The sequence below is a fragment of the Rousettus aegyptiacus genome, unplaced genomic scaffold (assembly GCF_014176215.1).
Source record: "Rousettus aegyptiacus isolate mRouAeg1 unplaced genomic scaffold, mRouAeg1.p scaffold_m13_p_4, whole genome shotgun sequence".
Lineage (NCBI taxonomy): Eukaryota > Metazoa > Chordata > Mammalia > Chiroptera > Pteropodidae > Rousettus > Rousettus aegyptiacus.
Genome location: NW_023416307.1, coordinates 71,682,012 through 71,754,100, shown reverse-complemented (window position 1 = coordinate 71,754,100; position 72,089 = coordinate 71,682,012). Strand labels below are relative to the sequence as shown.

At 35.9% G+C, this 72,089-nt stretch overlaps 3 protein-coding genes across 6 annotated transcripts; 1 reads left to right on the top strand and 2 right to left on the bottom strand.

The window, feature by feature from the left end:
- Positions 1-2,664: 2,664 nt before the first annotated feature.
- On the bottom strand, positions 2,665-11,654 carry CLDND1 (claudin domain containing 1). Of its 3 annotated transcripts, none has more exons than XM_036219432.1 (5): positions 11,569-11,654; positions 9,069-9,378; positions 6,836-6,946; positions 5,300-5,437; positions 2,665-5,128 (listed from the first exon to the last, which is right to left on the bottom strand). In XM_036219432.1, the coding sequence occupies exons 2-5, from the start codon at positions 9,358-9,360 to the stop codon at positions 4,908-4,910; spliced, it is 762 nt and encodes a 253-aa protein (XP_036075325.1). In that variant the 5' UTR covers positions 9,361-9,378; positions 11,569-11,654; the 3' UTR covers positions 2,665-4,907. The 3 variants fall into 3 exon arrangements, with proteins under 3 accessions (XP_036075325.1, XP_015991363.1, XP_015991371.1); XM_016135877.2 differs by lacking the exon at positions 11,569-11,654 and adding an exon at positions 10,749-10,899; XM_016135885.2 differs by lacking the exon at positions 11,569-11,654 and adding an exon at positions 9,572-9,637.
- Positions 11,655-17,117: 5,463 nt separating this feature from the next.
- GPR15 (G protein-coupled receptor 15) lies at positions 17,118-20,565 on the top strand. 2 transcript variants are annotated; one of them, XM_016135869.2, is made up of 2 exons: positions 17,119-17,362; positions 17,526-20,565. In XM_016135869.2, exon 2 carries the CDS (start codon positions 17,564-17,566, stop codon positions 18,482-18,484), a length of 921 nt encoding a protein of 306 aa, XP_015991355.2. In that variant the 5' UTR covers positions 17,119-17,362; positions 17,526-17,563; the 3' UTR covers positions 18,485-20,565. The 2 variants fall into 2 exon arrangements, with proteins under 2 accessions (XP_015991348.2, XP_015991355.2); XM_016135862.2 differs by having other exon boundaries at positions 17,118-20,565.
- A 35,791-nt stretch (positions 20,566-56,356) lies between these two features.
- CPOX (coproporphyrinogen oxidase) lies at positions 56,357-71,025 on the bottom strand. Its single transcript, XM_016135852.2, has 7 exons — positions 70,368-71,025; positions 68,422-68,565; positions 68,035-68,145; positions 66,698-66,839; positions 64,138-64,356; positions 60,629-60,733; positions 56,357-58,869 (listed from the first exon to the last, which is right to left on the bottom strand). Exons 1-7 carry the CDS (start codon positions 70,876-70,878, stop codon positions 58,782-58,784), a joined length of 1,320 nt encoding a protein of 439 aa, XP_015991338.2. The 5' UTR covers positions 70,879-71,025; the 3' UTR covers positions 56,357-58,781.
- Between the last annotated feature and the right edge of the window lie 1,064 nt (positions 71,026-72,089).

Genomic DNA, 72,089 nt, shown 5'->3' with positions numbered 1-72,089 from the left:
GATCACACAATTCTTGGGCAAAGGCCTCCTCCTCCCCGTGCTGTGTTGGCCTCTAAATTATAATACCCAACATATTTTGAGTTTTTAAGTTTCAGGATCTTTGTATATTCTTATTTAACTCTCATAATAATCTATCAAGGCAGATACTATTCTATCTTTTTATATGTCCACTCTCAAGCATTTTTGGCTTGTGTAGAGGTTAATATCAATCACTCACACCTCTGCCCTTACTGGTTCTAAGCAAAAGAGTAGGAATACAATGAACTGATAAGCAGACAAGGATCAAAGTATTCACTTTCTTTATGGAGACCTAATCACTCCAATTACAGGGCCCCTGAAAGTACTGGATTAGAGAAAGCGATCTGAAATTGAACCCAAACCAAAAGAGCCTTCCTATTACCTCCTGACAAATATGAATCTTTGGACCAGCCACTGGAATATATTGGGTCTGCAGGCAGACTCTTCATATACATCTCCAGCCAATAGGGGTGTGGATTGAGGCCCAACTCAAACAGCCAGTCATCAGCAGAAGTGCTGGAAAGCATGGGAGAAAAACAGAGCAGGCACTGTGCCAGGTCTGTTTACTTGACAGAGTCCAATGTCTCTTTCTAACAATCTGCCTAGAAGAGGAAGAATCCTATTTCTTGCTTTTAAACACAGCTTTCAGCTTTTAAACATAGCTTTCAGTTTTCAAACATAGCTACACAATGGACTCATTTAGAAAGTTTTAAAGAATTGCAGCGACCTGGTCACAACCCAGATCAACTAAATCAGAGTTTCTAAGACATGTTTTAATATTCTCCAGGTAGTTCCACTGTATAGTCTAGGCTGAGAATCACAGCTTCATAGGCTCAATAACCCCTTCCCCTCTTAATGCCCCCAGTCTAACTAGCATTTTTTCAGTGGCTACTTTAAGCTGAGCAGTTGACATAATCCTCATCACAACTCTATGAGGCAAGTATGAAAGCATTTCACAGATAGGAGAAGTGAGGCTTGGAAAGGCTATGTGACACACCTGGGATCACAAATTAATATTGTCTCCCGACTACCTTCACTTTGCTGTTTTTTGTGGATGCCATGATTCCAGCAATCTCTCCAATCGGATAATACATTTCTTCTTTCCTAGGGAGGAGCAAGTAAGGTTTGGAGAAACGAAAACAGTTCATTCCATTATTCCTTCCATAAAGAGAACATAAACTCCTGTGGAAGCTGAGGAAGCATAAGGGTTTCCAACTTTACTAGAGATTTGGAAAATGTGTGGTAGGGAGTATCAAATCAACAGAGATGGTTAAAACTGTCAAGCAGCCAAAGTCAAATAGCATAATCTTTTTCACAGAATCACTTGATAGTTCGAACAGCCATCCTTGGTACCCTGAAACTAAGAAAACTGGATAGCACATACGAAGATGAGACTGAAGATCGTGAAGAAAGGTGTCAAGGGAGATTATGGAAATAAGAGAATCAAAGTTGCTGTGACAATAAAAGCTGAATAGAGAAAACCAGGAACAGAAGACTAGAAGCCTGGGAGGGGCTGAAAGGCTGCAGAAAGGGGTGAGGTAAAGTTCACATCCTAAGATACTGAGTCAGAGGATGAAAAGTGATGCATTACCCAAAAACTCACATAGTTTAAAAGGTGGAGAATTATCTTTCTTTCATATGTTTAAACTCTGCTAAGGTAAAATTATAAATTTGATCTTTGTTTATACAAGTTTGCTGGAAATTATGTAAATGCTAATGTCAAATAATGTACTGATTTTGCTAACAGAAACTTTAGCACTGAAGAGGATTTAAATGACTTTTATGGTAACTTCTATATAGCAAATAATCATTCTAATTTATTCTTTTTGCGATTTAGAATTTTCACATAATGAATCTGCAGGACATTGACATGTTATTTGATCCCAGAGAAAAATGTACCTTGCTACAGTAGTGTTGAAAAACCTGATGAGCAACAGGAAAACAATTCCTATCCATAGATGTGTTTCCTTGTTTTAACTCTTTCTTTTTATGTTATGAATCATTATTCCCTGATGGGTAGAGGGCTGAAAGGAGGACAAAAGACTCCACCCATCTGTGCCAAGACAAAGCTGCATCAAGCTTGTGAAATAATTTGCATCTTACCTGCTCCTTCAGCTGCTAGGAAACTTCAGGAAGTGTTGCAACTGGCAAAGCAGGTTAATTCAACAGGTTTTCATTTCTGGTAAAAGCCTACATGAGGTTTAAGTTTTAAAATGTTCTCAAACTATGTATTTTATAGTCAGTTGAAGATGGCTGGATTTCTACTATAAGTTTTAACTGCTAGTCTGCAATTTGCAGATGTTTTTGGAATGGAAAAACTCTAAATTAATTTGTTGTATGACCATCTCATTCTTCTCACTCTTGTGACTAAATCAGTTCACCTAAGTGACTTAAAAAGTCTATAGTACCCCCCCACACACACACACACACACGCACACCACTTAGAGCAGGTAAAACTTTTACACATTACTATTAAATTCTTAAGACTCTGGTGCACCATGACAAATAGTAGGTACAGAGTTAATTGAACAAATATTCTAGAATTATTATGCTTTTTTATTAATATAATTTTATTGACATAATTTTGTCATATAGTTTTACTGTCTTTATGGCTATCATTAAGAAATTTTGAAATGAGCCTTTTGCTAAAAAGGATATAGAAGATATTTATTCACATCATTTAGTTATGAGGTAAGGAACCATAAAGATTTTAAAACAGGTTTCTTAAGTTGTTCCAAAGCACATGTTCTGAAAAATCTGAAAATAATTTTTATTTTAGGGATTATTTTCAAAGATTAGGTAAAAAAAAAGATTAATAGGACTTTACTTGCCACTCATTTTATGTACTAAATTTAAAAAAAATGATCAAATATCAGTAATTCATGATTCTGCCTCTTTAGAATCACAAGACAGCTGAAAAACTGTAATTTTCACATCAAATGAAACAATATGGCCCTATGTTTTCCAAAGGAAAAAAATCTTAACAGGAGATGACCTCAGCTACTCTGCAATGTGCTTAAAATATCAACTACAACACATATTCGGCAGTAGGGCGCATAGTGCTGGCTTTCCATATTAAAAGCTGCTACTGGTGAGGCTATTAACACAAAAGTTGAATTCTGACTGAGTTTCCAGAATTCACATTAAAGACTAATATTACAGTAACAATCACAGATAACTTCAGAGTGACAAGAGGCAGAGATGTTGTTTAAAATAAATAATCTCCAATACAAAAATGCCCTGTAGTTCAAAAACTTTAAAATCCTATTCCCTAAAGTGTTTTGTGTTTGTCGACTTAGCTTTCTCCTGTCTACTTTCCAGAGGTGCCAAAGGGCAACTTTAAGAGTTAGGAAGAGACAGAAAACTGAATAACCAGCCATTTCAGAGGCAGAGTAATACTGGCTTTGTTGGAAGTCAGCAGATGACTTGGTTATAGAACACAAATATCCACAGCCATTAAGTGACTTTATGAAAAACTATCCACATTACATGTTTTAAAACCCTGAAACATAAGAGATAAAGAGCCTCTTATTTTCTAATGTGGGCAAGGGATTCCCATTTTCTGAAAGATAAAATAGGGACCCAAATACTGGACCTAAGATAGGCCTATAGAGCAACAATGCATTCTCCAAAGAGAACTAGAGATCCTCATTCAAAATCTTGTACTTTTTTATTCTAAGGTATAGAGATTTAAATCAACTGAGCCTCTTCTCATTTTTTATTTTATTTTTTAAAAAAGACAGATTTAGGATCTTATAAGAAATTACTAAGTTACATTTTTTAAAATCTGTCAAGTGCTACAGTAATGGAATAAATAAATAAATTTTTTAAAGTTCAATGTTTATAGACATATTTATAAAAAAAAAAAATGACTGAATCAGAAGATGTTAAATAATGTTGATACACAACACAAAAGGATTTAGGCAAGGAAAGGCACATCATTTCACCACAAGAAATAACAACCACAGTTGGAAGTTAATGACCAGCCAGGTCTTGTGGTAGTTTTCCTAGCTTCAGTAGGTCATTATGGTGGAACGTTCTTTATGGTACTTAGCTGGAATAAAGAAATAGCAATTAGCGAATTTTATTGTGACCCCTACGTCATGTTAAAAAGAAAGCACTCTTTTATAAGCCTGGTGCATGAAGAGGGAAGGAGTAAAAATACAAAATGATTTGGTGGTACTGAAAATCCTACTGACACATTAAGAAGAATTTTTTAAAAAGGAAAGAAAAATAAGGTTAATCTTCTTGTCTGGTTGAATTAGGATTCTTGCAGTCACAAAGTTAAAATGTCAAGTAAATACTACACTTTTCACTTTTCTTGTACAGACACAATTAGATAAACAGCTGCCATATTTCGTCTTGGTGAAGCTATATGTCAATATTTAGGGGAAAAGATAGTAATTTCCCTATTTTATATAGCTTAAGTCTCTGAAAATAGCACTCATACCTCTGGCTAACTGGCTATCTATATCAGCAAAGTGATCATAAATTTTGACAATGATGAGATTTCCCAACAAAAAAAAAGTTTCCAGTTGAGTGAATACAGTTACTTTACTGAAAAGTCTAACAGACATCAGCAGAACCTGCTCTGGGTCAATTTCCCACTATCAGTTTTCTTTTACAAATTTGTGTCAAGTGTCTATCCATTTCTTTCTTTCTGGATTCTGAACCTAGGTTAATTTGTCTGAAATAGGGAATTAAAGTAATCCATACAAATTTTAGTGGTATTAAAAAACAACTGTGAAAATAAATAAAATGAATTTTCAGGATAAAATGATATATCTTCAAAAAAAAAGTTAAATTAAAAACAATTAGGGGTAAACAAGGGAAAATATTACTATGAAAAAATAATAAAAATGGCAATTGTAAAGCAGGTAGCTTCCCATTCATGCCACACGATATGCCTTCATTAAGGTGTATTCTTTCCGGTTGGTATGAGCTGCCCAGATGAAGAGAGCAGAAGCCATGAACTGCAAGGGAGCTGAGACGCAAGCCAGGCAGAAGGACCATCCGAATTCACCGTACACATTCTCAGGAAGCTCTAGTTTCTGGTGGAGTAGTTCAATTCCAGCAACATAACAACTCACTGAGCCCAGTGTACACAGACCTTGGAGAGAATTTTAAAAAATAAAACAAAACATAGCTAAGTAAGAGACTCATAAGAGCATTTCAGGTAATGTGACAGAGCAGTAATATATGAATGTTTAAGAATTACAACTCTTTGGTCTCTATGGAGACAAGAAGAAGATAAAAAGTTAAGTATGATGACAAGACCCACCTGCAAGGAGATGGAGAATGCCTGTGGCGATGGTGGGATACAAACTTCGGCAGATACAAGCACAAAGTCCAATCAAAGCCCCGAAGCACATTAAACCTAGACTAACAAAAGGTAAAAGGAACTGGCAACGCCAAAGATCTGATTTAAAAAAAGAGAGAAAAAACGGTTATCACGATTTCAGACAGCTTTCCCCCAATGGCAATTTCTTTCATATTCTAATTATATTATTTCTCAAAAAATGAGAAAGGAATATTGAGGTTTCTTTTCTAAAGCACTTTGTTCAAAAGGATGCTAACTCTGTCTTGATAAAAGAGGACACTAACAGTTAACAATTAATGATCTCGGCAGGACAGGGTTTACCGTGTGTCAGGCACTATTCTATGGATGCTTTGTTCATTAAACTTCCCAACATCTCTATGAATTAGGTACTACTACTATTATTATTATATTTTATAAATGAGAAAACTGAGACAGGAGGTATAAATAATTTGAACAAGGTGACATAGTTAGTAGTCAAGCCAGAATTTGAAGTGAAACATTCTGACCCTAGATACAAACAAATCTAAGTCTTTACAGGATCTCATGGTAGGAATAACAAGTCAAGGAGTGATGATAATAAAAAGCCTGTTGAAAGAATATACATTAAGCACAAAGTAGAGGATCTAGTATATACCAGGCACTCAATTATCATAAATTCCTTCAACAGCATGGGAAGAAAACTGATGGCTTCACAACAAATATCAATCCATTTTTAAATTATTTTAGTTATTAGCAATGTATTAATATCAACTCTGAATCAAATCCATCTTTTAGTGCCAGTTTTACTTTCTATAACTACACAAAAGTCTTTTCTCTAACTTTCCTTCAAACTGTTAATAATAAACTTCTTCCTGTGCATCTGCAATGCAAAATTGAATACTTGTCATTTATTCAATGTTTCCTCTCATGACATGAAAGGAAAGCTCCAATAAGTCTCTATAGACTGGAAAGTAGGTCAAAATCTGAAGACAGTATTTCCTGGGTAGCCTGATCCTCCAGGAACAGAATGCTCCTAATAAATACTGTCATTTATTTTTGACAGTTACACTTTTGTTACTATCACCTAAGACTGGATTACACTTGTGGCAGGCCTGGCACTCAACTGGCTCATACAGAGCTTGAAGTCAACTGTTTTCCACACACCCCTATCTGAACTTAGGTAGCTGAAGTGTTTAACTCAAACATAGAAATTTATTATTCATTCCTATTAAATTTCCCCTTTAAATGGGCTCACTAATAACATCTTTTGAGGGGTCTCGGTTCTGTCAACCAAGGTATCAGTCTGCCTCTCTCAACTTCCGATTTGCAATTGGTAAGTATGTACCTAATTTCTAAAATATTTTATCAACGGATATGAATTTGTTGGAATACTGTTAAAGATATTATTTCAAGTTGACACAATGTACTCACTCATCTTTTTCCAAAATCAGAGCTCAACAAAAGATAAAATTATTTCCTATTTTCCCCCAATTTTCCTGCTGATATCAAGGTACTCACAGGTCCGAAGCAAATCAATCCCACTATTGTGATTTCCCGGATCAACAAACTTCTCCATGAACTGCTCATTTAGTGTAAAACCCATACATCTTGTGACCACATCAAATGATTCTGAAATCAGAACGACAATGATTATTTGTTGTTTTAATTATAAACACTTAACAAAATCTCTTTGAGTAATTATTCTCTAAAATAAAAAGTAACATAAAAAGATGTCCCCAGGGGAAAAAGCAACCTCTTTGGCCCTGACATGCAGGATCAATGCCCAATGGATGCCAGGGGTTCTCAGAAGCAGGCTTAAGACATGGGCATAGAAAGGAAAAAGAAAGTAGGAACCATAAAATGAATGAGACTAGATATATAAGAAGACAAGAAGTGGACAAAGACTGAAATAAAAAGGCACTTTGATCTCTCCTAACCTATTCCGCCAGCCATCTTTCCTATCTCCGATAATAACATTCCACCATTCCAATTCCTCAGACTAGAAAGTTTAGAGTGATTCTTGCCCACGTGCATTCCATTAGGAAATCCTAGAGGCTATACCTTCAAAATATATCCAGAATCCAGCCACTGCTCAGTTCTACCACCCTGGTCTGAGTCTCGATCATCTCTCACCTGCATTACTGCATAAGCCTTCTAATTAGTCTCCAGGCTTCCACCTTTGCCTGATGCCTGTACTCAACATATCAGCCCTGGTGAACAGATCATCTCTCTCATGCTCAAAGCCCTCCAATGGCTCCATCACATTCAGAGTAAAAACCAAGGTTCTCAATATGCCTAGAGAAACCTGCATGATTTGCCCAAATCCCATTCTCAGCGTACATATCACTGACGGAATACCCACTCTCTCTCCCTGTCTCCCTCCATTCCAGTCCAGTAGCTTCCTTGCTGGTTCTTGAATATTTGGGGCATGCTCCCAGTTACTGGCCTCTGCAGCAGTTGTTCCTTCCACCCTAAATGATTCTACCTGCCTCCACAATTACGTATTTGTCCAACACCTTCACCTATATCAAGTCTTCACTCAAGTGATATCATCTTCTGGGAACCTGTCTTGCCTATACTACTGAATTTCGTAACTTATGCCCACCAGCATCACCTTCCCTGTGTATTTCCAAATCTCCTTTATTTTGTTGTACTTTTTCATAGCATGTGTCATCTTCTAACATATTATATAATTATGTATTGTTTACACTGTTATGTTTATTGCCAGTCATCCCTTATTAGGATGTAAGGAGTTCCCCAAGAGTAAGGATTTTCATTTGTTTTGCGTTTTTTTTTTCCTCTGATATACTCCAAGCTACTAGGCCCTGGAACATGGAGACATACAATAAATATAGGTTGAATAATAAATGGTTACTAAGATTCAAATATCGAGTATTCTTATTCTTTCATAAATAGAGTTAAATATTTTACAATAAATTTTAACTACTTTCCCCTCTTTCCAAACTATTTTCTTTTTCCATATAAAATCACAACTATCATCCTTTTGATGTATGGCTATTCAAGCCTGTTGTATGATGTGAATATAGTGCTTCCCCCCAAAAGGCCAACAGAAATAGTCATAAACCAAAACAAATTGTAAAGTTCTGCCTTACAAAGAGCTCTAAAGCTTCCATTTTAATAAATGGAAATTAAAATGTTTAAATATTAAGAATGCTCGTAAAATAAACCTGAGACAATTTATTAGATTTTTTCTTCTGTACTGCATATTTCTAACCTATAAATGCTATCAAGATTGTTGTAAAACAATTTCAAATATCTACAGATTTAAATGTAGAGTTGGTCAAATTACATTCTCTAAGATTTAGAGGGTAAATGATAATAACACAGCTAACACATAAAAGGACTATCAATTCATATTAGCTGATTTTATTTTGGAAACTAGTCCTTTTTACCAGTTACCGAGTATTTAAAGTCTTCCAATGTACTTTTCCAATTATTTCTTCATGACATGTGTGAGATTAATTAAACGGCTTTCAATGAATGGGTAAATAAACACAAATACCTAAAATGGCTTTCCCAAGGTAAGGACAGTTACTCATCCAACCAACACTTAAGAGTACAATGGTAAGTCACGGAAGTTGAGAAGAGAAGGAAGTAGGAAGAAAAGAGACACATAAGATTTATTTCTTTGAGGAAAGAACCCACAAACCTGCTTATATATTTACTGGGCCAGCATCGCATCACTTCGTCTACTGTTGAGAAGGTAAAGGAAACAAAGTAAGAGAAATACCTGTCTTTTCTAGTTGGCTATTCCAATATATGTTCTGGGGTATAGTGATACACCGTCTCCACAATCCCACTGTGCCATTATATCGGAAAAGTGCATCGTTATAAGTCTTTTCATCTGCTTCATCACTAGCGAATTCATCCCAGACGCTTTTGTTCAAATCACTGGAATTTTCTTGAACTGGACTTCGATATTCATACCAGAAGTCTGTGCCAATTGAGGCTGCCATGTAGATGGTGGAAATGAGGCTAAGTACACAAGCAATTACAAATGCTGTAGCAAAACGGTTATCCATTCTGGCATTCAGACTGCTCTGTTTAAAAGTTGAAGAAAGAAGAAAAGTTAGACTTCAAGGGCAAATACTGATTATTTTGAAATAAATTATCTCAAAATCACTATTTCCCATCCTTTGGCTATTTAAAGTAATGTATAATCATTAAAGAATTTTTTTTAAATCATGTTTTTAATTAAGTTCAAACGAAAGTACTTATTAAATGTTCACATACCCAGGATGCTACGGAGACAGAGGTCTTGTTCTCTAGTCTATCACCTGCACACTAAAACAGACAACACTGAAAAGGACATACATATTACAGATACAAACAACAGACATGCCCAGAGTCAGCAATGAAATGTGCATAATTTTTAAATTACAGATTAAATTTTTATACAAGCTGCACAGCGTTAAGTGTTCTGGGTTTCAGTGTGAAAAGGGCATAGGAAAAGGAAGCAGAGGAAATCAGCTTCTCCCAGTTTCCTCAGAAGAGGGAAACCTTCCAAAACAACGTTTAGAGCCAGGAGCTACATGGAAGACAGAGTTAAACATGTTTGTTAACCCAGAGAAAAGTTGTTCCAGGTGTACAGAATAGCAGAGAACGATAACATAAAATGTGCTAGATATCAATCTGTCCTAATCCATTAAAGTTAAACCAGGCTCCTTTACGTTGCCAAATTCCTCTCTCCTATCTACTCTCCCCATTCCATACACTTTTTGAACCTCCTCAATCGCAAACTAAATGATCTCTCCTCAGCCGGAAAGAAAACTGAATTAGGCAAAATAGGAACACGCCCAAGGCGTGGACACGGTCTCAATGGCAGTAGTAAAGCGCCGCAGTAAAATGACTCAAGAAAGATCGAGCTGGGTCAAATACTGCAAGTATATACCATGACCGCACCAAACACCTTACAAAGGAGCACGAAAACAAGCTCGCAAACTGGGATGACTGAGTTTGGAAGATGGGAAGTGACTCACTAGAGATCAGGGCAATTACGATAATTAACAATAACTCCATAAGTTGGGTTTGCATTTTTATTCTTTTTAACCCTCTTTCACCCTGGAGTTCAAATGACCTTTAAAGGTCCCGGCACCGGGAGTGGCGGTTGGCCCAGGCCGGACGTCAGGCGCTGTCACCTCGCGGAGCGCACCACTGGGCGGGCGGACGTGTCGGAGGCGGGGAGGGCGGGGTTGGAGCAAACCGGGCGCGGCCCCCCGCCGGGGTCCCCAGGTACCCGCTCAGGCCCCTCCCTATATCCCTTTGCGGAGGGGAAACTCCCGCCGCAGCCCCGTGGCTCAGAACTCGCCTAGCCCCAGCCGTGCACAGGGAGGAGACCTCTCCTCAAACCGCTGGAAACGTCGAATGGCTACGCGACCCCCGCCCAGCGACACCGGGCTGGCTCACTCACCGCCCATCCTCCTGTTCCGCCAGCTTCACCCTCAAGCTCAGTCCACAGCACCCTACTCTCCCCGCGCCTCCTCTGACGCACTTCCCTGCAGAGCCCGCCCACTCCATAACTCCCGCGCCTCCGCCTCCGTCCCCACCCCAGGCCTGGCCAAGGCCCGGGGCCGAGGGGGCTTGTGGGAGTTGTAGGCGGGACAGAGGGAAAGGCAGCGAGAGGCGGTGGACGGCATTCCTGCTGCCGCGCGCGGTGCATTGTGGAGGATGTAGTTCGGCTCTGGAGGGAAAGTCGGCGCTCAAAAGGAAGGTCTGGACGCAAGGATTCTTGTATTTTGCGAAGAAAGGGACGAGAATCCACAGATTAAGGCGATCTGTTTCCAGACACTCCTAGTTGTTGATTGTGACCTATGTAACTCAGGTTTTACAGTTCGAAAGGGGAAAAGGAAGTCACCACCTCAATCACAGACAAGGCAACTGAGCTCAGGGTGAATAACTGACTTGTCAAACTTGAATATTGGAGTGAGCTGTTTAGCTTTGTGACATTAGACAATTTACTTAACTTCTTTAAGTTTGTTTTCTTTTCCTCAAAATATAGACATTGACAATAACCCCTATCCCAAGTGGTCATTGTGAGGATTAAATGAGAGAATACATGTAAAACGGCCAGCACAGGACCTAGAGCATAGTAAACAATTATTAAATTATTAGTATTTGCAAATATTTTTAAACATCTATAACGTTTAAAAGCCCCCTGATTCCCCTGGAGAGGGAAAATAAGCCATTTAGAGAGGTAGATGTCTTTGCTCACTTCAGCAAGTCTAACGAACCTCTGGACTAACTGCCTCTGGACTAGGAAAGACTTGACGAAACCAGATTTCAGGCGTCGTTGTTTAGTTCTGGTCAGGTGATTCCCAGCTTGGGCTCACAGCATACAGAAGTCATGGTTCAGGAAGCAGGTGTTTCTGGGGGAGCTCTGCAAAGAAGGATGACTCTTTATCCATTAAGTCTGCAAATGCCTAGAAAACACAAAAGACGTATTTCACTCACCAATTTAGTATGGACCTAGAATTGTCTGCATGTTTGATGTTGTGACCGTCCTGCCCACTCAGCACAGAGGACTTGCACTGCCTCATCATCTCAGTACCGCCAAACACACAGCCGTATTTTTGACTTATCCCTGCATCTTGGATGTTTTCTGTTTTCTATTTATTTATACTTGCTTGTTGTGCAGCTAGGCAAAATAAATCCTTAATAAAATAATGGAGTTGAATTTCTGTTTCCATTTCCTACTCAGTTATCTAGTAAATAGTAACCTGAAATATTTCCATGAAATGTTAAAGATAATTTAGTACAACCATGTATAGATTATGTAATTCAGATTTAAAAGCAAAGTCGAACTAGACTAGACCTCTGGCTTAATTTGTTAGAAATGGTTCTAATTCCAGCAAGAAAGTGTTACAGTTACACTACAATTTAAATAAACCAATAACTGAAGATCTAGACACACAGATATTACAACTTGTTTATATTATGTGCTTACAAATCATGTGAAAATTTGCTTAGTACCAAATTCCCTAATCTACTTAAATATCTTTTAATTGTACTTTTTATTAGGAACTAGAAATTATGTTAAGCAAGATATAGTTACACTATGTTTTTCTCATTTAATTTTGTCATGGTTGTTTTCCTTGTGAATTTAAGAGTACAGAAAGGAGAGAAATAGAAATATAGTAAGTTCTGGGTTCCAATCAATAACCATTCTCAAAAAAAGTATCAGTTTATGAATTTCTTCGTATCAATTCACTGTGGAACAAAGACAAGGAAAATAGAAAAGTGTATCCAAAATGGCTCTTTCCTTTTAGCAATTCCTGTCAAATGCTACAAAGAGTAACAAACTATAGTTGTTTAGATGTCCATCCATGCTTCTGAAGGACAGTGGATAGACCATATATAGATAAGTTTACATTTAAATTGTCTTTTATTTTAAAATCATCAGTGAGAGTCTGGTAAATGATCTCTTTCTGGGCCCCAGTGTCTTCATTGGTAAAATGGTTGTACTGGATGATCACTAATATCACTCGAAGCTCTAAAATTTTATGATTCAATATTGTGCTGGAATAAGGTTGTCATAGATCCACAGTATTAAAGTTTCCTTAGGGGACTCATGTATCCTATACCTCTAGCCTAGGCACTGTACAAGATGACAGAGATAGTGAGAAATGCAGATGGACAAAGGAAAAGGAGGAAAGCTATATGTATTCTGATAGTAAAAATACAACAACACAAAATTTTACTGTTTTAATGGTAAACAGTAATCATGGAAGTTGTCCAAGAAGTTTGCAAATGGAAGTTGTCCAAGAAGTTTGCAAAAAGTCACTATTCATTGTAAATGACTCAAAATTCAAGCATAATCCAAATCTACAAACACTTCTTGACCACTTCTTATATGTGAGACACTGCTGGGAACGAGGGACAGCAATATAAATAAACACAATATTCATTATGCACATCCTAAATTCAGTTTAAATCAGCCATTATGAAGAATCCTCAAGTATATGTATGTGTCTAGAATAGTAACATCACTGCTGTTTATGTAAACATGGGAAATAACCCAATAATTGAAGCATGGGAAGACCTTGATAACGGCAAATACATGCCCTTTGATTTGGCATGATATATTATACTCTTTTGCACTAAACTTTCCAAGCAACTCAGAATTTAAAAAATCATTAACAAAGTATAAACAAATCTCTTAAACTGGACTATTTAAATGGTATACACTTTATAATACTCAAGTAAGAAATAGACGAGGATTTTTTTTCTAACAAGTGAATATATCATCACTCTGATAAGACTAATGAAAAACAATTTGCTTCATTATATTTGCCATTTATTCTAGGACACATCAGTAGAACATATATAGAGATTTCTTTCTACTGTGCTGTATGCTACATAATCCAATGAGTCCCTATCTAATATGGGAGCCAGAGTAGTTGACAGAGAAGAAGCAGAAGTAGTATATCATGATGCCAGTTGGGGTGGCAATATTCATACGAACTCTAGCCTACCTGTGAAGCAGAGGCTGCAAGTCACAGCTATGGCCACATGATAGATAATAATAGATTCGCTTGAGCAAATGTCTCCTTTGACAAAACTTTACTCTCTCCCCATCTTCAACATCTGACCCAATTCTGAACATATCTCAGGAACTGATACACAGAATAGGGATAGACCAGAAGTCTAAAGTAATTTATAAGATTTTGTGAGATCCAGGCTAGAAGATTTCTAAGAGGTTTAATTTTAGAGGTGATTATTAAACCTTAAAAAAAGTTAGCCAAAATAATAATAAAGCATAACATATAAAGTTGGTTAAGATAAATAAATTGAAACAGTGATTCTAAAGTTCAGTGTGTATTAGAATCACCTTGGATGTTTGTTAAATATAAAGTCCTAGACTCCACTCTTAATGTTTCTGATTCAATAGATCTTGGACTGGGTTTAGTAAGCTACAGTTTAGTGGGCACCCCAGGTGACTCTGATGTGGGTAATATGGTCTGGCACCCATAGGTTCAAAACAATGGCTTCAAGAGTCAAAAAAAAAAAAAAAGACTTTTGATGGGTAGCTACATTATGCTAGAGGTCAGTGGAGAGATGTTGGGTGGTCTCCCCTTTAAGTTGCTCATGATCAGCTCAGAAGATCAGACACCAAAACTACTAATTATGTGAAATAAGGTAATAAGTACTTTAGAAGCAGTATTGTATAAGGTCTTAAAGAATACAAAGGTGGGAGCAATTATCTTTGCCAGGGATGGGGAAGAAAAGTTGAACAGTTTTTTCTGGGAAAACTGTTCTTGAGATGGCACGTGTGCTATAATTCAATTACGAAGATTTACATCTTGCCTACCCTCTCACCCTTGCCCCTCTTATCACCTTGTTCATACTGCCTTTTCATATACTTATGGTAATCGGCATTGATTTTAAGTTTTGCTTTATGTATAGTTGGTTATTTTATTGTTAGCATCCTCATATTTATTTCGAAGAGCATTCAAAGTCCTAAAAATGACCTTTGCAATCAAGCTTATTTAGAACGATGACATCCTCTACTTTATCTAGTCAGCTTTTATTATGGGTTCTGTCTTATAACAGCTTTGTATCTTTGAGTTATTAAAAGCACAGTACTATGCTATCTATTCCCTTTTTTGGCTCAAAACATTTAATTTGTTTTCTAGCTTGGGCCCCATGATATTGTGGATCCATGTTAGTTATTCTCACATTGCAGCATTCTACAACCAACCACTATATTTCTTTATTATGATAAAGAAAATCATTTTGTCTCCAGATGTTTTAAAGCTCACGCAGAAGTCAGATTTATTTGAGATAGTTTATGTCAGCAGACCAACAATTGGGATGCTGAAAGAAAATTTAAGGCCTACAGACCGGATATTTTCCTCTAGAATATGAGCATGAACTCTTTTCCATTTTATAATACTTTTATGTGGAATTTTTGAGCTCTATCTAAAAAAAAATGTTAAATATCTTACACCCAGAACCAATCTTATCTTCTCAAATGCCAAAAGAACTACTGTTTGCAGAGCAAAAAATTCTAATAGTACAATTAAAATACAATTACAAATAAATACATATATACATATATACTTTACAATCTTATATATACATGCACATATATGTTTGAATATTCTACATTTACCTCATCAGTCTGTTTCCAGTAAATATTGTCCTACTTCAAACTATTCGACAAAATAAATTATTCTATTAAATATTTAAGGCTTACCCAGTGGGAAAGACTTCTATCCCAGAACTGTACAAACATTAGTTTCTCTCATCCATAGCCTGTACTTAGTGAAGGGTATTCTCTACCATGCCCCAAACCCCATGAACAGAGAGCAGCTAGGGACACAAAAGAAGGCAGACCCAGGCCCATAAACCAACAACTAAGTGACTTCCTGGGCCTGGCCCAGAACAGGGAGGCCCTCATCTTTCCCTGACCTAAATTCATATGCCTTAGACTGAGGTGACATTAGAACACATCTGGAAAAAGAGAGGAGGGGGAAATACGGGAGGCAGAAGCATTGTTTTTAATATATTAATTATGGAAAAAATAAAAATTCAGTACAAAAGACTTCAAATGTTTAACAATTGTGTTTTCATCTATAGATATACACTCTTTCATGCATTAGTAATTTCAACCTGAAGCTAATTTTGTCAATGAAATAAGATGGAGGGACAGAGAGGAGAGAAGAGTGTGAGAAGCTTGAGCCACTTCAGTCAGTAAAGAATTGAAATAAATGAAGTCAGTTTCAGAATTTGTTATAATTTACTATGGTCTTCCTAATATAAAAGAGAACAGATGAGAAAAATATATGATAGGATCCTTTCGATATTAGCCTATTTCTCAAGTGTTTTGAATGAAACAAAAATCTTTTTATAGTGCTTATACTGGCAACTCCATTATAACATCACTTAAAATAGGCCTGTCTGTTGCTAGGTCAATAATTCCAAAAGTGAAGTTCACTGATGTGTGGAGGTACTTAAGAACAAGTCATGGCTCAAGAGCTAAAAATTTACTGGTGAGATGTGAAGAAGAGAGGGCATCTAGAGTCTAATGAAGGATAGTATTGTACAGTTAGTAAGGAGAAACTCTGTTAAGAATGTTGACTCTAATAAAGAGAGTTCGTTCCATTCGTTGAATTACAATAGCAGATAAGGAGAGGAAAATAGCAATCTGTGATTTTTAAACCTGTGTTTATAAGCTACATAAATAACAACAACACCTGCAGTTAAATCCTAATGAATTCACCTTTGCCAAATACACCGAACAACAAAAATGAATTTTCTTAATCAACGCAAATAAACTTATTTCCAAAGCATTTACTATGTTTCAAGGTGCTGTGCTAGTTGTAGTGAAATTTTTTTTTCAAATAATAATAAAAGCACAAGATGGGTTCTCAACCTTGTGAGGATTTTTTAAAAAAACTTATTGAATGAGACAGAATTGATTACTTATGAATTAAAAAAGCCAAATAAATAGGAAAAATCTCATACCCTAAGTGGAATCATTGTGTTTGCCATAGATATGGACTGGTATGAAATTTGGGAAATTTTCAAATCACACTTTATGCAATGAAAGATTATTTTCTTCACATTTCCCAGTGATGTAAACAAAAAAGAATATCTTCATCATCGTCACCTTAAAGTTCTAAAAGTAAAACAGTACTCTATATGTGAAACAGAAGGCTAGATCAAAAGGGTTCTCAGAGTCAGGAAAGCAAAATGTGTCTTTAAAGTAGGTGAGAAAAAAAGGTTCATTTCTCGATTTCTGAATTTAAAGAAGCATTGAATATCTTGAAGAAAGAAGTCAAAGTGTACCTCAGTTTCCTGGGCAAACGCAAATAAAGAAAACCACAACCACAACCACCCAACAGCAATCAGGGTGGTGCTCCTGGTGGGCCCTCTCTGAGAACTGGTTGAAACTGCTTTTTTTAATCTCTGTTTTTATGCTTGTCCCAAGATCTTTTAAGGGAGGGAGGATGGGGGAAGAGGCAGGCACTGTATAAAAGAAGCTGCCCTGAGATTTCTAAAATTCATACGAAAACTTCCTAGGTAAGGAAACTTACCAGATTTGGCACATCATCTTCAGTGATGGACCCAGGAGCAACCTCAGTTTATTTGGATGATTTTTATGCTACGAGCCAAAATCCTGATTTTGAGGAGATCCGCTCCCATGTTCCTTATACATCTGTCTTCCTTCCTATCTTTTACACAGCTGTGTTCCTGATTGGAGTGCTGGGGAACCTCATCCTCATGAGTGCATTGCATTGCAAACGGGGCAGCAGAAGACTGATCGACATCTTTATCATGAACCTAGCTGCCTCTGACTGCATTTTCCTTGTCACATTGCCTCTCTGGGTGGATAAAGAAGCTTCTTTAGGACTGTGGAGAACGGGCTCTTTCCTGTGCAAAGGTAGCTCCTACCTGATCTCGGTCAACATGCACTGCAGTGTCTTCTTGCTCACTTGCCTGAGCATTGACCGCTACCTGGCCATTGTGTGTCCAACCATATCCAAGAAATTCAGAAGGAGAGACTGTGCGTATGGAGTCTGTGCCAGTGTCTGGTTTATCTCCTGCCTTCTGGGTTTGCCTACTCTTCTGTCCAGGGAGCTCACCCTGATTAACAATAAGCCATACTGTGCAGAGAAGAGAGCCACTTCCATTAAACTGACTTGGGCCCTGGTGGCCTTAATTTTTACCTTTTTTGCTCCTTTGGTGAGCATCGTGACCTGCTACTGTTGCATCACAAGGAAGCTGTGCATCCATTACCACCAGTCTGGAAAGCATAATAAAAAGCTGAGGAAATCCATGAAGATCATCTTTATTGTCGTGGCAGCTTTTATTTTCTCCTGGTTGCCCTTCAATACTTTCAAGCTCCTGGGCATTGTCTCGGGATTGCAGCAAGAACTTTACTTTTCCTCAGCTGTTCTCCAGCTGGGCATGGAGGTGAGTGGGCCCTTAGCATTTGCCAACAGCTGTGTTAACCCTTTCATTTACTATATCTTTGACAGCTACATCCGCCGAGCCATTGTACACTGCTTGTGCCCTTTCCTGAAGAACAATGACTTTGCGAGCAGCACAGAGACATCAGATAGTCACCTCACTAAGGCTCTCTCCAACTTCTTGCATGCGGAGGATTTTGCCAGAAGGAGAAAGAGGTCTGTGTCACTCTAAAAGGGACTGTGCCGTTTCAAGCTCGGTGAATTGAAAAGCTAATTTGGGTCAGCAACAAAGAAAGAAGAAAAATATTGCTGAAAGTATTCATATTGGTTCATAAATGCAAGAAAGAGTGTTTTTAAAGAGACAACTGAAAAGTCTCCGTGTTCGTGGGTATAATCAGGCTATATGCTGTTTTTTTTTTTTTTTTTTTTTTGAGCTGAATGGCCTTATTTGACCCTTGAGAATCAAGTTTACTGGGCAAAATACAACTCCTATATGTCCTTGAATTCTGAGATAAAAGCTGCTGCTTGCTCCAGATGCTTTCTTTATGATTAATGCACAATCAGGCCTTTCCTCTCTCAAGAACCATGGTACCTTGATCCACACCATCCTTCATTCTGAGCTCCAAATTGGACTACATTTAAAAGACTGTCCGCTTTTGCCTGGTGAGAAAAGTGGTGACAATGCAGGTAGCAAAAAATATAATACACCTCTGCCCTATAATCAATTGTTCCTGAGTGGGGAAGTGAGTTTCTGCCCTTGATCCTTAAAACTTTGTAAGATGTGCTTGCTCCGGCAGGACACATGCTAAAACTTTGTATGGTGATTCCTTACTATCTTCCAACATTGTCTTTCGCCCTATGCCATTCAAAATAACTTTGGACTGCCAAAAACTCATGGGGATAGAATCATTTTGTATTGTATATATGATTTGGGACTTACTTTATCACCTGGCCTTCTAGAGTATTTTAGTAAGAAAGCGTAGGGTGAGGTTTGACCTTTATTTTCTTTATATATGTGAAAATAGATCTTATTGTAGTGATGTAGTAACTACTTTTCAGTGGAGTTTTACTATGCTCTTTTTTTTTGTTTTGTTTTATAAATTATGATATGACTTTGCTTTAATCTCATTTTTTAATTACCCAGCTATCTAGTTATCAAATGAAAATTTTACTACTAATGTAATTTGAGGTCATCAAATGCCCTTGTACAGTTATCATTTTGTATTTTAATTAAAATGTTAGTGCCACGCATTCCCCATAGCATCATTTGCTCAGTACATATAATTTCAAGATTTGATTCAGTAATATAGGAAGACAAGATGCTCCATATTTAGCCGAAATGAAAAAACCATAACAAAAATTGGTGTTTTTTAAATATATTTTCCAAACTCACAGACCATCCTTCACCCAATAAATATTTATTGAGTTGATTTGTACCTAATATGCCTTTTATAGACTTTGAAGTGAAAAACATGTAACTAGCAGTAACCACAAAAGGCTTTGCAGCAGCAAATATACTATTATAAAAATCTTTTGATTCAAGAGAAAGTGGGCTATGTTTTTACACTAACTGGTGACTCAAGTGAATTACTTTTTTATTTCTATTAGTTTTGAAAATCAGAGAAAGCTTAGAATTTTTTCAGAAACTAAGTAATTCAAGTTCATTCTATGTATCTTTCACATTAGGAGACATCTAAAATATCAAGCATTTTCTTATCTCATAATCCATTTAGAAGTTAAAATATAGTTTTTGGTTTTATAAATTGGTTAATCTGTTAATTTCTCTTAAACTTTTATTAAATAAAAGTATAACATCCTTATAAAAGTATTCTATGTGCTATTAATTTCTAACACCACATTAATATTAATATTCTGTCTTTGAATGATTTATCATTGATATAGAAAAAAAAGACTGTGTAAATCATAAGAAAGAAAGCTGCAAGAAATACTTCAAAACTGAATTCAGAATAATTAAATAGATTTCCAAAGTTTAAACAAAAACAAAATATAGAAGGTAGAAGACATTCACTTTTTAAAAACAAATAAAAAAATAATAATTATAATAAAATAAAATAAATCAACAAAAGCACTATTACTGTTCACAAAAATCATTGTCTTTGAGAAATGCTACCTTTAAAAAATAGCCCAATCATTTAGCTAAAGTATTTGTAAGGAAATGAGAAAAGCCAAGTTATTGGGTTTAACTTTATCCTTAATGTTCAGACATTGAGCAAATCATTTTAATTTTTCATACTTACACATAGTCGGTAATAACTATGTTTATAGAATTCTCATGAATATTACAAGACTAATCAATACAATGGTTTTTTTTTAATAAGTAAAAGGTTATTATATAAAGCAATTGGGTTTTTATTATTAATTACTGAATGTAGCTTTAAAATTTCCAAACTAAAATATCAAATGACAATTGCTCTCAATTAAAAAATATTAAAAATCTATTTTACTTCTGTTTTTTCCCTTCAGTTTTTGCTCAGGATGTTTGAAATAACATTGAAAAAATTATTGCTGTACTTTTTAATACTTTAAATAGACACACTAATTTTACACATTTAAGAAAATCTTAATGTATTTTATAAGGTACCAAAGATGGAAGAAAACTGTATTTAATTTTACATATAGCATAACTCTCGGTGAAAAAAGTTCAATACTTGCTTAAGTTGGTATGTTGTTATGTCATATATGGATTTCTCTAGCATGAAATGAAATGTAATTTACATTATGATAGCATTAAAAATTTTATGATAAATTATTTGGTTAGGTCTCATTTTGCATATTTTTGAGCCATAATATTTCCACATTTTTAATATGAACAAATGCTATTTGTACACATACATAGACACAGATATGTCTAGAAACACAGACATATTTATAACATAGACAAACTATTAATAATGTGAAAGTTCTTAAGACAAATCTTTTAAAGATATTTGTTATCTCAATTAAACTACTCCAAGGGCTACTTTGTGGTAATTTAATGTTATTACAGAACAAATCAACACATATTGCCACAAATTTATAGAAAATTAATCTGACATTTGAATATAATCATGCCTTGCCAATTACATACAAAGTTAGAAAAACAAACTAAAATTTAATAAGAGTAAATTTATAAAGAAATCACTGCAGATTAACAACACTCATCATCATTTGTTTAAGCAGTCCAAAGCTATTGCTAGGATGTTTCGAAAAATATAAAAGAAAAGCAATCTCCCAAGCATTTCTCAAATAACTTTTCTTTAACTTACCACAGGAAGGCTTTCCATTAAAGATGTTCAATAACTTATAATTAATTTTAAAATAGATATACTCAAGGCAGACACAATCACAAACACACATTTGCTCAATTTAGACTGTATTTAAAGATTAAAACTAACCTGATATTCCTGGGAATACCTTAATTTGTCCTCTAAAAGTCAAAATTACTTTTGAATAAGAATAACATCAAGTGAGTTCAGTCTCACTTATGTGCGTGACTGAGATTAGACGATCACTAGAGGTCACAAGGTAATTTTTAAATAGATAAAGAAATGCACAGTATGATGGTAAGCTGAGTGAAAGAAATATTCCTCTATGATTCATCTTGAGTCCTCAAATTATTCTCTATTCCCCCTCGTATCTCAGAGGTTAGAAATGACTTGTCAATGTGTGCCTGTTTTCCTGCAGGGCTCATTCACAAAAGTCAAGCAATATTAAAAGAATTACAAGTTTATTTCTAAAAGAAACACTGGTGTAGCCTGCTGGAAAGACAATGTCTTTAGCCTCGTAGGAAAGACTAGTGCTATCCAGAGTAAAAAGAGGATAATTCTAACTACCAGAATATTTGTAAATGGTTACTAGATTTTGCCTACCACGGAGGTTGGTGTGGATTAGATTGTCTCTTGCAAAATGCTTGTTCTTATTTAAAGTTCTTTTCTTGCAGTCAATTTTCTTTATTTTTATCAATTCGACGAGTAAACAATTATTACTGGACTTTACATATAAGTGTACAGGGAAAAACAACAGTAATAGTGACTCGATTTTATACTGCAGATATAAAAATCCACCTTAGAATGAATTACTCTCATCTCTTGATGTCTTTGTCATTTCCTTAATAGAGGTATATTTCCTAAATATGTTTGATAAGTAGAAATTGCATTCTAAAATTAACATACAGCATTAAAAAAAAAAAAACCTACTTTAAGTATCCAATGTGTTCAATTGTTAATAAAGTAAAGGTTCTTAGGACAAGTTAAATCATAATGAAATATAAACTCACATAAAATGTCCACTTATTACTCTAAAGGTGGAAGGATGTATTCTATTAGTTGGCAGACATTGTTAAACTAAAAAATTACTTGTTTATGTATACGAATGCCAAATTTCCAAGATACAAAGGCACTATAAAATTACAGTGCAACTTCTTTGAGTTGGTCACATGTGGTTAAATTGAATTGTGGTTAACTTAGGCAAGTAGTCCATTTAAAAAATTTATTATATAATGTTCATATTATTTTTATATCTCTACAGACAAGGTAAAGGTTATCATCAATCTGATGTTATTCAGTGATTCTCTTATTTGCTAACTAAAATTTAAAAATTAGATAGTTTTCTATCACTCCCATGCAAATGAGAGTTAGGCTTTGTCTATGAACACTTCATGTTTGTCAACATTGATGGGAAATTTAACATTTCAAAATTTCCTATTAATCCTGATTAGAAAGATGTCATTTTCATATTACTATTAGTTTAAAATGAAATATAAATGCTCCTCTTTTTTAGAATACTTTATGACCTGTGTTTTATAAATGTACTTTCCCATTTGTTCGTAATTGTATACAAGATAGACAATACAGCTATTCTTGTGATAGTCTTACATCAAGTAAAATTTGTTCACCAAAAATTATGTGTGATGAAAGACAATTTTTGATTTTTTAAAAATTTTCTGTGGCAGAGTCTTCAGCAAGCAACTCCACTCTTTTCCTCATAGATAGTATTTAAGTATTTAAATATATTAACTACTTAAGTACAGTATTAAAGAACTACCTATTGCAAAACTTTCACAAATCCCTAAATTTGCAAATTTCAGTATAGCATATATTTTGCTCTCTGCAAATTTAGTAAAGTGTAACTTCAGAGCTACTACACGATATGTGGAAAATAAAGCAGATCTGAGATGTCAATCCTGGGTGTTGGCCCGACCAGCTAGTTAAGTCACGCACTCCTCATTGCAGCCTAAGTCACTGGTTTAATTTATGTCTTTGATGCCATAGACTTGTGGAGTTTCTTGAAAATAGTCAATATCTCAAACATCAAACTCTGATGTTTATAATGTATATAATGCACTATGACAACAATAAATTTATTATTATAACTGATGGACACTTTATTATAACTGGTAGATCAAAAAAACAGGTATATTGCAGTCATCACAAAATATGAAAACACATGCTGTACAAATGCAGCTGATAAGCATCTATTGAATCTTGTTGCTAATATTTAGACTAAAGTACTTGACAGGTGATAAGAAAGAATTTTCAAAAAGCAAAGATATAATAAATACAAAATTGAAAATAAAATGGCATCTATATCAACATTTATAATAAAAATATAAATGGATTAAAATTCCCTAATAAAAAGTTGAACAAATAGCTTGTTCCACAATCAACTACTAAATACGTGGCACTAAATGCTGTAGAATTTTAAGAGGCAGATGTAGAACTTGTTTCTTCATGAAGTTTATGGTACTCAGAGTTACTTATTTTTTGAACCAAAGAATAAAGTACTGACACCCAAAAAGAGCTTGATGGATAAAAAGAAAATTTCAAGTCAAATCACTTTCTTTGACCTTGTCCAATGTTTAGGGAAATCCCATACTTAGTTTACATATAAGTCGCTTCATGTAACTGCCATTTTGATATGGTTATTTCTTAGCTATTGTCACATTTCCTTAAAGAAACGTTCACATTGGCATCCCCAAGTGAAAATAATTCCATTTTTCCTTAAAGATTCTTAGGTGTAAAAGATTATTTTAAACACACGAACACATCTTGAACAGCAGTAGATTTCAATTTATTTTCAAACAATAAACTAAAGAAGATACACAAAGTATAAAGCTACTCAAATCTTGCCCAAGGACAGTGATTTAATGAGATGCCCTCTCTCTTACCCTCAGTTTAGACCAAAAGCAAAACTGACATCTCAGGTGGAGAAGTGGTAAATGAGAAACGAAACTCAGTCTGTGGTTTCAGGTTTAAAGCAAAAAATACAGATTCAGAAGAATTGAAGGTGGGTGGAAATGGCTACTATATTTCTAATGAAAAAGATATTCATGAAATGAACAAAGATGTTCAGATCTGACAAAGATGTTCAGATCTGTGTGCATTAATAAAAGTAGTTTAAAATTAGAAAGTTAATAAAGACTTGAAAAAAGTCAATGTAGCACTGCATAACATACAACCTTTAAAATTTGAAATCACAATAATTTTGCTTCTATAACTCAAACATAGAAAAAATACTGCCAGTAAACTGACGAAAATATTTAGCATGATAAATAATCAAAGATGGCCAAATTAAAATAACAAAATATAATTTTAATGTATTAAATTTGGCAAAGATTTAAACATTAAATATTAAAATTGACCAGGAATAGAGGTTTAGAGTGTCAGGAGCCTAGTTGAACTATTGAGTAAAATTTGATGAACCCTTCTAAAGAAATTTAGAAATATATATGAAAGGCAATTTCACTTCTAGGACTTTAACCCTGGAATGTAATTATGGCCACATGCAAAGAAATAAGTACATGCATTTTTATTGCAGCATTATTTGCAAAAGTAGAAAACTGAAAAAGACCTAAATGACCACTAATAGAAAATTGACTAAATAAATTAAGGTTTCTATACATTTTTATAATGGACAACTATGTAGCCTTTAAAAATATTGTACCATGTACTGACATGGAAAAAATCTTATAATAAATTAAATGAAATTAGGTGAAAAAGCAGACTACAAAACAGTATCTACAGGATAATCATGTTTGTGACTATTTCATTTATGTAAGAATACAAAAATGCTAGAACACCTACAACAAAATGTTCATCACTAGGTACTGAGTTACAAGTGGCTTTTACTTTTATTATTGCCTGTATCTTCCGAAAGGAATATGCATTTATTTTGCAGTAAGAAAAAAAAAAAGCTATACTTTTAAATAAAGTACACAAAATAAAAATAGTGGCTAGTAATCATCTGTCACCGTGCAAAGTTATCACAGTATTGTTGACTATATTCCTCTTCACCTTTTCACCCATCCCTCCCATTCCTCTTCTCTCTGGCAACTATCAGTTTGATCCCTCCTTCTATGAGTCTGTTTTTATTTTGTTTGTTTGTTTATTTTGCTTTTTCACATATAAGTGAAATCATATATTTGTCTTTCTCTGTCTGACTTCTTTCACTTAGCATAATGCTCTTAAAGTCACGTCCATCCTGCTGTAACAAATGAATTCAGTAAAGTAGAGGATACGAAATCAATATACAGAAGTCTGTTGTATTTCTATACACTAATATTAAACAGAAGGAGAAATTAAGAAAACTATTCCTGTTTACAGTAGCATTGAAAAGAATAAAATACCTAGAAATAAATTTAAGCAAGGATGTGAAAGACCTGTACTCTGAAAACTATAAGACACTGAAGAAAGAAATTGAAGTGGATACAAATAAATGGAAGGATATACTGTGCTCAGAGATTACGATTAATATCATGAAATTGTCCATACCACACAAAGCAATCTATAGATTCAGTGCAATACCTATTAAAATACCAATGACAGTCTTCTCAGAATTAGAAAAAGTAATCCTAAAATTTATACAGAACCACGACAAACCCCAAATAGCCAAAGCAATCTTGAGAAAGAAAGAACAAAGTTGGAGGTATCACACTCCTAGATTTCAAGCCATATTACAAAGCTAAAGTAATCCAAACAGCCTGATATTAGCATAAAAGCAGACACATAGATCAATGAAATAGAATAGAAAGCCCAGAAATAAACCCTCGCTTATATATGGGCAATTAACCTATGACAAGGGAGGCAAGAATATACAATGGAGAAATGACAGTCTCTTCAATAAACAGTGTTGGGAAAACTGGACAGATGCAAACTTTAACTTTTTAGGTAACTTTTTAGGTAATTCTAGCTATCTTATGATAAGAGAAATAAGTGATACAGTAACTTTTACTTGATTCCTATTCAGCTCTTTCTGTGCCTATTTAAATGAAAGAATTTTCTTAATGAAAATCCAATATGATTTGTAATAAAAAATAGTGATTCCCAACTATAAACATGTGATAGTCGAGAGTTCTTTCAGCAAGTGCCAGAATATTATGTCTTTTCTGAAACTCCAAGCCTATATTCCATATTAGATGACAATTTATATGACTGCACTTTTGAAAGGAAGCCAGAACAGCATTATGAGTCAAATAATTGTTTGGAAGATAAACTCCATAAAGACTATGAAAAACACTATACTAGTTAAGAGTCTCTTTCTGGTACTGCCTTAAAAGAACAGTACCACAAAAGAGCTAACTCAAATACCATGATATAAAGTGCTTAAATCATTAGTTTATAATACTCATTATGATATAGTTGCTACCACTAGAAAGGTAGTGTAGCATTGTGGCTAAAGAACACAGCCCCAAATTTTTCATTTATTATTTATGGAAGGTGAATAAGTTTCTCAGCTTTCCTGAATCTATTTCTCTCTTTGAAATGGGGACAGTTATATTTGGCATAGACAGTGGAAGCTCTAACCAATTAAAGTGAGAGTATAAAGAATGTGACAGTGTCTGGTATATGTTAAGAGCTTGATAAATGAGTTGAGAAACAATTCCATTTTCTAGATAAAAAAATAGGATTTAAAGAAGTCATATTTCACATAATTCTTAATGAACTGAACTAAAAATAAATCTCTGATTTTAATTAAACCCAAGCCTATGTGATTCCAACGCTTAGCTTTTTTCACTTCACCCTATTTTTTTCTCTGCTTCCTAGATTCTTTAATAGATTCTGTTAACACCACAAATGTCCCTGGGTTCAGTTTTCAATTTATATTCTCTCTCTCTCTCTCTCTCTCTCTCTCTCTCTCTCTCTCTCTCTCTCTCTCTCTCTCTCTCTCTCTCTCTCTCTCCCCACGCCCCTCCCCCCACCCCCCCGTCCGGCCCCGCTCCTTCCTTATCTCTCCTCTTCTTCCTCCTCCCTCCCTCCCTCCCTCTCTCTCTTTCCCCACCCCTGCTCTCCCTCTCTCCAATAATTTCTCAAATGCACATTATATTTCTTTTTTTTTCCAATGCAAATATCTCAAAATCACAAAACCCTTTGCCTATTCACGACTAATGGAAGATATTATTTGAGGAAGGGGGAAGTCCATTTTATTGAAAATATAATTTTTTTCAAAAGAAAAATGTTTTCTTGTAACATTTTTTCCTGTAACATAACCTCTTAACTGTGATCTATCAGAAATGGTATCTTCTATTCCTTCCGGTGGTCACTATAAACCTTTATCTAAACAATCAAATGCATGTTACATATAAGAATTTGACAGTTTTCTATTTCACTCCCCTTCACACCCAATACCACATTAAAAGATGTAGCACCTATGACAGTGGCCCTCACAAGAAAACTTTTTTTTTTAAGAGCATATACAAACTAAGTAAGAATCATAGTCTCATTTTCTTTGTCCCTCAAAATTTTTCTCGTCACAGATTTCTTATACTATTCCTATAGCAAGAAGGAAAAGTAAATCTAATGCCAAAGCTCACTCTATAGGCAGTGTGCTTACGGGCTATGCACCCTAAACCAGTATCGAGAGGTCAAACTTTCACCACCTTTCTTATTAAATGTTGTTGTTATGACAAGAAGCTGTGCTGTCTGTGTGCAGAAGAAATTCAGTAATTTACTTTCTGGAGCTCTGTTTACATTTTTCAGAAGGTATTTTTGTATAAATGATTTCCTAATTTTAATAGAGATTCCTAAATGTAGTTTTAAGAAACATAGAGGTTTCTCAAATAGGAACATTGTAAACTGTCCCAAACATAAAGTTAAAAACTCAATTTAAATTTACTTTAAATAAGAAATAATATTTTCTATGCAGCATTTTTGGAAGGAGGAGTTAAGAATTTTATGAAGTAAGATTATAATAAGGTTAATAATTAATGACTCACAGTCCAGGAGAAAAGGGAACATAACTTTTAAGAATAAGAGAGCTTGCTGTTCAAGTAGTAAACATGTTACTTATTTTTTAATATCAATGAATAATTACTCTAGCTTGCTTTACTAAGAGAGTGAATTAAAATATTAACAGTAATTATCTTAGGTAGAATCAAAAAAATAATTTTTAATATGAATTAATTTTTCTATATGAATATTTTGTATTTTCCATAATTAATGTTTCATTTTTAAAATAAAGACTACAGAAATAAATGTCACATGCAGCATAAAAAGTATTAATATTTCAGTACAATTTTGCCTCATCTTCTAAAGTCAAAATTGTCATTTTTTAAATGTCACCTTCGATTTTAAATTTAATATCCATAACTTTGGAATGATTTAACTTTGGAAAAAAACCTTATCAAATAAAAAATCAAATCATATTTCAATGCAGCAGATCATTGTTTGGTTCAAAGCTTCAGATTTACTTTTACTAAATTGGTTTATCCATTAGGTCAAAGATTGGTCAAGTTTGCATATATAGATACAATTTTTAACTCATTTTTAAATACTTCAACTTTTCAATTAGAAATGAATGGATAAGATAATAGTTAACTATGAGTTTGACCATTTATTCTGAATGATATCTACAATATTTGTAAATAGCATGATATTTCTAGAAAAGTGCAAATATTTCCAAGTGAAAATTTTCTGAAATAAAAGTAATGAATTTTTTGTTTGAGCAATCATACAAGAAAGAAAGTCGACTTTTAACGTTTTTTTCTCTCACTTTAATTTACCTAGAAAGTTTTCTAGCTTTGAGGATGTCTGAAGTTTTTTACTCGACTTGCAAGGAAGGAGAACCACTGGCCTGATGTCAATTTTCCTTTGTAACAGTACAGCCCTATTACCAAGAAAAATGCACAGGGCAGGTGACTTGTAATACGTATTTATAGTTATCATTGCAATGATTTTTTAAAATGGAAGTTAAGAATAAAAATCTATGTTTATTGAGTATTCATTCAGTTAAAGGAACTGTTAAATGGTTCACATATACTATTATACTTAATTTAATCCATAAACCAACCTGTGAAAAAACTTATCCAATCCTTTTTCCTTTCTTCTCTTTTTCCATAGGTGTCAGACTGTCATCTTAGTCTGAGGGTCTCTCCCTACCCTCTCTAGCTCTCTTTCTCCATAAATCTCTTGCTTACTCCTATGTTGAGGTCTGCTTTTCTGCAAACCTGAACTAACACATGAAGAAAAAAAGGTTTTTTTCCTGAGAGAATTTTTTTCTCTTTTGTAATGCTTATTATTGATAAATGATAGTTATTTAAGTAAGTTGTTATTATAATGACTTTATTATTTACTGAGATAATATTATAATCCCATTTACAATTGTAACAAAATAAAATAAAATGCCTAGACATAAATTTAACCAAAGAGGTGAAAGACTCATACACTGAAAACTATACTACATTGTTGAAAGAAATTGAAGAGGACACACACACAAAAAAGAAAAGATATTCCATGCTCATGAATTAGAAGAATTAACATGTTAATTGGTAAAATATCCATGTTACCTAAAGCAATCCACAGATTCAATGCAATCCTTATCAAGATCTCAATGGCATTTTTCACAGAAATAGTACCAAAAAAAATTCTAAAATTTGCATGGAACTACAAAAAAAACCCCTAATAGCCATAGAATATACATTTTCTGAGAGTTCAGAATCCTTCTGGGAAATGTTTTCTTTTAGATATGTCAAAGATGGAGCATGCTACGTGATGGAATGACAAGAGTTTTACACATTTTCGTACTGCTGAAGTCATATATTAAACAGAGAATTGTAAAAATATGCCTTTGAGAAGTACCTTGATTAGTTGGTTTAAGAAAAGCCCTCAATGATGCTTTACATAAAGTTAATAATTCTTAGTACTATAGTGATGACTAATATCGTAGCTATATTAGAGTTCTATTTATACCTTTCTACTATTTCCAGCCTTTCTCCCACTTCCCTAGAAAATTAAAGTGAGGAATGCCTTAAAATAAAGGAATAAAAACCCAAAGTATGATGTAGTGGAAAAAACAATGGCTTTAGAATCAGAAAAATCTGAGTTGGAAACCATAACAACAAACCACTAGTAAAGTCTGCGTGATCTTGGACAAGCTATTAACATTCTCTGCCTCAGTTTTCTCACCTGTAAAAGGAAGATAACACTATTTTCCTTGGGTTATTGAAGATTAAATAAATGAGCTAATTTATATAGGTCATGAAAGTAATGTTTGTTTTGTTTTCATATTTATTAATCTTGTATGTACAAATACTAACATACATATATACATATTTTAAAAATAAATTTTGATTTAAAATAATTTAATTGTGAAGACTTAAGATTTATCAAGTTATTATTGGAGTATATATAAATGACATATGGTCTTATATATTAGGCATAATATATACATATGCAGACTCAAAGATCCAGGGTCCTCATTCATGGTTAATAAATTTATTTTAGCCTCTGGGAAGGAAATTTTATAAATTATTCTTGAGGACTATTTTTATTCAAAGCATTATATAATACATGTATTATTGAGCTCTCGCTAGTGCTGTAACAGAAAACACCTTTAAAGTGGTAAGACAATAAGTTCCTATCCCTGTGATATACCTATATCTGTTCTTAGAATCTCTGTAAGTAAAGTTTTTTGTTTTTTGTTTTGTAAGCAAATTTTTTCACTTGGGTTAATTAATGCAGATGTGTATATACATATAACTCTATCAGAAATTACATATGAAGAGGTAGGGAGGAACCTAAGGATGCACTGTCATGATTTTGCTCTGAAGATAGAAGATGCTAGCCATAGGCAAAAAGTTCTCTCTCTGTAAGTCAAAGCTGTTCTTGGCTTTGACATTTCTGTTGACTTAAAGTGCCAACAAACAAACAAACCTTTACAAATATTGTATAGATCTACAAATGTTTAAAATGTTCCATCTGACAGACCCAAAATTCAAAATATCACAGACATTCTATGCATGTCTCTATGTAGAAAAAAATAAGAAACACATAATATTCTTTCTTCTTGCCTATAATTCTGGTGCTTACAATACTGTCCTCTGGAATAATCAATTGCTTCGGGCTTAGGGGAGGGGGTGGAGTAGGGAGGACAAGGAAGGGGATGGGAGACAGAAAACAGCATCATCGTTGTTGCTGATTTTCCATTTATTTTAGGAAAGGTTTTTCCTCCCCTGTGATATTTTGTATCTCAGATGACTAGCTAGCTGAGAACCTAAGAGGTTGGGAAAGCTTCCCGGAGAGTGATGGAGCAGACAGACGCAGCCTCGGAGAAAGACTCATGTTCTCTGGCCGCACTTCAGCTCTGCCCCGTGAGCGCACTGACGCAGTGGGAGAGCGGAATGGCGTTGGGGCTGCTATTGCCACCCAATCGATCCTGCCATCTTTGGGTTATCCTGTCAACAGTGAATAGCTGCTGTGAATGGATTAGTTCAGCCACTGAACCATCTTCAGATGAATTTGCGGCTTTCATCTTAACTCTAATGTATATTTAGCCATTTGTTTTTGTGTCTCTCTGCTTTCCATTAAGGTCAAAACAGGATTAATGGTTTTTAAGATATTAAATGGTTGTATTTTCTGTTGTTTACTGCAAAACGAAGAAAATTAAAAACAACTAGAAACCCTCATGGTGATAAGAAATACTGTATTTGAAAATTTCAGGGTAAAGATCTAGTTAAACTCAGACTTAAATTCAGTTAAATTTAATGTGCCAAATTTCAAGTGGAAATTTGGCTCTCTGCATTTAAAATGCATAACTGTTTACAATATTCTATTTAATGCAGACATATTACGATGTGCATGAGAGGAGTAAAGGTTTATTTATACAAATTTTTATAGACTGCAACACAAACGTTGCTATCAAAGAAATTGTAAAATCATCTAATTCAACTCACTCATTTTTCAAATCAAGTAATTAAGTGAAGACCCTTATTCAGAAGCAGAAATCCTTTGGGTGTGTGTGCGTGTGCGTGTGCGTGTGTGTGTGTGTTAAATCATTGAGCTAGTACACATGGGAATAACTATAAATATTGCTAAGATAATGATATGTTTGTTTCCACTGGTATATAGCCACTGTCCTGAGTCCTGTGAGTGCCCACCTATTGTGACCTTCTGTCACCTTCCCTAGGAGCTCCTGGACCCTTCAACATCAAGCAAGTAAAAGATCAACACTTTGCAAGCAAGAGTCCTTTTGATGCCAGGCTCCTGTATGGATAGCAGTATCTTTTCAGATTGATTGGTGCCTACGAGGGCACCAAGTTTTGAGTATTACCCCTCTATACAGTCAATGGCAGAGACTTAAATTCCCAGCTGTGCGGGACATTTGTTGATAGACCCATTTGTTGATGGACCCAGCATGCATTTTCACACTCTACTCCCACCGCTAGGCGATCATCTATCTGCACGTTCCCATGCAGCTCATGCGTTTTAGTAAAAATTGAACCCCTTCTCAGCTACATGGAGAAGTCTTGATATACTTCAGGTCCTTAGTACCGTCCATCCCCTGCCACAGTCACCACAGAGTAAACATGTGACCAGTAGCTATTTGGAATGTAGGGACAGCATAGCTCTCTCCCCAACTAGGTCCTATTAAAACTTGCAACCACCTTATTAACAGCAAGAGAGCTAGTCTTGGAACAAAATTAATGTCGTTGACAGTAAAGAGAAAAATCAGAAAAACAACACAACACAACACAACACAAAACAAACAAAAAACTGTGTCCTTGCTGACATGGCTGAGCTGCTAGATCAACTGACCCTGAAGTCATCCCTACTTCTGTACTTTCCAGTTATTTGAATCTAAGCATGTCTTTTGTTGCTTAAGCACAATGGAATTGGGTTTTCTCTTACTTGAAACTGGGTTTACACCCATACACTGGTTTCTCAGCAAAGTTTTGCCAAAATTCTCCAGTACAGCCCTTTAGTTAACTATACCACAAAGTTTTTAAACCAAATAGAATTTCCAAAAATGTGTTTTGAAAAGCACAAGTGCACACGTTAGCAGTTTTTATGGTCCTGAGGAATGACAGCTTAATAAATAAAATCAAATAGATAGTCCTGGATCATCTAACAAAGATTTGTGGTGCGCTCAAATTATAAATTGTTTTTATTCTTATCCAATCTCTTTCAAATTTATTCAGTAGGGCAATTATCTCTTGCCCCTTCCTGAAAAGTCTGGCAGATCTATCAATTTTTCTATTTATTCTCTGGGAAGAGCTTTAAATTCAAAAACAAAGCCTTAATTCAGACAACCAAACATGTCTGTTCTTTCCTTCCCTTCAGCATTCACCTACTCACCAACTGCTCCAAGAAAGGTGGGGTGGGGTAAGGATGACAATTTCATAGATAAAAATACAAGATGCCTATTTAAATTTGAATTTCAGAAAAATAGCAAATAATTTTAAATATAAGTATGTCCCAAATGTTGCATGGGATATACAGATAATAAAAAGTGTTCATTGTTCATCTGAAATTCAAACTTAACTTAGCACCTCGCATTTTATCTGCCAACCCTAGGTGAGGAAAAGGAGAGGAGTCCTTATTTTACTGAGTTCATATTCTTTGGGCATATCAGATGGTGAAGATGACTCATATGGGCCATGTTTAGGAGTTCTTTGAACATTCCCCATCATAGGGGACCTCTCCAGCATCAACTCTCAAGACCTGAGTGATACACCTTATTCTCCCAGAATGTATGCCCCTGTTTAGTCCCTAGTCCATCAGCTGGGAGGCTCCACACCAGTTATTACCCCTTGTCCATGGGGAGCAATGAGACCTCTTTACCCCCATGCAGCAGCAAGCTCCTAGGCTGGCCACCAAAGTGCTAGGGAGCCAACTTTTACAATTACATATACTTGGAAGGAATCAACTTTAGTCTGCAGTGTCCCTAACATATGGAAACATACATTAAACTCTGCAAGTAGTATCACTGAAGCCCTTGCTCACTAGGCTTGGTGTAAGAGGTAGCAACTTTCCTAGGTGGAAAAGGCTGGGGCCCCTGAGCACAGGTACTAGTCTCTCCTAAGAAAATCTCACCTCTGGTCTCTGAAAGAATCCAAGAGTTGTAGAATAGGTTCCCAAATAGCATACTTGACAGTCTGCATATGGTGACTTAGGAATCTACTTAGAAATTTTGCATTTATTTTACCTTGATATGATATCTGGTTGAAATTTCAATTTTACGTTCTGTAATATAGGTTTCTTTGGGGGGAAAATACTCACAACTTTTAATAAAGTATACAATATGAATCTATACAAAGAGATTATCATTTGCAATAGTTCCCAAATGTATTTAACTACATAAACTTTTTCTCTTTTTTAAGGAACTTTTAATAAAACTGATATTCTGGGTCACAGACTTTGGAAGGTATTTCCCTAGAAGATGTTTTTAAAGCAATTAAGAGTGAGAGCTCTGAGTCTGAGTCCAGATTTGAATTCTGGCTTTGCCGCTTGCTGTGTAGCTTTAGGCTCTGTGCCTCGGTTTTTTTTTTTTTTTAATTATAGATAATGATATCTACCTCATTGAGTTGCTGGAAGTGGAAATAGTCAAAACATGGCAGTGCACTTGAAACAGTACCTGGCACAGAATATGGGCTCAATAAACATCCGCTGTCATTAGTAGTAGTAATAGGATCAGTATTGGTAACAGTAAAAGTAGTAGCACTAAGGCTGCTTTGGTGATAGTTATAAAATAGCAAACAGAGTTTTAATTACATTGAGGTATTTGTGTCATTTTGCAAATCCAATGTTTTTGATTTTACAGGTCTGAAAAATCAAATATTTCTATACACTCGAATAAGGTTAAGTAATCAAAATATCTCCAGAGTCCTTTAAATAATATTATAATTTTTACATCTTATTGTATTTAGTCATATAAAACTTTTTTGAAATGTTGAACATCATTTTCACAGAGTTTGAATTAGGAACTATTTTTGTCATTATTGTTAGGTGATTTTTAGAGAAAGGAGGATGCTTCATCATTAGCAACTTTAGGTAAGAATATAGTAATTACAAAACACAAAGTTGTCTATTTTATAACCAAATTCCCCAAAATGTACAATCATTTTTGCTTTGTGATTTTTCAACCCTCCCAGCTCTGCCTGAGGCCACAATCTTATGACTTAGATTACATGTGCGCTATTGTTTTTATTTTTTGAGCAGTGTCTTGCTTGCACATGAGACTCAGAAAGGGCAGAGAGAAAACAGCAAGTCCAATCAGCACACACCTCAAGATCACTAATTCTAAACACACAGTTGTATCCTCATTTGTTATTAGCAGCACACCAAGCCAAGGTGGGCCTGGGACGAGCTGGGGAAGAGTCCCAGTCAGAACATTTGGTTTTGAGTTGCTCAGAAACTTTGAGCAGTACTAGTCACAGTTTCAATAGACTGTATTGTAAGTTGAATTGTATCCCCTCCACCTCCGCCCAAAAAAAGATACATAGAAATCCTACCCCCTAACACTTTAGAATGTGTCCTTTTTTGAAAATAGGGCCTTTACAGAGGCAATCAAGTTAAAATGAACTCATTAAGGCAGACTCTATTCCAATATGATTGATGTCCTTTTAAAAGAGGAAAATTTGGACCCAGACATACACAGAGGGAAAACAATGCGAAGGGACACAGGGAGAAGATGGCCGTCTAAAAGCCAAGGAATGGCTGAAGCTACTAAAAACTAGGAGAGAGGCTCAGAACAGACCTTTCTCTGGAGCCTTCAGGGGAGCGTGGCCTTGCTGGCACCTTGCTTTCAGAGTTCTGGTCTCCAGAACAGACAATAAATTTCTGTTGTTTTAAGCTGCTCAATTTGTTGTACTTTGTTACAGCAGCACTGGGAAACTAATACACTGTATGAAAGCATATCCCTCTAAACATTCAAATTACTGAAAGCAGCTGTCTCATACTTTTTTCTGCCTACTTCCAAAAGCTTATCAAATCTCAGGACCTCCTGTTAGAACTTAGTAGAAATTTATACACAGAAGAACACTACAACATAAAGATACAAAGGAGATAAAATTAAACTGATGAGAATATCATTTCAAAAGTATCAATTTTCATTTTAAACGGTTAAGAAATCATCTCTTTTAATGAAGGGTTCATAGGATATAACCTGCCTCTGAGCTTGCCACATTTAAAAATAAAATATTAGTGTTGGAGACCAGCTATGTTACATTAAGAATAAATTTTAATTACAATGAATATTCCTGGGATCCAAGGAATGATAGCAAACTTACAACATTTACTGGCTTCACTCAGAGCATTATTTTCAGCAACAGGTAGAAGCTTGAGCCCAGCTCAGCCCTGAGCACATTAGCCTCTAAGCCACCCCGAGGCCCTTATTTACTGGCTAGGACTAAAGCAAAGGAGAGGGAGGAAGTAAACTGCTTTCCTGTACTACTCACCTCATGCAAGACTCCAACCTTTGACTATCTGCTGAAAACGTCCTCCTTATTTTTAAAAAAAATGTCAGAAAATTTTGGTTGCTGGATTGTTGTAGGATTCCTGGTAAAACAGTCCTGAAAGCATACCTCAGAAAATTCCCACAGGAGTTAAAAACATTTTCTCTTTTTTGTATTGTGTCCTCTTCTCATTCATTCTGTAAAACTCCCCCACAGAGGTGTTTCCTTCTCAGGCCTCTAATCTGAGTAATGGCATGTGTCAAGTCCAAAGTTTCTAGACAGAAAGATTAGACCAGGAAAAACAGGGCTGGAGATTTCATGGGATCTGGCACTCGTAGTAACCACTGTCTATGGGGCTTTGCATAAAGGCCTTCATCATCTGGTTACAGAGACCTAAGTTTCTTATATGTGAAAGGAGGAAGTTGTACTACATGGCTTCAAATGACCCTTGCAACTTGAAAATCCTATAAGTTTGACTCTAAATTCTCCAGGGAATAGGGCATGAATGCTGCAATGATCTCACAACTTAGGTTAATCTTTATATATATATATATATATATATATATATATATATATATATTCATATATATATGAATTTATTTTTTTAAAATGCCAGTTTATCTTTTTTTTTTTTTTAACTTAGATTAATCTTGAGAACAAAAAGAAGAACCCTCACTGAGAAGATGGTGGCATTACCAAAGGAAAGTAGAGGGTTTTTGTGGTAGATCCTAAGGAAAGTGTTACAGTATTAAGCAATCCTAACATGGAAATAGAGAATTAAGACTTCCAACTGCAGTAGACCAAGCCATTCCCAGGCAGTGGGTCCCCTTAGACAAGCAGATCTTGTTGTCGCTCGCTCTACTTGGCTCACTTTCTGCGCTCCATAATCTATCAGGTTTGAGTCCAAAGCCCTATCCCAAGTGGAGTGATTCCTTGGTGGAATCTCTCTCTCTCTCCCTTGCTCTCTCGGATTGCACAAAACTCTTACTTCACACTGAAGATGCCTCTTATATTCTTTGATGATATTAAATGATGTATCAGGATCCCAGGAGAGAAAAGATGGTTTGCCAAAATTATGCTAATTCGAGGGGATTCTTAATAATGGGAGATCACAAGGGATAATATAGTAGCTTGGGTTGGTAACAAGGAAGCTTGTATCTATGTCCAAAAGGAGTAGGAGCAGGAACAATTGCCAGCACCCAAAACAAGAGTTGTGCAGCCCTCTCTAAACATCTCTAGAGAGGCCTGCCAACAAACCCACAGGGAGTGAGTCAGGGGAATAAATACCCTTGAAGCCAATACAAGGCATTATGCAAAACGTCTCAATCCTTGCTGGCTGAAGCACTTCCTGAAATAATTCTGTTAATGTCCTTAATCTGTCAAAAGTGTATCCTTACTGAGGAGAAACCAGAGAAAGAAAATTCTTTTACCAATGTATTCTCAAAGCAATGCAGACTGGTGTGGGTAGGTGGTAAGTATACAAATCTAAAATGATTCCTTACTTCAGAATATGCTACTCTTCCAGAGATTTAAAAATTGACCAAAAAAAAAAAAAGTTCTAAAAGTTTGCTACTTGTTATCCTTTGTAATTAAATACATGAGAGACTGGTTTTTCTTTGGGTACACTCAATGTGAATATACTTAACACATGATCAAACTCCTAGATTTGAAACTGAAGGGAAGTCACTCTAGAGCCCTCTCTTAAATGCCCAGCATTATTTCAGAAGTCTATTTGGGTCAAACTTCTACAGTTGTACCATAAAGCTATTTCAATCTGAGACCCTTTTACTGTATCCTACTTTATCTGGTATATTTCTTTATTAAAACCCCCCAGTTGGACCTATACTGCTAATTGCATAAGCCAAGTTCTCTGCAACATCTAACCTAGGGTACCAGATATAAGGCAAAATGCTTCCATCCTCAGTCCCATATTCACAACAGATGTGACTAATCAACCATTTTTAGTTCCTGGAAATTATAAAATATGGTAGTAAGGGTCTCTGTGAACAAATTCTCTGTTGGCCAAAGGAATTAGTTTCTGCTTTCTTCCTCTTTTAGTTCCTCCGGGCCTTTCAAAATGTTATTAAACTATACTATAAAAGCCTTGTTAGGGTCTATTGTAATAAATCATTACCACATAATAATAGCCGCTCCTGTGTAATTAACCTTCTGCCAGCATTACTTATAAATCAGCCTCCCATTCTTATCTACTCCTGTTATCTTGTAACATCCCTGGTATTAAGGAGTACTTATATCTAATTAACATTTATCCTTCAGGTAGGCCATGCTATAAATACCCTGGTAAAGTGTTTTCTTACAGGGTTGTTGTTTACGCCTAAGCCAGAATTGGTCTCCTTCTAAGTGAAACTGGGTTCAGCTGAGGCAGGGAGTATATCAACTAGGGAGATATTTCTTTTCTACCTTATGCTGTAAGACTAATTAAATTAAATCATGGAAAACCAAAGTTGGGAAGAAAAAGCACCTTTCTTGATACTGAAGACAGTAATTTGAAAAATAGAGCAAGACAGTTTAAATAAAAGATTTGTCATATACAATAGGTAACACCAACTAAGATTGGCTTCAAGGGAATGTAGATTATTATATGATGGTTGATTTTATGGCTCACTCATTTATACAATAAATTTTAATCATTACCAAGTCAAACATTTGCCAGGCACTGTTATTGACATTGTTTATAAGCTCTTTCTAAACTTTAGAAGTAGTCTGGAAGACAACGACCAGGTCACACTATGCATCTCACTCCAGAATCAGTCTGAAACAGGTGGAATTAGGGTGGAGGGATCATAGATGGATCATAGATGGATCATAGATCTGGCCCATTTTGGCATTTATTATAATCTTATAACATTTTTTCATGGCTATTGTTTTGCTCAAATACATAAGCATAATGCTACCTAATTCAAACCCTTTGATCTGAGTGATTATAAAGATTGTGTATATGCAGACAAAAAAACATTCTGACAAGTCTTATAGGTTCACTTGATTAAAATTCTATTTTTTAAAAAGAAAGATGCTTTGGCCAAAGAGTTGACTTTTTCTGTTCTGTGTACTGGGTCGAAATCAGTCTAAAATCAAAGTTTTCTTTTGCACCAACTTTAACTCTTCTGCTGCCCAAAGTTCTTATTTCCACAGCCTCACTTTACCTAGTCTAATGATAGTATACTGAATTCTTGCAAACAAGAAAGGATGCTCATGTGATATGATGAATAGTGAGTAAACAATCTCAAAATGCTATTGGTTTGCTTTCTTTCTAGAGAATATACATACAGAAATGACATTAAAAGTTCAAAGAAACCAAAATCCTTTTCGCCCTCCCACCACATAAATTGCCACCTCCTTTATAAATAAGTAATTATTTACAAAGCTGATTTAAAAAGTAGTTTAGATTTGGATTTCACTAGAATTTCTTGGTCCTATATTTTTCTTTTCTCCTATTACTTAAGAATTATTTTATTTCATGCATAATTCTAAGTACTTAAAACAAAAATTGTTGTAATTTTAAAAAATGAAGTAGAAAAACAATATAGGAGAAAACTTACACCAGTTATGAAAACAGTCACTGAAACAAAATTTATCTCAAGAAGGAAAGGAAACCAATGCAACATAAGCAAAAAAGATCTTTCTAATATTATATTTGGTGACTAGGAGGTGAGAAATAATTAAGAGAGTAAACATACCCACCCTCTTCTACTATTTAAAATACCTTCTCTTAACACATAATTATGCAGAATCTTACCTTAATGGGAAGATCACAGGCTACTTACTATATCACTGCTTTTTAATTCAAACTAGAAATCATACTTTGTTGTTTTAAAGAAGTTAAATGAAATCTGGAAAGCCAAATAAGAGGCAAATAGGAAAAAAAGAGAGATGGAAGCCAGATGTGTGCTTGATTTCTGGAAGAGCAGTTTCTAGCTTTTTGTAAAATCTCTCAGCTACAGCTAAGATTGAGGTTTAACTGAGCATCGCGTGCCATTCTTGGAGGGTCCTAGAAGCTGACTCATTTGCTTTGTCATTTCTTGTGAAAATGAGAGGTGGCAGCCCTCGCTGGAGAGCAAAAAGTGACTTGGTGACTGATCTCTTTACTAATCTGAGGAAAGCAATCACACGCAAGGTTCAGAACCTCCCCACTCCCAGAGAAACCCAGCAGCTTTGTAGAAAGGGAGTTATTTCTACCTAAGAAGACAAGTAGCAACTGAAAATACAACATGAAGAAAGAATAAACATCTTCTTCAGAAATATATCAAAAGCAACAAATAATTAGGGTTATTCTAGTTCTCACCTACAGTGATCCTCTAAACTACATATTGTAAGTTAAAATAGAATTGATTGCTGTTCTGTGTTTTAAAAATTCTCTCCCTTTCTAAATATATCACTTCCCTTTTAACAGTCCAAAGAACCCTTTATTGTTTACTTCCTCTAAAATAGGTGCAATTTTAATAGCAGGGTGGGGGCAAAAGCCACATACACACCCAAAGGGTTGAGGAGTGAGCGATGGGAACAGCAAGCAGAGGGAGGTAGAAAGCGATAAATGTCCTAAGAGGAGAAGTCGTGGGGAATCAGGGGTTCTCTTCTCCTGGGGCAGTGAGGCATGAGTTTTGATTGAGCTGAACTTCAGGGCCAGACACTAATGTCTTTCTGCATGGATTTGGGAAGAAAATAGCAGCAAAAGCAACAACTTTTGTTGAGCACTTACTGGGATGGGAGTGAGGAGCAACAGACACTTTTCTGAATACAAGCATATCCATCTGTTTTAATCCTTAAAATGACCCAGAGAAGTAAATATTGTTATCCTAATTTTAGGGATGAGAAAGTAGAGACAGAGTGCATGGAAAAGGAGAGAAAAACTGATGGAATCCAAACAGACCAGTCCCACTGTCAATCTGGAGCCTAATGTTTCAAAAGCACATTTCTGTTCTTTGTGAAAAATAATCAACATTTAAATTACTTCAATTAATGAAGCATATCCTCATATATTATCTCAATTTATCTTTATTAAAGTACAATAGGATTCTCTTATTTTCAGGCTTCTAATTCAGGTGAGAAAAACTAGTGTCAGGGAGTTCTCGAGATAACTCAGCCAGGAAGTGATGGAGTCACAATCAGAACACAAATCTTGTGCTCTCAATTCTTCTGGTTTTTCGTTTTACCTCTTGCCTTTCATCTCTGCTCCTCTCCTCTCCTTATGATTCATGAGAAGGCCGTGATGTCCATAAACTTTCACATTCACCTGCAGCGAGACCGAAGCTTTAGTTTATCAGCTTTACACAGCTTCCATCCCTGTTAAAACACAAAGACCCATGGAAGAGGTAGCAATTTAATCTTTCACTAGTCATTTGCATGTTAGTATCATAAAGGGTCTGAGATCAATTTTTCAAATACACTTTATTTTTTAGAGCAGTTTAGGTTCACAGAAAAAATGAATGGAAGGCACAGCCTTCCCATTTACCCCTTTCCCTACATGTGCACAGCCTCCCTCATGCTCAACATCCCCCACCAAGGTGGTACATTCGTTACAATTGATTAACATACATTAATGCATTGTTATCACCCCAAACCATAGTTTACATTAGGGTTTACTCTTGGTGTTGTATATATTATGGGCTTGGACAAATGTATAATGATAACTAGCCACCATTATAGTATCATACAGAGTAGTTCACTGCCCTAAAAATCCTCTGTGTTCTGCCTATTCCTCCCTGCCTTCACCCTAACTCCAAGCAACAACTGCTCTTCATACTACGAAATCAGTTTTTGATGGTGTGGGCAGGGAAGGGAATGAAAATTAGAATAAAAAGCATCAAACTAAAAGCACAGATGAGGGCACTTAGTACCCAAGGTATGGGGGTGATGTGGGAGGGAAAATTGAAGAACTAAAATGTAACTTTAGCAACTTAAGAAGTGAGTCAGGCACACACCCCTCTCTGTCCCACTCAGCTTAGTAGATTTCAAACATTTTTTTTAACAATGAAAACCTATGTTGAAACAAAAGCTTACATTTATATACATGATATATTAAAAATGTAATTGATATAAATTAATGTTAGAATGAAAGTTTAGCTATTTTAATAAAAGTTATAATCTTATATGCACCTCAGCTGGCAGCCTTCAGTCTAATTTTACTTTTATTTAGTTTGATGACATTGAGGAAAAAATCCAATTCATAATAATGAATATTTGTATATAGTCCTTTGAAATAACTCACATTGCAATCTACTCCATTAAACTGAATCAGAAATATTGAAGGGCACTAACAACCTGCTTGCATTCTTTAGCATAAATATAAAGGTTGACACACATCTAAAATGTACAGTCAGCATTACCACCCTCTGTCAAAATATTATCAAAATATGACCAAGTTGTATGTCCAATTGCTTTTATCCAACTGAGTATTGGTTTATGAAGAAAGTACTTCCTGAAAAGCATTCCTGATTCTTGCCAAGAGCATGATCATCTAAACATTGTCCTGGTACACCTTTAGTTGTGTACATTTATAGGCTTAAATTTTTTAAACGACCAGTGCAAAGGTATAAACCTTTTTAAATCAATGCCACATCTGTAAGAGCAATACATAAACAAAGCGAGAAAAAATTCTGGAAAAGAAGACCATCAAAGAGGGCTAGTCTTGCCAGATTTTAAGAGATATTATAAAATGTTAGTAATTAATATAGAATACAGGGTACAGAAATAGACCCAAATATATTAGGAAATTTGAATATAATAAAGTTGAGCACTTTGGTATAGGAAAAATAAATTCTCCATTTTGAGGAGGAAAAGTCATAAACAAAAGAAACTGGATCCCCCTCATCCCTTATGTCAAAATACATTTCTGGTGCATTGATGTGCTAGAGCTGGCATATACCAGCTGGTGAAAGTCAATTATGCATATCTTTTCCTAGCTAACTGTATTTAATGAAGTCACATTGACAGTTTGTAGTTGGGTAGGTAGGAATGTTTACACTTTAGAAATTGGTAATACTAAAAATTGGGGGTTTTGTTTTTGTTTTTGAGATCTAATTTTCCAGTCACCACTGCTGATAGGAAAAAAAAAAAAGCACGTAAGCTATTAACCAAAAGGTATGAGAGTTTTTTTAAAAAATAATTTTACATGTAGTAGAGAAAGTTTTCTGTAAAATCCAAGATATTTTTAAATAGTTTACTACAAGAAGTAAAAAATCTTCTACTCTGAAAAACAATGCATAAGTAATGTTAAAATAAAATTTCAAAATGGTGGAAAATATGTATATATATTTTTAAAAGGGCTAATTTTCTTCTTATATTAAGAGCTATAACAAATTAATAGGAAAAATGTGAGCAATTCAATATAAATTTGAGTAAAAAGACATTAATTGACAGAAATATACATGTAACTGGCCAATATGTATATGGAAAAAAATGCTCAACCTCATGCGTAACTAAGAAATCCAAACTGAAAAAGAAAGAAATATTATTTAAATCTATAAAATGACAAAAAACTAGGGTGAACTGCATAGTTTTGGTAGATGTGGGAAACCCACTCATTCACTGTGGGACACTGTTAAATTAAATTTGACATTATTAAATGAAATTTAAAACTCTCTTTTCAACTCACTAATATTATTTCTAAGAATTTGTTTTATAGGCTTTCATAGTCTCATGAAAATGAGCAGATATGGATGGTTACCTTTCATATAACAGTTACCTATTGCTGCATAAGAAAGCACCCCAAAACTTAAAAGCTTAAAGTTATAATAAAGATCATCTCGTGTAGTTTCCATGTCACAGCAGCTGGAGGACAGCTTAGTTGGGTAGGTGTCTCATGAAACTGTACTCGAGGTGTTGTCAGAGGCCACAGTTGTTTGAAAGTCTGTCTGAGGCTAGAAGATCCCATTCCAAAGTGACACACTCTTGTGGCTAACAGGTTGCAGAAGGCCTCGGCTCCTCACCCCACGGAACTCTCACTCAAGTAGAACTATCAGGGTGTCCCCACGACATGTAACTGGCTTCCACAAGAGAGAGTGATGTAAGACAGAGCAAGGCAAAAACCTTAATGCTTTTCATGACCTAGTCCTGAAAGTCATACATCACCATTTTCACAATATCTTCATATTACACAGGTCAGCCCAATTTAAAGAGGGAAGGGAACACACAAGGGCATAAATACCAGGAGATGAGGCTCACTGGAGGCCATCTTTTGAGGCTAGTTATTACAGTCGAGAATAACAAAACAAACAAAAAATGCCCTCAATATTCATTAATAAGGTACCGGTTAAATAAAATTTTTAACTTACTAAAATGTAGAACCGTTGAAAAGAAGAAAGCAACCTATATATGCTGCTACAGAAAAATGCCCAAAATATATAATAAAGTATGTGAAGCACATATTTACATGTTTATAAGAAGATTTCCTTGGTTTTCTTATTTAAAAAAATAAGTCCATATGCATAATTATATACATAAGAGCACATGAAATTTTTGTAACAATTTATAAGGAGATCTATCATGGGCAGTGGAATTGGGTTATGCTAGTTAGGGATACATAACTTTCTATGTTCTATACTTATACTAGTAGTGTTTGAAAAAATTTTACAATAAACATTTATAATTTTTAAAACTAGTTTAAAATACACTCCACAGATATTTACAGACAGATAGCCAAAAGAGGGTATCATTTTAGCCAACCTCAGCCAGACTTCCTCCTCACTCTCTCTCAAGCTCAGAGAAGCTGAGTGGGTAAACAGGAGAAACATAAGACAATTTTCTGAATTGAGGGCTAAGGGAGGATTAAGTGCTACCAAGTCTCCCTAGTCTCCAGGTCTCCGGCCTCTGCAAAGCTAGATTAATAAGAGATAGGACTTATCCCCAAAGTAGCAATCTGTCATGGTGGATTTCTCCCAGTTCTGAGGCTACGAGGTTCTTTGGAGAGTCTGGCAGTTGAGACTGTGCAGAAACAGCAGGGTTTGTAGTGGGCAGCTGTTACACAGAGTCACACAACCATGGACAGCCTGTCAGCACCTCGATGTTACCGAAACTCAGCTCCAGTGGATCCTCGCCACCAGGAAAGCTGGGGCACGTGAACACTTGCCTTGGAAAATCTTCAGAGACTGTAGCTGCTGGAATTTGAGTGCTCAGTCTTGATGGATTAGCTTGAAGAAGATGTCAACCCAGGAAAGCTTATGCTCACTTTATTACAAGGCTAACTTTGGGGTTTATACCCATGGAAGAAGTCCTCCACTAGGTTGAGGAAGAGTATAGCTGAGAATTGTATGCAGCAAGCAAGAGCAAAATAGAATCACAGAGCTTTAAGGAAGCTCCTAATAGTTTTATCAAAATGTCAATAATACAATGATAATAGTTTTAAAGATGCAGCTAACATTTATTGAGTGCTTATTATTCATTTACTAATTATACCCATTTAACAGATTAAAAAGCTGAGAAGCTAAGCAATCTTCCCAAGAATATTACATACATTTTTTTGGAATTTCAGTTCTAATAAATAATTCAAAACTATATTTTTTAAAAAACAAAATTTTAATCAAACACTTTTAAGGATTCTTGAAGTACTTCAGCTCAAAAAACTGGAAATCCACTGCTTTGCTGATCTACCACTGGAACCAGTATGTGGAATCTACAGAAAGGTACATTTCTTTTTAAATTTTAACTTTTCAATTAGAGTTGACATTCAATATTATTTTATATTTGTTTCATGTGTACAGCATAGTGGTTAGACATTTATATAATTCAGAAGGGTAAATTTCTGTTCAAAATAGAATATAAATTCAGTATAAGCTTATTCAAAGTTAATCTGATCCTGGGATGAAACTTCCTGAGGTGAAGTAAGCTCCCCAGAACTGGAAATGTTTAAGTAGAATCACAGTTACCACCTGTTCGGTGTAGTGTAGAGAAGTGTGAGTAAGTGACATACAGTTGGGTTTCTTTCCAAATCTAACCTCTGGTTTTCTTAACAAGGATAGAGCCTTCACTTTGTTATCCTTCAGGTTGAATTGAGTTGAAGATTATGATTGCAGAAGACTGGACTAACTATATTTCCTAAGATTGTGGGAGTTTAATGATAACAATAAACACTGTAAAAGCACTTATTATGTGCTTAGAGCTGCTTTAAGTGCTTTACATAGGTAATCCTTTCTACCACCCTAATGAAGTATTATTATTTATATAAGATCCTAACTTCTAAATCTGGCCACCAAGTCCATGCTTTTCAGTATCAGTGATATTTGTTCTCCATTGTATTGAGACAGTTGCAATTATATGACCCTACAAGTGGAGGAATGTTTAACTAAAACACTGCAGATAAATAAATAAACAGACAAAGGAAGTGGTTTGTTGCATAATAGGGAGTTTCTATCCATGTTTCTATAGTATGTCACCAAACCACAAGTTGATACTTAGAAAAAAACTCAGGCCAGAAAAACATCAATATCATGAACATTCCTTGATTATGCACTCGTTACAAGTCAGCTTAATCTAAAAATTTTAATATATTATAGACAAAAGATAAGGAAAAAACACATAAAAATAGCATTAGTAGAATAGTAAAAAGTTCCTTAGACTTTAAAAATATTTTCTCATAACAATATGATTTGTTTTCACAGAGCAATAAGCACAAGACATTTATAAGTCCCTTACTGAATGCAAATCATGGGTAGGTGCTGGAGGTACCTGAGCTGTTAGGCAAGGTCTTGACTCCTATTATGCACTCCTGACTCAGGGATTCAATGAGCAGCCTCCGAGCCAGACTACTTGTGGCTGGACACTTGGCTCTGTGGTGTTGAGCAATACTTCATCCATCCACCTCAGTTTTTCTCATCTATGCAATAGGGATAATAGTACCTCTCTCAGAGGATTATTTCAAATTTTGAACAAGTTAATTCATGTAATTTTAGAACACTGCCTGGCACATAGTAAATCCCTAATTGGCATTAGCTGGTGCGAGGGAAAATGGAGGATTTAAGTGTAAATCTAAATTTACGAAGAAATACATAATATTGCTGAGTGGTATGTGAGAAACAGATGAAGAATTACAGATACTAAATATGCCTGGATTCAAAGTGGACTGAGGTGATTATAAGTGGGAGCTGTTGGTGCTGGTGGGGTGCACTCTCAGGGTGAGGCCTGAGCAGGGTCAGGAAATGAATTCTTTTGTCCACTTTTGATGTGGTATACTTTAAAATTCTGTCACAAGTATGATGTTTTCAGCTAAGCTAAGGCAGTCTGTGATGTACACTTGACCACAAAGGAAAAAAAAGAAGAATCGAAAAGTTAAATAGGCGAGAAGTCAATGGTTAAATAAAAGAATTAAAATGCTCAGATGGTAACATGTTATTTTCTTCCCAAATAAAACACATACACATATAAAAATAGGTGTTTAATATTTTGACATATACGTAAATTCCTATCATTCAATTGTTTTTCACTTTTCCGGCTAATTTCCTCCATCAAAATACTCAAATTTCTTAGCTTCAAAAACAATTATTTTTGATGTCGACCAGAGTGAAAAGCAACTTACTGATGTGTCTATTTACGTAATATAAACATACATGCATATTTATATTTTCCACTGGGAGGGGAGCAAGCATTATGTGCAAATGACTAAATTCTTCTTCCTGACTAATCTTGTCTACTTTTCTTTCCACTTTTAAAGTGTTGGCTAATCATTTGAGTAGTTTCCTACTTATGAAATACCTGATCACTTGTTTTAATGTCTTTGGTATGGCATTAACTGATTTACTAAGTAGCTAATGTCCAGACAGTGCTTAACAGTTTATAGAACTCTTTCCAACACATTATCTCAGTTACTTATCACAGTAATTTTGAGAGAAACACATTACTCATTGCATTTTATAATAAGATAACTTACGAGTAGAGTCTGTGTGTCATTCCCTACATCGAACAGTTGTGACTAATCTGAGCTTTGGGCTCAGAGCTTATGCGAATATTCTAAGTTTTCAGAAGTGAATTTTATGCATTTGAGGGTTCTCCAGTGCCTGGTTAAAATAGAAAAAAGAGGGAGACAATACAGACTCATTTGAGTATCTGCCTATAATATTTTTTGTGTTGACGCTTATTTGTTTTATTTCTATTTCACATTGGTTCTCGCTTCCCCTGTTGAAAGCTACAAGGAGAAGCTGCTGAACAAAACCAGTGATGTAGCGCCATACTAAACTGTGGCTTTGTTTGGCAAGCATTTGGGTACTGGCCTCACTTTTGATTTCTTCTTAATTTCTCAAGATTAGTTTTCCCTTGCTAACTTTTCTTACTTTTAATTGAATTCATCTCATTATATTTATTTTATGTTATTATAAATCACTTTAATCCCTTTTTATGATAAGTTAGAAGTATAAATAAATAAGTAGTTTCTCATCATTTGAAGCAATTATGTAAAGCTAGATTTAGATTTCCACATATAAGGAAGGGACATATGAATTACCCAAAGCTAAGGAAAAAATGATGAGGGGATATAATGGACAAATGACATGGAATTTAAAAAGATATGCAATAGAAGTTCAAGTGTATGTGCAAGGAAAAGTATTTTAGTAACAGGAGAGAAAGTTTTGAAATTAATCCAGAGGATAAAACATCCAACTACAGACATGTAAGCAAGAACCAAAAACTCTACACAAAAAAATTGAGTTACAAAAAAGAGAGAATGAGTTTTGTGTTAGTATGCTCACCTAAATTTTAATGAGAATTATATAATTAAAAATGTTTTCTAATGAGAACAAAATTAAAGGGTTCGAGGATAAGATGTAGAATTAAAACATGATGCTATATTGTTTTTGTATACGATTTTCAAAGTGTATATACTTCTAACTCTAAAATGTTTTTAATTAATAAAAATATAGGTCCAAGTTCATGCTATGTCAATAAGAGGAGTTAGTATCTATTTCTAACTTTATCTAAGATTATTGCAAGTTACTAAAAAAGTATGAGGAATAAACAACAGTGAACTCAGAAAGTCACACCACAAAAGTAGAATAAGAATGAGGGGACTCCACCCTACCTGCCCATACAAGAACCTGGACAAGGTGAAAACCAAACGGTGTAACAACCTTGAGAGAAAGCCTAATGATTTCAGGAAGTAGTCTTCATTTTGTACTTCATTTTTCCTAAACAGGAAATATCTTTTGAGTTTATCTCTTTGCTCACCTGGGTTGTATCTCACACCAATCTGACCACAAATTAATGATCGCAGATTGAGCGATAGTTCAGGGAGGAGGCCAGATATTTTCTCCCAACACCAGGTTGGCTCATCCTTCCACTGAACTTCCTCTAATTTGTGAGAAATCAAGGGGGAACAGTAAGGAGTTGTGGGTTTTTGTTCTTTAATTGGGTAATTTTCCTTTCATTTCCCTATTTTGGTGATTTCCAAGCCATGCTGAAGTTTTTCAGCCACTAGTAGCAAGCCCTTCGAGTTGTTACTAAATTATCATTGGAAGAAAACATAGAGCTATAAAACTGAAATGTGTTTTGCTTTCTTGTTGTTTTTTTTTTTAATTTGTTTGTTTGTTTTTAGGTTTCTTTCTTCACAGACACAATATGTTAAAGTTCCTCTATAAGTCATGAGATGCCTTTGTGGTCAAGCAAGAGGGCTGCTATGTTTAGAAGATATAACTTCAGAAACTGGTCAAGTTGTTAAATGGTCATTGATTTCAATGTAACTTCTAAACTCCCAAACAAGAACTTTGAAGAGGTCACATATCTGGGACATTGTCCAGCACTCGCCCTCTGAAATGCCTTCCCCATGTACCTCGATGTGTATGAAATCACGCCTATTCAGTTTGAACTTCATGAACAATAATTTTACTTATTAGCATAGAAAGATATCTGAGTGCCACACAAGAAGTTCTATGAATCTTGAAGAATTATTGCAATCTGTTAACTCTTTTCTCTGAGCATCTATGATATCTTATAATTAGAACTAGTTAGAAGATAACCTAAATTTAGTTAATCGTAACAAAAAGGTTAAAAACAGGAAGAGGTTTTTAAAAACAGTGATAAAGTAATGGCAACTCAAGTAATAAATTAATGGTAACAATGGAAAGTTCTTTCCGATTTAAAAAAAAAACACCTATATGATAGAAAATATGCATAATGAAAACAGTTTTGAGACCTTAAAAAATCCGTGGCCTTTACTTTTGAATATTTTTATTAATCTACTAAATGCTTACAGTTAAAAAAACCAAACGGTAGTAAAGACTTATTAAAAACAGCAATTCTCTGTCCCATTTCTAATCCACTCTCAGTCCTGCTCTCCAAAAACAACCAGTTTTAAATCTCCTAGCTCTATCTCCTTTTTACCTCCATATTTCTAAATAATAAGTTAATCGCTTATCTGTTTGAGGATATTAACTGGAGGTCTGCCTGTTGTTGATTTGCTTATCTCTCCCATATTTGGGGATTTTCCTCAAATATCTAATGACCCATTCATTTAAAGAGGCACTAAAAATTACATTGGAAATGTCAGAGTGGAAAGGGATGAGGGAGAGCAAATGAAAGAGCTAATCATCTTGTGGTGAAAACACCAAACCTGCCAGTGGTAAAGCGCTTTTTTTTCCCTCTAGGACATTTCTAGAAAATAGTTTCCTAGAAAGAAGCTCTTAAATCTCCTGGCCATCTGGAAGCCAAAGTCCTTTGGAGGAAAAGAGTGGGCAATGGTGTAGAGACCCTAGTAAGTAGCTCATTTTCAAGACACCCCCTATTTTCAGGCCCAGCCTGTCCTCTGTCTTTGAAGGTTTTAAGTAACAGAGGGAAATGCTTAAGATATAAAGTTGGGGGGGGGAGGGGAATCAGCATATGAAATTATATACACAGTATGATTTAACTATACTCAACTATGCATGGTAGAGCTACAAAGAAATTCACCAAAATATTGAGTGGTTATAGTTATTTCTGAGTGGTGGTATGAAATGTGATGATTATTTTCTTCTTGATATTTTCGCTTATTTTCCAAAATTTCCACAAACTATAGCATTAATTTAAATGTTAGGAAAAAAAATATTTGATTTTTTTAAAGAAACACACATCAGGATGAAAACAAGAAAACCCACAGAGGTACATGTAGGTAACAGAGTTTTTCTGCTCCTAGTTTAAAAGGTGTATAATTAAATATTGAATATATTAATACTTAAAAAATGAGTAGGATGTTAGGAAGTATCTTATTGATATATTGAAATGTTGAAATGGCCACTTGTGTACCAGAATCCAACTCAAGAAATGAAACACTGCTAAGAACTTTAAAGCTCTCTGTAAGTCCCACCTCAATCCTCCTCACTTACCTAAATTTGTGTTTGTCATTGGTTTTTACCAGAATTTTATCACCTAAAAACAGTCTATGACCTAGGTTTGTATCTTTTGAATTTTATATAAACAAAATCATACTATATGCATTATTCTACAGGTTTTTTCGCTCCATATAGTCTGTGAGTTTTGTGATAATCGTGGTTTATATTTCTATTCTAGCAAATATCTCTATTATTACATCTTTTTTTAACATCTAGTTCTCCATTTCTTTAGACACTATTGTTCCCTCCAAAACCTATGAGAAATTAGCATATTTCCATTTCCTCTGTAATTCCATCCAGAGGGAAGAAGTTCAGCTTTATTATTATGATTTCTTTATCAAGATATTCTTTCTGATTTCTCTTTCATTTTTAGTCCTTATAAATATGAAAATGTACACTACTTATTTGGAAAAGCAAGTTTTGAAATTTTTGATTGTGCTAATTTTGTACCCCCCCCCCAAATCCTTATTTGTGATTTGAATATATCTATTAATGTACTAATCATTATGGATGAATTATTACACACAAAAACAGAACTTTCGAAAGGATGAAAATGTTTCCTTACGTTTCCTCATTGAGTTATCACATGCACCCCCTAGGAAGTATACCCACTCCCAGTTTAGATGGGGGAAAAGTCCTTAATCTTTTCAGGATCATGCATCTTTTTGAGAGTCAAATTAACATTATGGACTCTAAAAAAAATGCACATTTTTTTCTCAGGATTTCAAGCAACTCATAGTTCAGGAACTCCCTAGGAACTCAGATGAAGACCCCTGCTTTAAACATTCAACATTATTGGGATTATAAATATTGCCGACTTCAGAATCTCTCTTTGTAATAGAGAAATGAATCATAAGCCATTTGACATTCGAAGATATAAATATCATAGTCAAATTAAAGTGTGCTTGATTAAATCTGTAATAACTCCTTTAGATAATCTCTCCAACAATACCATAATTCAGTGGAGGAGAGACCTCAAACCGTTCTCTCATCTTATCTCCTTTCCTGCCTCCCCATCCTTTCTTTCTGGCCTTTTCTCCACTTCTATTCCAACCCCCTTCTCCCTCTCCTCTTCTCTCTCCCTCTTTGTTCACTTCTCACTTTCTCATCCCCCACTCCCACCCAGCGCCTAGGGGTGGGGTGGGGGTGGAGGGTGCAAATCCAGGATCAGATTTTCAAGAGCTAGTGTGCGCCATCTACTGGTCCTTTAAAGAATTTCTATTTAAACAATTTGAGAAAAACTGGAGATCATTTTATTACCTAAATTTTAGTACCTAAGACCTTGGTAATTTAGGGACTAGGATCATTTCTGAAATCTGAACTTAATACCTGATTTATCAAAATATTACATAGGACATATATTACTTTAATAGCTTCTCCTCTATATAGAAACACAGCTTTGTATGCTTTAACCCTTATTACAATCACACTCAACTTGTCCCTTTCCATATCCTTCTTCCCTGTTCCATTTGTTCAGTAAGCTGCTTCTTGGCCTCCTTCCCTGGTACCCCTTTCTGTGCTCATTTTTATGCCCCCAGTCCAGTCTTTGACTCTCCTTTCTTATCATGCTGCCTGCATTTCCTCAGATGGCTCACCTACTTTTTCATTTATCATCTTTACACAAATAACTGGCAAATATATGTTTCTAGACTGAATTTATGAGCTTTAAATTTGCACCTCTAAATACTGGCATAGAAAGCTTGCAGGCATGTCAAGCTCATCAAAACTGCTCTCTTCTTTTTTAAGGGCATTAACCTGTTCTAGTTACTATTACTGTTTAATAAGCCACTCCGATTTAGTAACCTAAAACAGTAACCATTTTATCATGCTCGCAGGTTGTGTGTGTCAGAAATTCTGATCTGGCACAGCAGAAATGGCTTGTCTCTGCTCCACATGCTAGAGTGTCACCTGAGAAGACAGTTTTTTGCTGTTACAAGGGAGATACCATATCTCCTTGCATTACTAAAATGGTAGAGGAGAGGGAAGGAAAGCTTAAAAGTAGGTCCTTGTTTTCTAGAAATATTCACATATGTTGCATAGCATATAAGATCAAATACACATTAAAGAATTAAAACCATTTTTAGCAGTAGTAATCAGTACAAATATTTTATTTGTACCAATGCCTATATTATTTAAAATGTTGAGGAGGGCTACTGAATCATTTTTAATAAACTTCAACTTGAGCTATAAGAAATTGATAAGCTGGGTTGAAATTTTGCATATTATAACTATGGTTAGAAGGATGTCAAGCAGCAGACATGGAACATTCTAAAAGCCTCAGGGTGCTTCACCAAATCAGAAAATAGAAACGACTTTGACCGGATCTCAACATAGATCACTCTGAAGATTTTTATTTATAAATGTATTATTCACTTGCTGTTAAATAGAGGCATTCAACTGGCACAACTTTGTGAACTTAATTTGATCCCTCCCCAACCATTTCATAAGCAAATGGATCCATGACAGAATTGATGTTGCAACTCTAAATGACTACAAAGCCAAGTGACTATATTTGTCATTGAAATTAATTAAACTAATGAAAACCATGATGAATTATGCCAAGTTTTATGTTCAAATGTGTCGAAGTATGAATGGGAATAGGTGAAGGATTCTTTAAAATATTGATGAGTTTAATGTCTAGAACCCAAACCAAGTACATTGACTGGAAGATGAATGTAGTTTAATTACCTTGCTCGACTGGTATATGCTAGTGTGTAACTGGTATTGAAACACCTGTGAATCAGGTCTGTGGGGTTTAATATTGTACAACCTATGATTTGGTTTCAGGTAACAATACCAAATTCAGGATTTAGTCAAGCCATTTCTAAATGTCTAAGCTTCACCAACTTAAATGTGGTGACTGGTTTATCATGAAATTGGAATTTTACATGTTTCTCTGGTAAAAGGATCAAATGTTTAAATGTGAGATTTCAAATTTATAGTACTTGTGGCAGGGATAATACACTTCTGAAAATAATTACTAAATGGGCTTTTAAGAGATGTATACCGGGAATTTGTGCCTTCACAGACTTGGAATAAGACGATTATAAAGCCAAACAATACTAAACTTGGTGCAATACATTGCAAAACAGTGTTGAAGACAAAGGTTAACAGATCATTCACAGGTAGCAGGCATTATAAATAAGGAAAAAACCTACCTTAAATATTTTGTAATAAGTCTAGTATACACTGAATGACTCATGAACACAGACTCTGATGAGAGCAATACTAATGGGTAAAATGAGAAAGTTATAAAAGATTGATTCCAAGGAGGGTTTCTTTGGTATGGAAAGGAGCATAAGTGATTGTACTGAGACAGCAGCAGCCTGAGCAAAGGCCAGATGGAAGGGAATTAGGGAATATTTAGAAAAATGATCAGTGGTGAGTGTGTAGCCTGAGGCTGATGTGCAGGGGAGAAAGGAAGATAAGGCCGAAGAGAAAGGTTGGGTCAAATGGTGGATTTCTCTGAATGCCAGTGGGTTCAGAATCTTTTCTGCACAAAGGGGAATGCTTAGACTATTCGGGGAGGGCAGTAATAATGGGATTTGGGGAAGTAATTCTGAAGGGAAAGAATGGAAGTCAGAGTGACCAGAGGCTGGTAGGGTATTGTCAAATTTGGGGTAAGACGGAATGTGGGACCAAAGTATAGTGGTGGCAGTGGACAGAGGAAGGAAATAAAAAAAAAAAAAACATTTCAAAGGCAGACTCAACAGGATTTGATTAGGGCCAAAGAGGGAGGGAAAGACTCAAGTAGATTTTGTGGTTTGGGGTACAAAAAGCTATATGGTGGTTTTCAAGATGACCACAAGTTCCTTGACAGTCCTCGCACTGAGTTAAGGTCTAATTCCCTTCCCCTTGAATCGGGAACAGGCATCAGTGACTCACTTAACTAATGGAATGTGGCACTACGTAATCCTCGGGGCTGGATCAGAAGGCAACCGTGCTGCTTCTGCCTTGTTTGGTAGAATTGGTTCTGAGCCACCTGTAGACAGCGTGGTCTATAGTCCAAGTTGAGCTTAGCCTTTGAGTTGTCCTAGCCTAGGTACAGAAGTGTGAGTAAAACAACTGCAGATGATTCCAGCCTTGATGAATATAATGGCAAGACACATGGAAGCATAAGTCATAAAGGAACGTATTATTTGGTCTAATCTGGTGCGCTTCAGCATGCACAAGTTTTTTATTTCATCAAACAGTTCAATAAGTGTGTAGGCAGAGAATAGTGATGGACATAAAGTAGGTTAGAAATTTGTTCCAAAACATTTACATCCCTCTCCCCAAATTACCACCCCTTATGACCACTACCCTGCATATGAATGACAGCAGCAGTTAGGGATTCAAGCCATCTGGAGGTATCCCCTGCCTTTGGTAGATTCAGAATAGACATCAATATGAATTTGAAAATTTTCTTTGAATAACGGCTGAATTATCCATTTTTCAAGAGTTACGCAACTGTTATTCCCCCTACCCCCAATCTCATCTGTAGAAATACATTGTTACTGAAGGATATGAAAAACTGACATGCACAGAAAAAATTTTATCTCAGCCCAATGCCCAGATCCTAAAAGCTCTAAACGCAAATATACTAGCAGATATATATGATAAAGGACTTCCTATTGTAAAAGATAAACTGAGGTTTATTTAAACACTTGTTCCTATATGCTTATATTATGGGTTTTTTAATTTAAACAGCATTGTTGAAGTATAAATCATATAAACAATAAAATTTTATGACTTTAAATGTCAAGTTCAATGAGTTTTGATAAATGTATAGTCTGGTAACCACCGCCACAATCAATAAATATATGGAATATTTCCATCATCTGAAAATATTCTTTTTTTCCCTTTCACAATTTCCCAGCCCAATTTCCTAGCAACCACTGACCTGCTTTCTGTTAGAGCTTTGACTTTTCTAGGTCTATGTACAATATAATCATACAGTGAGTACTCTTTTTTGTCTGGCTTCTTTCATTGGGCATAATGTTGTTTTGATATTCATCATGTGGTTGAGTTTATCAAGCTGTTCTTTTTCATTACTAAGTAGTAGTTTAACATGTGGATATATCATAATTTCTTTATTCATTCACCTGCTGAAGGGCATTTGTGTGTTTCTAATTTTTGGCTACTGCGAATAAAGCTGCTATGAAAATTTGAGGGCAAAATATATTCTTCTTTGGTAAAATATCTAGAATGAGGAACTACAGTTTTAGTACTAAGAAATATTTGTTTTTCCTATATCAATTATCCTAAAAAAAATTTTTAATCATATTTCATAATAAAATTTATCAGCAGATCTGTTGAGAGAGTTGAAGAATTCATACATTTTCCAACCCTAAAGAATCAAACACAATCATATACATTCAACATTTTCCAAGACAATGCTTAATAATATGTGGGAAAATATTATTCATTACAAACTTCAATATAATTATAAGTAAAATAAAATACTCATATTATGTGAACAAAGAAGCCATATTAAGAATTTGGTTGTAATTTTCTCTTAAGAACAAATACAGGAGTTGATGTTGCAACTCTAAACGACTACAAAGCCAAGTGACTATATTTGTTATTAAAATTAAGTTAAAAAGATAATTCAATTAGTCTCTTACAAAAAAATGTATTTATAAAATGCCTATATGCTTCTCACACTTATAACATTTGTTTGCTTTAAATAAAGAAGGAAAATGTTTATCACCTCCCAAGGGAGAAAAATTTTCCAAATTCATAACATCCCCAGGACTGTTTTTAGTTTTAAATTTCCACATAGAAATGTCTGGAAGAGAAAATTTTAAATAGCAGAATCTAAGGTTATAAGCGTTCACATTCGAAAGTACAGAGAATCTCAACATTAACAAATTAACAAATTACAGTTCTACAAAAATCGAATTACAACTTAATGTCCCTTATTTAAATAACAATGATGTCATGTTAGAGTTAACAACTACAGGTAATCACTGAATTGCAACACATGCAAAGATTAAGAAAATTTCAAGTGTTCCTAAATATATACATTCATAAAAAATATTTTACGATACTATCATCTCTAGAGAAACTTACATAAAGATAATGATCAAAGAAACCTCAGTAAAGACAAAATAAAACTTTTACCTTTATTTCAAGTTGTTTTTCTAAAATAACTAATAAGGTCGACCTCATTGAATTAATGAAAATAAGATTTATTCCAGGACAGATTTTTGTGACAGAAACTAAAACTTTAAAAAAAAAAACATGATGTGAAAATAACATGAGAAATTTCCAATACTTGGAAATTCAATGTCATAGTTTATAAACCAGTCATATAAAATTATTCTAAAAGTATAAATGAGTTTTATATCAACCAATTGACTCTGACAACTGCCATCTCACCACCTGTCACCAACATCCAATGGAAACCTGTGGTGCTTAAAACACATTTCACCACTAGCCAAGGAGGCTGACTTCAGAGTGGAGAAGACCGGGGCTCTAAGACACAGGTAGCTACTGCCACAAAGTGGCAACGGTGCTAGCCAGTGGAATGGGGCACACGTTCTGGGTCCCCAAATCCCAGGAAGGCTGCTCTGCCTGCATCAATGCACCCAATCCCTTGGATGGCGTAGAACTTCCAGAATTTCAGCTTCTTTGGAGTTCTCTGAGGGTGAATGCATATACTCCCATCTATGCAGGTCCAAAAGAGAAGCAAAAAATGTCATAATAAAAATATTATAATAAACAAAACACTTATCTCTTTCCTTAAGATTAATGAAAAATAAAATTCTAAAAGAGTAAAAAATGTCTTATACCTCTTGGTCTAACCTGTACGTAATGTCTTTTACCCACCGGGCTTTTAAAAACTATTTTCTGCTAAAGAAATCAAGTTTCTTAATAATTCCCGAGCATACTTTAGCTAATACTAATATCCCAGAGCCAAAATAAACTGGGGTTTTGTAACATGTAGAACCTGAGATGATCCATGGGCAAACATTTTTTAGTTTAATGATTATGCATTTACTTTAATGTGTTACTTTCTATTTATGGCAATAATATTAGTTTGCCTTTTAAAATAAATTCTCTCTCAGAAAAAGAGAGTATAAAATTAAAGTAAACAACACCTCAGAATATATACAAATTTGGTTAAAATGGTTAAGTTGTAGTATGAAGTCTGGGAAATAGTGGTTTAGACCAGGAGTTGTTAAACTTTTCCTATAAAGGCCACATAATAAATACTTTAAGTTTTGTGGAGCCACATATAGTCTTTTACATATTCTTTTGTTATTAATAAATCCTTTAAAAATGTAAAATACATTCTTAGCTCAAAGGCTTAGCACAGGTGAACTTGGATTTATCCTGCAGCCTTAAGTTTGCAGATCGCTGGTATACACTATAAGAATCTAAAAGTGACCTGCTGTGTTAATTCTACTCATTTGAGCAAGGGAGTAATTTTGAACCTGCCCATACCTGCAGTTTAGAATGTGCATTATAATTAGGGGACAGCAGAGATCTGGAAGACTACCAGAGGCCTTAGGAACTCATCTCTACTTTTTATTCCCACCTCACCTCTAGAGTAGAAGGAACACCTAACAGTGATATGCGTGAGCTTCTAGCCAAGGACATGAGATCCACAAACATTAGTCAAACAAGGAGAGAGCCAATGCCATTCTGAAGGCAGTCACATCTTAGTGGGCACTAATCTCATAAGGGCAGATCTGGACAGCAGAATGATACAAGGCAAACAGTCAATGCCATCCAATAGTCCATTCTTATTTGGACATTTAAACTCATGGAGAAAAAAAATTCTGGCCCTTATAAAACAGGCAATGTTAATTTTTGTTGTCCTCTGGTATTTCTATTTCAGTCTAGACACACCTCATTCTCTCTTTCTTAAAGGCAATAAAGTCAGTTGTACATTTTTATTAACCCAGTAGCACCAATGTAAATATGTGTCTTCAAAATTCCCCACACAGAGCAGCAGAGAGAGAATGACAAGCACCCAAAACGATTCCCTCATTCTTTCACACAAACATAATACTTCATACTGGAGAGCAAGACAATTCCTCACAAGTGCAATAATTTCTAATAAATTTAAGTTTAAAAAGCTGATATGTTCTAATTTATTTGCTTTGCCTGTAGCTCTTCCTAGAAAACTGACAGTTAGGAAAGGTTAATCTGGCCCTCTAGGCACCATCGTGTGCCCTGTCCTCTTGCCCTCTGTCCTCTCCCTGCTCTCACATGCAGAGCTGTATCATTCATCCTGCCGCCCCTTAAAAAAAATTGATTTTCCTTACTTATTCGACTGTGATTTTCTCATAAAATCAGCAATATCAAAACCAGTGAAATCGTTAGGTATGACATTTGCAGTGCTAATCTTCATGTTTAGTGGGAATTAAGGGGTTTGGGGTGGGGGAATAATTATTATTGTAATTATTATTATTCCTACCGGGCAGTTAGAGGTAAAGACATCAAGATGCTTTCGATCCTGGATCCTGGAGTGAAGAGGCCAAACTTTGTACCCCGATCATACAGCAGGTTAAATTCTACGTACCTGACATAAAGACATCAAAATTAAGGGCCAGCTAAGCAAAATCTTTCTTAAGATTAACCTGTAATGAATATTTAAAAGAGGGCTTCTTCCCACCCACCCACACCTAATCAGCTGGAATAGGCACAAGGAAAACCAGTTTACAGTCAGTTGAGTTTCCTCCATCTGGACAGGCATAAATAAAAGGGTGTTCTATCCAACAAACAAAAGAATATATATTCAGCTCCAACACAGAGCAGTTATAAAATAAGAAGGTTGTTTTCCAATAAACAAACAAAATGAACACAAAGCTGAGAACTTTAAGGCACAACAATTACAGGGAAAAAAAAAATGGCACCCTTTATCAGGATAGCACAGCTCCCTCTGGCTCCTTTTGTAATTAAATAGCCAAATGCAGATAACAGCAATCTCATAATGTTTACTAATATATTTTTGAAGTAGTTAACAGCATTAATAAGCAGTAATATAATTCAATCTTCCTGTGGATTAACAGCGATCATAATAAAAGGAGTTGAGTTGCAGTGCTGTTTTATTAGCATCAGTCTAAACTTGACTCAGTATGTTAGTCTTCTATTAACTGTTATAGTGAGATCTAAACTTGGTCTAACTTAAAAACCTGTGATTGCCTTTCATATCATGGAATCCTTTGTAAAAGGGTCTCTTCTCCCCATTGACAAAAAGATAATTTCTACTACCCCTCAAAATTTAGAATGATCTATAAATCTTTAAAATTTCAATAGCCTTCCTTTCAGACCATTTCTCAACTCACTCAGAAACTACTCTCTTGAGCTAACCTGCCCTCAGATATTCTTGTTAAACACTGGTTCCTATATTTAATCACACGCAGAAAAAAATCTCTAAAATCCCAGAGTACAAATTGTAGAAAGCATCCTGCTGTATGGAAACCTGTCAAAGTGTCTGAGAAAAATTTAAATAAATTATCCATGAATTCCTTTTCAGCCCTCACTATTTATCACTGAATTTCACACACTAATGACAATACCTTCTGAGCCTGTTTCAAAAGATACTTTAAGTGAATCTGCTTAACTTTCTCCTCACTAAGACCATAGAAAATAATTTCAGTCTCTCAGTCCCCTTTTCAATCCCTGATATTACTTTTCTGAAACATAGCATTTAAGGAATGGCTGTGGTTCTCTAGTTTGTACTAATGTCTTTTTCAAAGACCCTGGTAAGGAGCTCCCTAAATGAGCTTTCTCTAGGATCCCTGTGCCATGTTCCTTTTTTGAGTTAATGATTCCCCTTTCCCTACATTGGCCTCTCTGACTTCCACTGGGTTTCATTTACATCTGATCTTTCCTATTCTTTCCATACATTCATCCTCTTTGAGGTATCTGTAAACTATGGACCTCAACTGTTCCCTCCAACTTAAATGATGCCTAAATTTTATCCTGTTTCCCTTTCCCAAAATACAACAAAACAACAACTTAAAGATCTTTAATTTCTCTTCTCCTACAGTTAAAAAAAAAAAAAAAAAAAAGGCTATAAGGCAAACTGAATGTCAAAGTCTGGAGAGAGAAAAGTTGTAACTGAGCAGAGACTAAACGAAACTACAAATAAGAGACTGTAAAGTCAAAGGAGAAGCAGTCTGACCACTGCAAGGGAAACTCATATTTGAGGTGGGAGGAGGTGGAGAAGAGTAACCTGTGAAGGAGAGAGATAGGGTTATGAATGCAGTGTAAGACAGGCAAGACAGTGCTGATAACTGCAGTGAAGAGCTGGGGTTATCTTAAGCCCCAGAGTTTACTGCCATCCTAAGGCCCAGAGATAAGGGTGGTAGGAGATTCTCCTTGAAGAATAGTTACCTACCACACCCCAGGAAATTTAACACCCTACACTTACACTTTATAACTAACTCAAAAAATGCCAACATGCAATGATATACACCATTGGAACTTCAAAATGTCTTGTCATGAAATAATGAAAAAAATATTATTACTATGTCCAAAAAGTTTTAAGGGCTTCAGCTCATTGGTATTTACAAAACCTGCCAGCTTTACATATGAAATCGCATGCAAAACTAGAACATTGTACTTCCCATAGAGTTTCCTTTTTTTTCTTTTTTAATCATCCTCTTAGGTATACCTTCCCCACTAAAATGTGAGCTTGTTTTTGCAGGTCCATTTACACTCACCTAGGCACTGTAGCCAGCACAGTGCCTAGCCATAGGGGGCACATGATAAATGTCAAGTGAAGGGAGGAGAAGTAAAGGTGTATTTGAGAAATCATGGAAATAACAACAAAAAATATGTTCCAAAATAGATGCATTGTTTAAGAAATTTCTAAGAAAAGTTAATTGACTCTCATTTTCCCAAGTCTATAAATGGGGACCTAAGATAGCACAGACAGTGATGAGAAACAATAAACACAAACATCTATCTTTAGACTTGGAATGTTATTTAAGTTGACCTTTTGGGGGCACTAGACTTACCTCTTTAAGTACCCAAAGATTCATATGCCCAAGACAGAATTGACACAAATGAGAAAATCCATTTTATAGCCATGGACCAGTAGTATATATAGAATTAAGATGGCAATGAGAAATGCATGTGAACCAGAAAAGTGGTAATTTGGAGCTGATTCACAGGTGTACCCCAGCTAAAGATAACCTCATGCTGGTCACCCAGCTGAGCCCAAGCTCCATGCACAGAGCAGGGTAGCTAGCGTGAGTATCATGGTAAGAAGCACAGACCTGCTTCAACCACTTCCTTCACATCTGGGAAAGACCACAGGTGTTGAAGTCATGACAACCTGGTTCCACTTCTGGGATCTTTTATTTACCGGCTGTGTAACCTTGGGCAACGAACTTATCTTTCTGAGAATAAGTTTTATCATCTATCAAATGATTACAAGTACAGCAATCCACAGGTTTGTGGAGAAAATTAGATGCAAACTAGCTAAAATATTGGCTGTTACACAGCAAGGACTCCATAATTAGTAGACATTATCATTAGTGTAAATAATTTCTAACATGATTATTTCCATTATAACTTCCATAAAACCTTAATGATGAATGAAAAAAGGTGTGATTCCAAATTTTCAAAGCGGCAAACATTAAATGATGCCCATTACCTTGGCATAAGGCTGGAGGGTATTGCTAGAAGACTAAAAGAAATCAGCTGAATTAAATTTAGCAAGTACTTACCACATGCCAGTTATGAATCTCTGATGTATAGACAAATGAAATAAATTTGCTCTCTTGATAATACTATTTTACAAAATTTTTTATTCATTTACTTATGAAATTAGAGTATTAATATGACCCTGAGAAAGTATCTGCCTGAGACAACACACCACCCACTATTACTACAGCTGCTCCACCTCCCACCCAGTTATGAAACAAGACCAGTTATGCAATGAGACAATTTATTTTCCTGTCCCTCACTCACCGTCCTCTCCGGAGCTGCTGCCACAGCTTCTCCTGAGGGGTGAATGAGTCATCACAGTGCTTTTTCACAAGAGGTATGTAAGAAGGAACAACAGCCTGGGCACAGCTCTGGACAAAGCGAAACACCTCCTCCTTGGATGGAGAGTCGAGGTCATCAAAAAAGATGCCTCCGATGCCCCTCCGCTCCCCACGATGGGCTATAAAAAAGTAATCATCACACCTAGAAAACAGAGCAAAGCCAAATCAGGGATAGAAGACAAAAAAAAAAAAAAAAAGGCATGAAAATCAATGTGTTTCAACTGAGAGCAGCAGTCCCCAAACTTTTTGGCACCAGGGACCGGTGCTCCTATGAAAATCTAATATCTGATGATCTTAGGTGGAGCTGAGGCAGTGATGCTAGTGCTGGGGAGCAGCTGCAAATATAGATCAAGCTTCACTCATGCACCAGCAGTGCACCTCCTGCTGTGTACCTCCTGCTGTGTGGCCAGGTTCCTAACAGGCCATGGACCAGTACCAGTCCTCAGCCCGGGGGTTTGAGAACCCTTGACTTAGAGCACCCTGACTAATGCCAGCACAGTGTCCTTACTTTTTGCCCAACTACGAAAATGAAACTAAGACTTTACAAAGATTTCCTACAGTTAGCATCAATGTAGAAAATGCTCTTTTATTTGCAAAGTAAGCAAGCAATTTAATACATAGCTCTCTAAAGGATATGGCACTCTAAGATCTTTAGTGAAAAGAAAATCAGTCTACAACTTTGCCACCCTGAACGTGCCCGACCTCATCTGATCTTGGAAGCTAAGCAGGATTGAGGCTGGTTAGTAATTGGATGGGAAACCACCTAGGAACACCAGGTGCTGTAGGCATTAAAAAAAAAAAGAAAAAAAAAATCAAAAAGCCCAGTATTAATACTCTATTTCTTGAAACAAGTGATGCTGCTGCCCTCAAAAGCAATGTTACTTTTGAATAACGCAGGACAGGAATCCTCTACCAACACTGACACCAACCAAGCCCGTGACTGGGCACCAATCCCCGAGCTCTCAATTAGTTTTTTATTCACCAAAGGAAAATACAGTAAATAATCTCTAAGGTCTCTTTTAGCAATAAAATTTAATGACTCTGTAGCATGCATAACTGAGAGAAGGGCTGGCTGAGGGAAAGGTTCAGAGAATAGAGTCTTCCAACATAGTAAAGGCTCGTGAGTCAGCACATGAAACTATCAAACTGTTCTTGAGTCTTTCTTCCTAGAGCACCTTTACTAAGAAGTCATTTCCTAAGTGTTAAATCTGCAGAATAGTTTACATTGTAGAAAAGGTTCTTTTAATTATCTCTATAGAATAAGGGTCTCTAAGTAGAAAAAACTGTGCAAAAACTCAAAGCTATTTGAAAGTTTATTTAAAATAGCTTAAACAAAAAAAGGTAGAAGATGCAAATTCCTGGAGCTGTTGCATTGGTATAATTCACCTCAAGTGTGACATGTTGGCTTTTCTTTACGAGCACACTGTATTAACATCAAGTACATCATGAGCAAGGCTGTAAAGTCAGCTTTAACCAAATCACATTATTTCAAAATCTCTCTTCATGAAATTATGAAATTCAATCTGCCAAATACTTATACTAAAAACTTTTTAACTAGCTTGTACCTTAGATGTTTTATTAACTAATATTACCCAGATAAAATCATCTCAGTAATAGCAAAAAGAGGAAACCAAAAAAAAGGGAATGTCTATCCTACCAGTCCTCCTGGAAGGATGCTGATTCACGAGAGGGGAAAAGAAAACCATCTTACATCTGTGCATCCATGGCTGTGCAATTTTCAGTGGTAGTATAACATCGAAAAGAGAATATTCAAATGTCTTATCTTAGTTCTGACAATTTTAAAGCTGTATTCTATGCTATTACATAAAAAATTCAAGATTCCACAATATGAGTTCTAAAAGCAAAGCAAAAACTTAAAAAACGAAAACTTTGTTCCTCTTTTTTTCAAGAATGTCAATTAGCTCTAAGCAGTTTGACCACACTTACTCCAACCAATTTATGCCTAGTTTCCATTCTACCACAAACATCTTGGGTATCCTCACAACTCTTGTTTTTCTTTTCTTTACCATTAGCGTTTCTTTCACAAACTTTCCAATTCCACCTTTCTCCTTGTCCAAAATCTATGGTACATTTACGTCTCTTCGAATAGTTCACCAGCCCTTCCTATGCCCTCACACATTCCCATGGCAATAACAATAATTCTCATCTGGGATAAGAATTTCTCACCCTAGGATTAAAAAGTCTTGGATTCTTGGCATAGAGGACCTTAAAGTTTATATTCTAAATCATATGGAATCAAAAAGATGCTGCTATCCAATTCTCATTATAGACATTCAAATATTCCGAAGTAAATATATTATGAAGACCACCTAAAACTGGTACCTCGCTTCTGATGGACAAAGAAAACGGTTCAATCTTCATAAACTGAAAAGGTATTTAGTGACATAGTAGTTGCCCTTGGGATCTACAGAAGGAATGGAATACACTTTAGGGGTCTTGACAAGTTCAATATCTTTACCTACCATTTTTTGAATTTGGGATAGAGATCTGGACCATGTGGGTCACAAGCCTCCTTTAGAGTTTTGTGAAAATGAACAGCATCCTCTTGGTTCAAGTATGTTGGAGTAAGGTCACATCCACCTCCAAACCACCACTGCTTGTTACCTACCAAATCAAGACATGTGAATCTGATGTGGACCCTGGAATTTTAGATGCAGCATACTACTCACTGTATTAGCAAACAATTTATCAGCTTACTTTATTAAGCATGAAATAGGTGGCAATCAAAAAACATTCAAATGAATTTAGCTCTGAATGGCCAGTAAGGCCCAGGTAGAAAAGAAGCAGTAAAGAAGAAAGAAACCAGAGTAGGAAATTAAAAAGTGAGAGAGTAGAATCAGGCAGGGAAATAATATTCATAATAGTGAATGATCAAACACCACACAGGTGGACCAGGCAGTGGATCTCAAAGCTAAATGAATATTAGAATCGCATGATGAATTTAAATGCTTTCACTAGGTCATTAAAAGAAAAAGCAAACATCTGGCCCACGCATTTATAGTTTATATATGTATAAAAAAAACCTAGGAGATTCTTCTGATGTTTCCTATATTTAAAACCACTACTCTCCCCTCCCCTTTCTCCCAGAAATGGTAAAAGCGCTTGCTGAAAGGAGACAACTTACTACTTGAGAATAACTACTTCATGTACTTAATTAGGTCTATAGGTTGTCAGTACCAGTTACCAACTTCTAAACATTAAAAGGTAGAGCCAAATGAAGTGGCTTCAAAATGAAGTTAAATACATTGACTTCAAATGCTATAACCTGCAGAGACACCAACAGGAATAGTGTGGCACTATACAGGTGTTCTGACAGGTGCTAAGAGCTGGCTGAGCTAATAAGAGATCGAAGCTGGAACTACATGTGCATAAGGTATGATCAACTGCAGCCCACCTTAAATCCGCTGATAACGCACTGCTGACAAGCAAAGCTATGCAGGTGGAAGGTATCTTCCAAAAGCAAATTCTCCATTTCAATATAACCTTTCCCATGTTTCCTTTGGGTGTACTGAGTTTATATTTGCAAAGAACCTTGTGTGCACTTTAAGTTTGGGTTTATTAAATCATTCCTTCTTTGTTGAAGGAAATATGGGAAGGTTAGAGTCAATACCACTTTACTTCTCTTGTCCAGTGCATAATCCATTGTACCTGCCAAGAAATAAATCTTTTTATGCCTCCTGAAGACAATCTAGTTAAGATTGTATTTGTTCTTTCTCAATTTTAGATGTAATGCCTTCTAACCTGCTTTTAAATATACATTTTACACAGTAATACTTTCCACTGCCCCAGAGACCCTTACCATTGGCTTCTTCTACTTCAAAGTATCTGTAGTTGAAATGGATAGTAGGAGCATGAGGATTCTTGGGGTGGATCACAGAGCTCACACCCATAGCAGAAAATGGCAATTTACCTGGAAAGTAAAAGATGCAGTAAGCTGCACTCAGTCACCTAGCTTGGTAACTCCAACATGGATTCTCGATCAATTTTCAAAAACTGCTTTTTAATTAGTCTCTTAAAATATAAATTTTAAAAAGTAATTATGAACATGTTTATGTGGCACGTGGACCCAAATTGCTTTATACAGAAGCAATATTTATTTTACAAATAAAACTGGGGGTGGGGGGGGCAGGCAGGGGGAAACAGGTTCGCAGAGACTATTAAAGGCTGTTGAGACAGTCTGGTTTACCATCTTTAGTCTTCAGATTTTTTCCTCTGCTTCTCATTTGTTTTGCTGCTTCTTCAGAAAGATTTCCATGAACGACAGAAATGCTCACCCCAGCCTTTTCAAAAACATGCCCATCTTGAAGTACGCAGCTGATACCACCACCTCCTATTTATAGAAATGTAAAATAAGAGAATGAAAAATTGAAAACAAAGTGCAAATTGAAAACAACCCTTGCATGAAGGTGGTGGGATTAGGAGTTATTTTCCTTCTCCATTTTTCTAAGTCTTCCATAATATCAGAACATTTATAATTTTTTAAGTAAAATAAAATCAGATAACTAGTTTAGCTTTCTATTATAGGCAAATATTATCTTCCCACATCACCAAACTGAATATTTCTTCTACATTTTTATACCATAATCTAAAATAAATCACTGGCATATTTTTCTCTTCAAGTAGTACTGGTCAGAATGGCATCTATTGGTTATAATACAGGAGAGAAAGCTAAGGTTAAAAATAGGAATAGGTATATTTCAGGAGTGTTGTACTATTACTGAATTTAAGGGCTCCATATTGTTTTAATTGTTTTTTTCCCCCCAGTGTGCTCTGCTTTTTAATTTTGTTTACAAGCAATTCAAAAAAAAAAAAAAAAAAACCAAAACAATAGATATTTGATCACTAAAGTAATCTGGAATCTTAAACTGAGCGGGACAAACATTAACATTTAGGTACATGAACTATTACTATAAGTAACTGGTCTGTTTGTTTTTAAGACACTAGGGTTACCACAACAGCAACTACCTCATAAAGGCTCATATTTGGCTTGTTTTAATTTTAAGACTTTTTAGAGCTGGATAGGACATAAGATGATCCAGTACAACAACCTCTGTATATTTCAAATGAGAAAACTGAGGCTCAGAAAGACAAAACACCTTCTCCAAGAACACACAGCTGGCAAGTGGCCCAAACAATGTTTCAGTGCTTTCTATGTATCAGACAATATTTTAAGCACATCATATATATTATCTCATTTAATCCTTAAAATACCATCATATATTATTTCTAATCTCATTACATAGATGAGGAAACAGAGGCACAAAAAAAGTTAAGTAACTTCTGAAGGTCACACAGCTAGTCTAGTACTGAGGTTATGTGTCCTGGTTCAATGGTCTTTACTTTAAACCATTACAAGACAGGAAACACTATGAAAACCAGATTTAACTTCACTTAATATAAATGTGGCAGTACCATGGGCCAAAATCAGTTGATTAGAAGTTGCTGTAGTATTTCATTCCCAATTAGGAAAAGTCAGAAATCTTTCAAGTTTATGAGCAAGATGTGAGGTTTCATTGTCCAGGTAATAACATGGTCATGAAATATATGACTGTAAGAACTGGGTTGTGATACTGAAGTATTTGCCATTGGAAGAAAAGATTTTACTAGCAGGAAATCTGATGGGTGCATCTGGTAGAAGTTCTGACAGGTCAATCAAATATTTGTTTAACATGGGAAAACGAAACAATGATACCCTCAGCTGGAGGAGTCTGACACTTTAGCAAAGAGGGGCCGAATTTCTCTTTCCATCTCCCAAGAAGGTATAAACCCATCTAGAGAAGCAGATGAAAGGTGGGGGATATCTATGGTCAATTACACATTTGGACATCCAAGCTTGTTGGGTTAAATATCTCTTAAGACTTCTGCGAAAAATGCCATTATAAAATTGCAAAGATTTTGAAATGTCCAGTACTATAATTAGACAGCAGATCGGGGTCCACACCTGCAAGAAGAGGGTCGAAGACCCTTTTCAGTGTCAATCTTTTCAAAGGTGTGTCCCCTTTGATCTAGCAGGTACCCTTTCCCTACTCCTATCTCCTATTCTGAATCATCCATCTGCCTGCAACCTAAAGCCTGACCTCTTCCCCCCGCCACGCCCCCTTCACCTCCTGCCCGACGGACCGACCTTCTTACCTTCCTTCCTCTCCCACCGATCCACAGAGAAGTGGGAACCTCCGTCAACCTGTGCCAGCGCCTTGCACACCTGGGCTTGGGTCTCCAGGATCAGCAGCTCCATCCTAGTCTTCATGTCGTCCGGCCTCCTCCGTAGCTCGCGCAGGTCGGTTACAGGCAAGGCCATGAAACAGCTGCAGCGGCGGACCAACTCGTCCTCCTCCTCCGGCCTCCCGGGCGAGGGGCTCCGCGCCCCCGAGCTCTTGGGCACCATCTCCGCCCGCTCTACGTGCCGGAAGGTGGCGGCGGCCAGCCCAGCCAGCGCCGCGGCCAGCCCTGTCCCCAGCCAGGGGCCGCCTCCCGCCCTCGTGCGGTGCCCCAGCCCGCGGCTCTGCTCGGTGCCAGCCGTGCCAGGGGGCCGGCAGATGCGTCCGGCCGCGCAGCGACGGGACCAAGCGCGCAGCTCCCCGCAGCCGCCCCGCGCCGCGCGCCAGCCGGGACCCGCGCTCATCCTGCCCAGGTGCAAGGCCATGTTCCCGCGTTGTCACCCTTGAGCAGTGCCCGCGTCCCGGAGACCGGCACCTGAGGCCCCTGGGAGACCCGAGCCGGCGAGCTCCCTGGAACAGGGAACTTTTGCGAAGAACAGCTGCTACCGGGTCGGACTCCCGGGTAGCGGGGCGGGAGGCGGGGAATTCTGGGAGCTGTAGTCCCGACTCTTATCGCCGCCTGCTGGGGTGCGCCCTAGCGATAAAGAATCCGTCGTCCCCAGAAGGGTGGGTCCGACGGGAAGAGAGCTGGGCGCGGAGGTGCAAGAGCGCGGCGGGGGCGAAGATAGAGATAAAAGAGGCTTTCTTGTCACGTACAGCCTCTGGTCTGCTGATGGATCAGCCACAAGGAGAAGACAAAGTAGGGCGGCACGGTGAGGACTGACGGGCAGAAATGCGGCCAGAGACCTCCGCCTGACTAACACTGTCAAACAACGTTGCAAATCCTGGCTCTATTATTTGAAGAATGCCCCTTAGTTCCCTGTTTTAATCCCATAGAGTTTGTGGAATTTGTAAAATTGATGGGGGCGGAGCCTGGGAAACGCCTTACCCAAAGGCGAGTTTCTAAGGAGAGTAGGAAAAGCTAGCAAAAGGCTCCTAAGAAATCCTAGGAAAAGACTCTGGGGTCAACTTCACAGTTAAGTCATTAAAATCTTACCAGCTCTTCTTGCTCCTACAGTTCTTACTTGATTTTTTTTTTTTTTAAAGATAGAAAAAGCATGGTGACTGTTTAAACCAGCATAAAACTCATGGTGTTTGATAAAGGAATAAGAAATTAAAAATACTTATCCTACAGCTGTAGGGTGCTGCAAACTATTTCTCAGGCTTAGTACTTACAACTCCTATAAACTAAGCAGGACAAACATTCACACTCCTTCCCCCACACTCACCCCCAAAACATAAACTTACAATTTAAAAAAAAAAAAAAATGAGGAAGGAAGCTAACATAGATTTGATGGACAGGTGTTTTTGCTGTTGTTCCCGTCACCATACCACGGTTCCACATTGTCTGGACATAAAAATAAAAGAATGACTGTCAGTGGCCGTTTTGCCCCTTAAGTCTTAAGGATGATTTTAGTTTCTAGTAGTAGATCGTTTAAGCCACTGGTGGTAATTTCTGCCATTTTTTTCTTGTTGTCTGCATGCAATGATAGAACTTTCATGGCTATGGGCAGACCACTTGTTCAAGGCAATGCAG

Bases quoted from the DNA above. Each gene is read 5' to 3' on its own strand.
- CPOX (XM_016135852.2), bottom strand. From the start codon at position 70,878: ATGGCCTTGCACCTGGGCAGGATGAGCGCGGGTCCCGGCTGGCGCGCG. The intron at 60,734-64,137 runs GTGAGTGAGGGA...TCTTTATGTCAG, and splicing joins CAGCAGCTCCGGAGAGGACG to GTACGTAGAATTTAACCTGC. The intron at 58,870-60,628 runs GTAGGAATAATA...GGACCTGCATAG, and splicing joins TCTTTACCTCTAACTGCCCG to ATGGGAGTATATGCATTCAC.
- GPR15 (XM_016135862.2), top strand. From the start codon at position 17,402: ATGGACCCAGGAGCAACCTCAGTTTATTTGGATGATTTTTATGCTACG.
- CLDND1 (XM_036219432.1), bottom strand. From the start codon at position 9,360: ATGGATAACCGTTTTGCTACAGCATTTGTAATTGCTTGTGTACTTAGC. The intron at 6,947-9,068 runs GTATTTCTCTTA...TTCTGATTTCAG, and splicing joins TAGCCAACTAGAAAAGACAG to AATCATTTGATGTGGTCACA. The intron at 5,438-6,835 runs GTGAGTACCTTG...TTTTTAAATCAG, and splicing joins GATTGATTTGCTTCGGACCT to ATCTTTGGCGTTGCCAGTTC.